The sequence below is a fragment of the Medicago sativa genome, chromosome 4 (genome assembly GCF_051527215.1).
Source record: "Medicago sativa cultivar Bolivia chromosome 4, Bolivia_mono, whole genome shotgun sequence".
In the NCBI taxonomy this organism is placed as follows: Eukaryota; Viridiplantae; Streptophyta; class Magnoliopsida; order Fabales; family Fabaceae; genus Medicago; species Medicago sativa.
Genome location: NC_140752.1, coordinates 54487086 through 54559174, shown reverse-complemented (window position 1 = coordinate 54559174; position 72089 = coordinate 54487086). Strand labels below are relative to the sequence as shown.

Below are 72089 nucleotides of genomic sequence, written 5' to 3'. Positions count from 1 at the left end.
CAAGAAATATATCAAGAGTATGTCACTTATTATAGATACAATGCCCTTTCATGTTGTGTTAAGGCTTAACTCATTGTTTAATTATGAACAAACTAATTCTGTTATGCACCCTTTGAAATGCACAATGGGACTATACTGACTAATTAAAATGTTTAATTTGTTTGGTCATTTTCTTTGTCACCTATCTTAAAGCAAGAAAAGGATGGCACATCACAGGCTTTTTCTCCCTTATTTCAGGCAAAGCTAAATTTAAGGAACAGCATTTTCTGTCCCCCGTCCCCCCTCTTTTTTTTTTATTGCACAAGAGCTAATAATTTATAAAAGGAATCAAATTCGTCAAATAAGTGATGTTTATATCATTAAAAAAAAAAAAGAAGAGATGTTTAGGTTTTGTTAAAAGTCTATTTTTTATTTTTTTAGAGGAAGTGTCAAAATAAGAAATATCATTTTTATCAGGATAGTTAAAGACCGATTTGATGTTTTAGTGACCCCGACTCTATTGAGGTGACATTTAGGGCGAGAAAGAATAAAAATTTCTTACCATAGGTCCAGTGGCGGTTCCACCGCCCGGCGACCCCGGGCACTCGCCCGGGCTCAATCGATAATTTCTTCACTTTAGGTCCAACCCAAAAGCCGATTAACACATTTAAAAAAAATATATTGGGCAAATTCACAATCATAGTCAAGAGACGAGAGATAATGAAAAAACAGGGGAGGCAAATTGGGTTGTATAATAGATTTGTATTTCAATTTGAGAGAGGTTCCGAAGAGGCAAATTCAGGTTGTATTATAGATTCGGCTTCCATTATGTGATCAATTGGAAGTTGGAAGAAAGGAGAGATGATGAAAAAACAAGGGAGAAGAGAGGAGTGTGTTGAGGAAGATGAAGATGAACAATTAAGAGAGAGACTCGTCTAGTTGGTAAAGTGACTTTAATTTTTTTGTTTTCTGGAGAATTGGTGTTAACCACTATTTTTTTTGTTGACTAAATATTAATTACTCTTCTAGACTTCATCCTTTAAAAACGATATCAACTACCCTTTGATTATACTCCCTCCGTTTCAAAATGAGTGTCGTTTTAACCAATTGCACACAGATTAAGGAATGGAATGAAATAATCATTAGACATAACACTTTTACTAAACTACCCTTACTTTATAAGAAAAAAGACAAACTTAAAGTTGCATTGAAAATTGTGTGAGAGGAAAGTTGGAGAGGGTAAAGTTGGAAGAAAAAAAATTAAAGTTGTATTGGAAATGTAAAACGACATTCATTTTGAAACAAATTATTTTGGCTAAAGCGACACTCATTTTAAAACGGAAGGAGTCCTTTGTTACGATCACTTAAGATATCAACTATTTTGTTTGCACAGCGATAAATAATGTAATTATACTTTGTTATGAAAAACACTATCAGTATGTATCTTACTTCTAGACCACTAATACATTTGCAAAGAAAAACGATCTAAGGTATTATTTTTCTTGAAAGGAATTATTTACTTTAATGTTACCTCATTCGGTCTTATTTAAAAGAAATAATTGACTTTTTAGATACATTGGATAATTTATGAATTTGGTTTAGAATATAGACCATATACATTAGTTATTCAATTAATCTAAAAAGTCAATTGTTTTTTATAAATAAGACCGCAGGGAGTAATATTTTTACTCGTGTACTTTAATGTTTGTAAGTAAATAATTATTTTCCTAAATAATTGTTTTCATTAATAATGTATCGATTAGTATATTTGAACGTACCGCGAACCCAAATAACCTACTGGGTATGTATACCCCTAACAAACCTAATTTTTCAAAAGTTGCGTACCGCGTACCAAAACTTGCACCGTGTACCGAAACGAATTACGAACCTGGTGACTATGCGCACAATTACACACGCACGTGTACGGAGCAAAAGGAAACAACACAAGTTCTTCAAATTGAGAAACATTTGGTATTTTCATTGGTCTCCAAACTCATTGAGTTGGCTTTGATATCGTCGGTGTTGACAACATCCGTTGAAAGATTATATTTCATCTCTCTTATTTCAAATTGTACTTTTGTAGAAAAAATAACAAACTTATATATATATATATATATATATATATATATATATATATATATATATATATATATATATATATAGGTCATGATCAAATGACACCATGGTGTCAAAATTAGTTTGACACCATATCTCATCCATTCATTTTATATAATCCAAAGGCTTAAAACTATCACCAAATTAATTAATATACATCAAATACTCTCTATCACTTAATTAAGAAACATATCTATCATCATTAATTTATAATCAAACATTCCATTTTTATTTCCCCAAATTTTTTTGTTCCTCTTTTTTCCTTCCCCAAATTTATAAATTTTCTCTGATTTCTATAATCATACTCAAACTTCTTTTCTAAACTTTTTTTTATAAAATGAATGGTAGAACTCATATACCTATGGTTGTTTGAGTCATCATCCCCATCAATGATATTTCTTTGTCTTTATCTCATATACTCATATTTTTTTAATAATTAATTAAATTGTATTAAAAAAAACCAACAAGCTCGACTAATGATTCTTGAATTGTTCATGTTAATTAGATTATTTTGTCACGCATAGGTCTAATTTTTTTTAGAGGACTCATCGTGTCTCATGTTTAAGTGAATTAAGATTTATCATGATTTTATAAAAATTATAAAGTTTGAGTTTGTGCTTATGGCCAAAAGAAAAAAATTAGGGGAAAATAAAAAGGGTTTGAATCTACCAAAAACAAGGAGGGATTGTTTGATTATGAATTAATGATGTTAGATATGTTTCTTAATTAGGTGATAGAGAGTATTTGGTGTATGTTAATTAATTTGATGATAGTTTTAAGCCTTTGCATTAAATGAAATGAATGGATAAGATTTGGTGTCAAACTAATTTTGACACCATGGTGTCATTTGATCCTGTCCCTATATGTATGTATGTATGTATGTGTGTGTGTGTGTGTGTGTGTGTGTGTGTGTGTATATATATATATATATATATATATATATAGGGTTTTGTTACAAGCCACCCTTTGGTGGTGTCTTTTATCAAGTCACACCTTAATGTGTGATTTTCACTTTTTAGTTATAACTTTGCTAAAAGACACCTTCATAAAAGTAAGTTGGTGTCTTTTCGCAAATGCTCATAGAGTAACTTGATAAAAGACACCTTCACAAAAAGTGTCTTCTATCATAACCCATATATATATATATATATATATATATATATATATATATATATATATATTATGTCACATGTGAATTTGCGATAATTTTTTTTTGCCCAGACTCTATAAAAATCTTGGCTCCGCCACTGCATAGGTCGGTTAATTTATGCCGTTAGATTAAAGAGGAGCATAGATTTTATGATAGCATGGTGACACTATATTTTTCCTCAACATTATCTTCAACCACATGAGACAAGTAAATATGCAAATTACATACCACCGCCTATTACTTTAACCTTTTGTTGTCACCAATCTCCATGAAACTACATGACATTTCCATCTTCATCATGTTGTTCTTAAAAAATCTAAAAAAAAAAACAGAAAATTAAAATTAAAGAACAATTTAAAAACAATCTACATGTGTTGCAATTAAAAACCATGTTGTTTATGGAACCCACAATTAAAAACAATATTCATGGCTTGAAAATGAAGACCAAGATGGAAAGATGAACGGATATAGTATGGTCATGGTGGTGAGTGTAGAAGAGAGAATGGTGGTGGATGATATAACGTGGGCATACCGTCATAAAATATGTGCGCCTCTTTAATCCAATACAAAAAATGAACTGATCCATGGTGGAATTTTTTTCTCCCTTTCCCACCCTAAATGCCACCCTCTATTGATGCTAGATGGAAATGGTGCTGCAAGATGGAAATGATGTTCTAGTGACCATACTCTATTAAGAATCATGTCCTGGACTATTTTCACAATATTTTTGAAGGTTAGAATGCTTGCACTCCAAACTCAATGATAACGATGGTAATTCCTAATGTTGTAACTGAGGTTGATGATAATTTTGACTACCATTCTGTTGGCAGAGGAAGTAAAAAACATTGTTTTTGACTTGAATGCAGATGGAGCTCCCAGTCCACATGGGTTTGGGGGTCATTTCTATCAATTTTTCTAGAACATTGTCGCCACTGATGTGATTCTCCCAGTTCAAGAGTTTTTCTGCATTGGTCTTATTCTTCCCAATCTCAACTCAAATATAATTGTGCTCATTCCAAAGGTGAAAAGCGCGTCCTCCATGGGTGATTTTCAGCCTATTGCTTTGGCTAACTGCCAGTTTAAAATTATTACTACTATTTTGGCTAACATATTAGCTTCAATAGCTTCTCAAATAATTTCTGAAAACCAGCGTGGGTTTATCTAACACATGCCTATTTTTGACTGTGTTATCATTGCTTATCTTCTAGATAAGCAGGAGTTTGGTAATAATTTGGCCCTTAAAATTGACATTCGGAAAGCTTTCAATACGTTGGATTGGAATTTCCTCTTACTTGTGCTTAATCAATTCAGTTTCTCTCCTTTATGGTGCAAATGAATTTCAACCATTCTTTATTCAGCTCGTCTATCGATTTTGGTTAATGGTAAGACGGTGGGTTTCTTCCCTTGCTCGAGGGGTGTTTGTCAGGGTGACCCTTTATCTCTATTACTTTTTCGTGTTGGTGAGGAGGTAATGAGTCGTGCAATCTCTTTGGCGGCTTTGGCCGACAAATTAAAACTGATGGCTTAGTGTAAAGGGGTGTCTCTTCCAACTCATATTCTTCATGCAGATGGCAACCATGATTTTTGTGTTGCTTCCAAGAGAAATATTCACAATCTACTTCAAAATATCCAATTTTATTATGAAGTTTCAGGTCAGATCATTAGCATTCCTAAGAGTAAATTTTACACGGGTTCTATGACAGTTGCTCGTAGGAATATGATAGCCAACTTATTAGGCTTTGCTTTGGGTGCTATTCCTTTTCAATATTTGGGATGTCCAATTTTTCGGGGTAAACTGAAATGTATTCACTTTCAAGCTATTGTTGATAAAATTAATGTGAAGTTGACAATTTGGAAGGGTGCGCTTTTGTTTGTTATGGGCAAGGTTTAACTTGTTAAATCTATTATTCACGGCATTCTTGTTTATTCTTTTCATATTTATTGTTGGCTTATCAAACTTCTTTTGTTGTTAGATAGATGGATCACAAATTTTATTTGGAGCCAAGACATTCATTCTGAAAAGATTTATACTATTTCTTGGTCTCATCTTTTCCGTCATTCAGAGTCTGGGGGATTAGATCTTAAATCCACTAGAGATATTAATGTTGGTCTTTTTTGCGGTTGAGCTGGAATTGTTCTATGCATGATTCACAATGGTCTTATCTCTTTCAGCGCCGTTTTTCAGGCACGGGTGTCCTATTCAACATCATTTTCAGCCATCAGTTTGGCAGGGTATTAGTCTGCACATCGACAAAATTATTGAGAATTCTATTTGGATTATTGTTACCAGTAATAAAATAATATTTGGACAGACAACTAGCTTGGAGCACGTTTATTTGGTTTATTAGATAGCCCGATCTCTTTACATGCAACCCTTTCTGGTACGATCTCTTTCATTGATAATGGGCAGTGGGACATCCCGCATGCACTCCACACGTTTCCTTCGGTGGAAGCTCAAATTTTTCAAGTGGCTCAATTTTTACTTCCTACTTCTTTTTCGCTCCCCTGGGCAAAATTGATTTGGCATCACTGTATTCCACCTTCACAATCTTTCACTTCTGGCGTCTTATGCACAACAAACGTTGATAATTTGAGAAGACGTGGGTGCACGATGGTTTCTATTTGTGTTCTTTGTATGCATAATTTTGAATCATCATATCATCTTTTCCTCACGTGTCCCTTTGCTTCCAATCTTTGGACATGGCTAAGGGATAGGTTGCATTGTATTTTTCTGTCACCACAATTATTTAAACCGTTTCTTCCATTCCTCAAATATGAAATTGATCACAAGTAAAGGATATTTTTAGTGCCAACATTATTCACATGTTTCATACTATTTGGTCAGTGAGGAATTATGTGTGATACAATGATGCCAAGATCTCTCTTCACGCAACTAAGGCAAAGGTTACAACGGCGATTGCCATGTCGGGTAACACTTCTAATGGTCATTGTTTTCCAATTGATCTTGATATTAGATTATTGGACAGTTTTCTTGTCTCCTTTTTATAGACAGTTTCAAAAATATTGAAACAGTTGTTTGGAAGTCCCCAACCGCTCCTTATATTAAGGTAAAACATTGATGGCTCTCTACTGAATTCCCATGCGGCTTGTGGTGGTACATTTTGGGATCATAGTGGTGCTTAAAAGAAGATGATTCTAAATTTCAATTTAGAACGTTAGCTGTCTCTTCAAACCACCTTTGATTAATATTTATCCCAACCAATATAATTTTATGAAAGTTGACTACTCCCTCCGGTCTAAAATGTAAGAAACTTTTCACTTTTTAGATTCATTCAATAAATGATGTATACATCATTTATTGAATGAATCTAAAAAGTGAAAAATTTCTTACATTTGAGACCGGAGGGAGTATATATTAAGCCTAACATCATTTTAAATAGCAACAAATTTGTCTTTTGATTCAAATATTTGACCACCTCTTCTTACCAATGATCAAAGTATCATCAACGTAATTTTAACAAGAAATTTATGAAGCAATAATATGGTGCTTTTGGTCGCTGTGCTATTTGATCGATAATTTTTTTTCCTTAACTCCATACTCTCTTTGATAGTTGAGCTGCCCAAAGAAAATAATCATGAATATGAGGTAAGTGTCCAAAACCAAAGTAAATGGGACATTTTCCTACGTGGACAAGTTAAGCTGAAATCAAATGTTACTTTTTTTATATAAAAAAGCTCTTGCACTTTATTTTGAAGGCCAAATACTATTTTTTGTCCTTTTAGTTTGACAGAATTCTCAAGTTAGTCTTTAAGTTTCAAAAGTTTTAATTAGGTCTTTTTAGTTTGACAGAATTATCAAGTCAGTCCTTTAAGTTTCAAAAGTTTCAAATAGGTCCTTTTAGTTGATAAACTATTTCACCTTTACCCATGCTGTCAGTCTTCGTTTAACTGATGTTGATGTAGCCGTTAAGTTGTTGACTTGGATCAAAATACTGCCTTTTAAAAGTTCGAGGGTGTCAAAACGCTACGTTTAATGGTCACAGATGATCATTTATAGTGCTAGAAAGACAACTATTTACAACATCAAATGCCTTTCTAACACTATTAAACGACATTTATAGTGCTAGAATGATCATTTGTGACGATTAAACGTAGCGTTTTGAACAAAGTCAACAACTTAACGGCTACATCAGCATCAGTTAATTATTAACTGACAGCAGAGGTAACAGTGAAATAGTTTATCAACAAAAAAAAACCTATTTGAAACTTTTGAAACTTAAAGGACTAACTTGGGAATTTTGTCAAACTAAAAGGACCTAATTGAAACTTTCAAAACTTAAAGGACTAACTTGGAAATTCTGTCAAACTAAGAGGACCAAACGTGGTATTTGGCCCTATTTTGAATACACAACACCCTATAAATAACGAACACAAACATCAGATATGACATAAACAGGGACACGTCGACATCAATAATAATTAAAAAAAATTACATAATTCAATGTAATTATATGTGACATAGACAACACCCATTCTTCATCCCAAATTCATATTTCTTCCTTCTTAAGTCACTTGCACATAAACACTTCCTTCAAGCTCAATTAGGTTCAAAATAAACAAGCTTTTCAGTCACAAGTCCAACTCCAGTTTGTCCGAGAATACAAACCCCTAATTCCCAACTAGGTATTGTCCGAGAAAGCAATATCGAAGATCCATAAAGCTTTTTAGGAAGAAAAAACTTATAAAGTTGTTGAAATATCACACACCACAAGCTCCCATAGCTCATGAACAGAACTTGGATACATTAACATATTGGAGCAACCCTAATCCTCAATCCGCAAGCTCCTATACGAACTTGGATACACTAAAGTCTTAAAAATTAAAATAGCATTGATTGATGTTATTGTGCCCTTAAAATTGATTAATATTAATCTGTCCTTAAAAAATTATACAATCCAATAATTGAAATGGGAACCTACCTAAATATTACAAAGATGCATACATACATAAACTCTAAAGGAAGGGATGTCATTATTATATTGTTTTATTCTATCCTTTCGGCTTCATATACCAACTTAATATTAGATGATTCATAGTCCAAAAACCCTTTAAATCTTACTTTAAAACACAATCTACTTTTCTGTTTGAGAATCAACTATACCTCATCTAGCATCGTTGACAATTTAAAGACTACTTGTGAACAGGGAAAAAAGAGGTACACTTGAGTTGATATATATGCATCACTAACAACAAGGTAAAATATGTATGATTATATTTAGATCAGGGAAAGCAATAGTATCATTTTACTCTAAAATTGAACAGAAGCATAATGATCCATCATTGTGTTTGCAAAAAGAATTGATCTGCTTAAAAAGATAGAATTGCACAAACTGTTCCTTTTAACTTTTAATTACCTTTTGATGTTATTTCTTGTTTGACTTTTAACTTGACAAGTTATATATAGGCAGTTTGTTCCTTTTTTTTTTATAAAGAGAAATTAATTTGTCTCAGAACAGAAGTAAGGATTAACGAACACAAAACTTAAAAGATAAACAGACAAGTTGCAAGTGACAAACCTGTCAAAAAGGGCTTCTGGAATCCACCAGAATTGAGAAAAGTTCTCGATAATTTTATTGAATGGAAAACTGTCTCTTAGACTACGAATGTTTAATTTAAATACTAAGGAAATAACAAACCCTAATGAGCCAAAAATAACAAACTGAAACAAAAACAAAATAAATAATAAAGTTGTGCTGAAATAATAAAAATCCGGTTTTGGGCCTTCAGATGCACGTGGGCAAATTCCCTTTCCGAAAAAGGTATAATTTGAGTCAATCAGACACCGGATGTCAAATCTGTACTATTTCCATTGAACATTTCTTGCGCGACACTTAATCTTCGGTACGTGCAGCCAGCTTGCCTACATCAACTTTGAATTATAATTTATTTCATACTTTAATAAAAAAATTAGAAGAAAATATGCTTAATATAAAATGTTTTTTTTGAGTAATTTCTATTACAAATAATTTTTTTAAGATGCTTCTAAAAAAACTATTTTTTTATAATTTCGAAAACAAACAAGAAATAATATGTCTTGTTTAAAAATATAACTCAAAATTATCGAAGATAGGGTTCTTTTTTTTGTTTTTTTTTTTTGAAAGGGATATAGGATTCTATTTAAAACACTCTCACATACTAAATATGAACATCACTTTATCCAAAGTTCGAATCATTATACTATGTTGTATGAGTTTGGCCCTTAAACCTTAGCCTAAAATCACCTTTTCTATTCAATAACAAATGGGATGCTCACATACACTTCTAAAATAAAATAAAAAAACGGGCCCACTTACCCTTGTAGAAAATCATTTGTAACATCCCCACAAGACAAAGTCAAGGAAACACCATTAATTAGTTCCTATAGAAGGAACACTATACAGAAATGGCGATGAGTAAACTCATAATATCCATTCATATATGGCCATGTACGTTGCACTTGCACAAAACTATATTGTTAAATTCCTTGTTTGAAACTTTTGATTGGTTGTGGAACTGCTTGTTCCAAGACGTGTTAGAGTAGGATACGTCTTCATTCCAACATATATTAAAACGTTTTGTCTGCAAAAAACATATATTCAAACATTATCTGAAAAATAAATTAGTTGTGTTCACACAGATTGTCATGTTTTTGAATTATTTTTTGTGTTAACTCTTCGATTTCATGGAAGAGTTGTCAAAATTCTTCAAAGCTCGACCGTAAGATAAATATAATTTATTAAAAAATTGTTCTATCTACGAATCAAACTCAATTTCTTTTAAACGATTCATTATTTGGTGGAGTTTATTATCCATTTGAGTTTAATTAGTTGATTTAATTTCTTGGAATCTAGTTTTCGGACTAAACTCACGTTTTCAAACTGCTGATATGATTTTTAAAAAAAGTAACTTACAATCAATCTTACTCCAGTAAAAAACAATTTTATAATATTGCTTTTAAACGACATTTGATCGAAAGTGAAAGTAATTAAGTAGGTTTAGCATATTAGTTTTACAACATTTTATTTTGGTACAAGTTTTACAACTATTTTATTTTTTCGAAAAAGCTTTCCAACTGAATAACCATAAAAACAAACAAAATTAAGTCCAGTGCGTAATTCGTTGAAAAATAAAATGAAGATTGTAGTTGTGGATTTTTATCTCATGCAAGCACACCCATTGATCCGTTGATGGTTCATTTGACTCAATTACTACCAAATAGAAAATTGAGTCTTGCTAACTTTATTCAAAAATAAATATTTTGTATTATAAGATATCATTTAAAACTTTTGAGAAATTGAATGCACATATTTTAAACCAATATTGTTATATTGACTTTTTTAACATATGTCTTAAGGACACAAGTTAACATTTATTTCGATTTTTTTTTTGTTGCAAAATTTGCCTAGAAAATTTGCATAATTCGATATGATTAAAAGACTTAAAGACGTCACCCTCGAATAGTTAAGTACACCTTCTGGTCACTATTATAAGCAAAAATTGACATTTTAGATTCAATCATTAAATGATGTACGTGGTCTTTAATATAAATAACATACATCATTTATTGAATGAACCAAATATTAAATTTTGTTTTTTTGTTTGTAATGGTAAGAATTACGCGTATTAAATGTGGAGAAATAAGGAATAGCTAATTTCAATTTGTGCCTTAACGCATAAATGTCAATGCAACTATCAACAAAATTGTACTTGCAAGAAAATTAGCTAAGCATTTTTAATCTTTTCAATAAAAATAGTTAAGCATTTTTAGTGTAAGACTCCCAACATTTTTGACAATAGTGTGTATCATTTTCATTCATGATATATGTGATTTCTTTGAATTCAGTTCAAATAAGTAACTAGTCTTAAAATGTTTGAATGACCATAAAAACACGAGAATTTTTTATCCCATCCTATTGAATTCTCGTGAAACCCACTAAATTTTGGATTATATATTTCGAAAGTGTCACTAGTGCAAAATTGACATAAGAATTATTTGTATTAAACCTATTTTATTAAAAAAAGGTGTAAAATATAAATAAGGTGGCAGTTTTGTAAATATATTACAAAATTTGTTTAAGTGAGTAAGTTTCAAAACCTAATTTTAAGAATAAATGGGGTCAAATATAAAATGAAAACAAGGTGCCAAACTTGTAAATATCATTTTATATCTGATTTTAAGAAAAAAGGTTTGAAATATTAGTATATCAATTGTTATGTTAATGTTTTTATTTCTTTGCCAGGATTCGAACCCTTGACCTCCAACTTTTCAATCTTTATATTAAACTAACTTAGCTATTTATACTCCTAAATATCATTGCAAACCTGATTTTAAGAAGAAAAAAAGGTATAATATATTTTCTCCATGTGTTTTTTTTTAAGAACAAACAAAATAATATTTTCCTTAAAAAAAAAAAAAATATTTCTTCATGATCTGGACCCACCAAAAATTTTCCTATCTCACACCCACAATAACTAAAAAACAAAAAAAGAAACAAAAAAAAAATCTCTTTTCCATGTATATACGATTAAGTTTCTTCGATATCTATCACTCTCACTGGATCGAAAATCAAAACACAGCCGTATCATGATCGCTCAATCCCCTCAATTCAGTTTCTGATAACACCATCGACTCAAATTGTACCTGAAACACTGGATTCGATTCAGTCACGATATGCACTGCGGCAGCGAAAACGACCACGGCGCAATAACACCCATACATCGATGGCCCCTTCAACCTAGATTTCCACGCTTCTTTGACAACACCTTGAGGTATATCATCATAGCAATTTCAGTTCACATAAATTTTCTCCCTTGTTTGATTTTACATGGGTCTTATTTGGTTTGTGTTTGAATCCATTGATTCTCAAGACAGTTGTTGTTCACTTGTTGTTTTTGCTGCAAAATTTGTAATTTTAATCAGTATGAATGTCAGTTGGATTTTGAACTGCTTTCTTGTGTTTAATGGTGCCTTATATGGGTTTATGGGTCTTGCTTTAATTTGAATTGAAAAAGTTTTGGAGTCAATTCCTGGTTTTTTATCAACTTGTGGTCAAACTGATACATCAATTTCAGTTTACATCATAAATAACTAAATGTTCCATACAGACGGAGTTGAGAACTAATCTTTGAACATATAATGCTCTAGTTGTTTTTTAGTTTGATTTTGAGCTAACAACATCCTAAGAATTCTAATAATCAAAGGTCTCTATTTATACTTTTCCATTAAACCATGAGATATGACTACGTTTTTCATAACTTAGTTTAATTCAAAGAACTCAATCAGCTCATACAAACTTGTGGAACCCCAATGGGTTTATATAGCCAAAGTTATACCAAATAGTGGTGTGGAATGCGGATCCTCTTAAAACTTGTAGAATATGTAATAAGAATGTCTATCAACTTTATCATATGTTCTTCCAATGTGTTAAATGATATGACCTGATGAAATTTGTTACCTTGATGTAGAAAATAATGCTTGTAAATGTGAAGATAATGCATTTTCAATGAACACAGAGTGGTTGTGTTTGACATGATTGGCTGCAAATGGTCAATTTGAATGAGAATATGAAGGTCAGACGACAGACTTATACTTTGGTGTTTTAGCTTTCGTTTAAGTTGATATAAAATTTACACTAATAGATCTTTTCTTGGTTAGTTGAATTTAGAGGAATAAAGTTTGTGTTAAGAATCATCAGTAGAACTTGAAAAAAAATGGAAAGAAACGAAGAGAAGATATAATTGTATTAAAGAAATTTGAAAACCATGATAATAGTAGAGAAATTTGTTTGGCCATAATTTTATGTTTCCTTGAGAAGTTTGTCTAAATTATATTGTGTAGTTGAGAGTACATAGTTATGAAACTATATAGATTGTTAGCAATGTTTGAAAGGTGTCACTAAAAATTGAGCCGGTGTGAGTTGTTTTATAGTGTGAAAACTTTAAAGCTATATGAGACTATTCAAATTAGAGTACATTCTAACTTTAATTATCAATTAGGAAAATATTCTTTCCTTGATTTTGTCATTTAGTTTCTCTTAGTTAATATTCTTTCCTTGATTAAAGTATGAGAAAAATAATTAAGAAATGTAGGAATAAAATTCGGGGACTGAATTTTTTTAGGGGGGGGGGAAGAAATGTAATATCCTCAAAATTTAGTGTATACGAAGACTCAAGCAAATGTTATATCCTCATATATGAAGACTAAAGCAAATGTTATATCGTCGTATGTTTCTATTTTGTAACTAAAAATACAATAAAATTAGTTTCTTCAAATTAATCCACTATTTGTTTTTTAACTAGGTTGTAGATTGATTAAGGCTTGCCAAACTACACTAAAAGTTTGGCGCCGGTCATGATCTTTAAAATTGGGTCCTGACACTTGTAATTTGTCCATTGAATAGTCTCAACAACTTTGAAGATTTTGATGTAAAGAAGGTGGAGTAACAAGAAGCAAAGTTGGAGAATGATTTGATTGTCAATGAATTTGAAACAATTGGCGTGCTCCAAGAACTATGTGCAGCCAAAAGGATTGTGAAGATTTTGATATAAAGAAAGTGGAGGAACAAGCAGTAGAGTTTTTTCTTTCTAATTAGGAAGGTGACTTTGTGAGCTGAGATTGACAGATCGCTTCCGTTTGAATCAATTAAGGAGGTTGTGACTCGTTTTGGTGGAAGCATGCCTTGGATACCTCTTTAACGGTTTGGCTAAGTTTTGGTATGTTTTATTGCTCTTTATCTTTCTATTTTAGTGTTTTGAAGCTATGAATTATGGATTCCTAATTATTGTGTGAATAAGGATTCCCTTTTTCTTCTCTCATTACTCCAAATATTGATATCATGCATATAGTCTTATTTATCTTCAATTATTGTGAGATTTATCCCTCTTTCGATTTTCCTTTTTCTTTAAGAGCTCATCAAATTTTTGATTGTGAGATTATTGTGAGTTTCTTATTTCAATTGTGAAATCAAGTTTCGTGATTTTAATTGATTCATTTGTTAGATCTAGATTTGTGATGATGTGTTTTATTTTTTCGATTACTTATTTCTTTGTTACATATACAAAGCAGTCGAAGAAAGCTTCTAAACAAGACAAAGAGGTCCCAAGCAATTTCTTTGTTTTAATGTTAGTTTTGCTGATAAAAATTGTTCGAATCGGTGCTCAGTGTTATTGTTTCTCGTTTTAGTGTATTGGGTTGTTGTGCTTAAATTGAATTTGATTCTGATTGTAGCTACATTATTTCTTTGTTGAATTTTAGGTCTAATTTTAGATAACGGTTCAAGAAGGAAAATCCTAGCAACAAATATGTTGATGCGGTGACTTTTCTGATCCAATGTCAGTGTTCATAATTATTTTTGTTAAATTTGAATGTTGTTTTGAGTTTTCTAATGCGATTTTCTGCGAATTTCAATTAGGTTGGCAAAGATTATGGAAAAGAATGGAAAGTGACGTCTGATATTGTGAGTATTTTGTGTTTGTTTTAATATAGTTTTATGATTATATTGCTAAGGCAGAAAAGTTGAAAGAGGAGTATGACAAGAAGAGCTCTTGAAAATTCTCGTCTTTAGTATATGAACGTTGTTGTTGGACTTTAGAGTTTTATTGCTGCAATCCCTAACCCAGGTGGTACTTTCAACCCTAGCTATGTAATTTAGGCTTTATTGTGTTTCAGTTCAACTATTGTTCTATTTGTTAATGTTTTTTTATTGGATGTTGGATTATATGAACCGTTGAACTTTATGTAGAGACAAATCAATAATAGGACGGATGGAATTAATGTCTAAATTTTATCAAGTAAAACGTGTGTGACATAGTTGACTCTAAATCAAGTGTTGGTAATTAAATGAGAAATAACACTGTCTTTATTTTGCGTGACTTTCATAATATTTCAATGGTGTGCAGTTCAATGATATAATGATTGTAATCTATGTCGCACACGATGGTGGTTGCCTTTGTTGCTTTCTTTTTGGATCTCACACTAACTCGAGAAGACGATGCAACTCGTGATGACAGCAGCTTGAAATGGTGGGAGAAGTTAAGTTTCTATGGATCTGATGTTAGGATCAATGAATTCTATAGTTTACAATGCAGACTCAATGAGATTTTTCCAGCCCTTTAAGTGATATCTTTGGCTATGGATGTTTATTTTTCACAATTTATGGCAATTTAACAATTATGAGTTTGTTCATGAGGAGGGTGTTATCGAATCAATTTTGATTTGTGTTTTGATTGGTTGTATTTTATTGTAATATTGTATTGAGTGGTTGTATTTGATTGTAAAAGTGTGTTGAATTGTTAGTACCATTAATTTGATATTTGATAGTATTTTCTTTGGACCATTAAGATGTTAATTATCTATTTAATCATATCATCATTTCAACTTTTTTTTTTTTTGCATAAAATGGCAATTATGGCAGATGAAACTGCCGTAATATTTTTTTTTAAAATAAAAAGTCATATTTAACACCTGATTTTGTCTAAAATCAGGTGTGATAAATACTTATATCACACCTGTTTTTATCACAAAACAGGTATAGTAAGTGGTTTTTACACCTGTTAAAAAACAGGTATCATATGTCAAACATATAACACCTGCTGATATAACCCCGGTTAAAAAACAGGTCTTAAATCTCTAAAAAACAGGTCTTGTATCCCTGTTTTGCGCTAGTGTGTGTGCCACTAAATTTTGGATCATATATTCCAAAAACATAAATTACGTTAAAAACCACATCAATTTTTCAAATTTTAGAATCAAGTAGGGTGCAAGTGAATGTTGGAGAGTGGAAAAAGAAATTCTCCAAAAATAGAAGGTTAGACTAAAGCCCAATTATGACCATAATTGGCCTTTTTTGAAAAGGACTATTACTTTTTCCACCCTACTCATTTCTCGCACGCTCTATTTTTTTACAAAAATGCCCATGTGATTTTCGGATTTTAGAACCCGAACTGAGTTTTTTTCTTTGTTATAGGGTTAAAAAAAATTAGTTTTTCACCAATTCGGATTTTATAATCCGAAAACCTCAAAAAATAGGGCACGTTACTTGCTTTTTTTAGATTATAGAACCGAACACCCACTAAATACTCTATTTTAGGGAAAAACAATTCGGATTATATAATCCGAATTGTACTATCACAAAATTTGAGTTTGTTTGTAACATGGATAACTAGTTTAAAGACCATATTTATCTTCATAATTCTCATTCTTCTGTTTTAGGTCATTGTTAATTGTTCTTAGTAAAAAATCCTATTTTCGGGCTACTTGATCATATTGCTCTGAAACTTCCCTAGAAAATCAGAAGAAAAAAAAAGGATCAAGACTCCCGTAGAAGGGACTTCATAGGGGACTCCGCCCCTCAAAATTCAAAATTCCATTGTTTAGACCAATTTTTCATTTTTTAATTTTTTTTCTTCATATTCTCAAAAAAATCCGAAAAAAATTTGCATTAGTTTTATTTGATTTTTTAGAATTTTTTTGGTGATATTTTATATTTTTATGATTTTATTTGACATGTTTTTATCATTTTTTACTTTGTTTTTTGGTTGTTTTTAAAAACAAAATTCAAAACTATTGAAATTGGAGAGATTCTAATTGCTGATTATACATAAGCATATTTTGGATTATAAAATCCGAACTCAGTTTGGCTGTTTTTAGATTTTATAATCTGAAAACCCAGGGATTTTTTTGAAAATTTTACAGGGTGCGCGAGAATAACAAAAGGTATAAAAAGTAATAGTATTTAAAAAGGGAAGAAGACATTCCATGAACACTAGCAGAGATCCACATTGAAATTTGCTTTGTCATGAAATTTTGCTAATATAAAGTATTTTTTTTAGGGTGCTAATATAAAGTATTATATTCCATTGAATTGACATACAATAAAAATATATTGATTGTAAACTTTTTTTTAAGTATTTTTTCAAAATAAATTAATTTTTATTTTCTTCTTTCAATGAAAAATAAATATTATTTTTTGAACGATTAATGTTAATATATAATTTTTAGAAATATTAATTGAGGAATTCAATTTCAACTAAGTGGTTATATTCAATTGATTATTGAATTTCAATTAAAGATGAATCATTCAAAACAACCTGAGTTCATATTATGACTGAAACGGATATCATTGGTTGAAGAAAAAATATATTCTGATTGTAAAATAAATTAAGTATTTTGTCAAAAAAAATTAAGTATTCTTCTCTTCTTCAAGTGAAAAATAAATATTTTTTTTGAACGATTAATGTTAATAATTAGAAATATTAATTGAGGAATTCAATTTCAAGTAAGTGGTTAAATTCATGATTATTGAATTTCAATTAAAGATAAATATTTTTTTTCCTTCATTTTTTTTAGGTAAGCCAGGAGAAAGGACATACATCAAGAGGAAACAACGACATCCCAACTAGGTTGGCACCTTGTGAAACATGCATCCTATGCCGCCAAACTCAGAAAAGATATTATTAAAAAAGAGGGAAAAACATATACAAGAGGGTGGACTAGACTAAAACCCTCAAAAGTTGAAAATCAAAGAAAAAGAAAAGAAGAAGAAGAAAAGGGCAGTAGACTATGGAAATATGTAGTTAAACAACAATAGGTTGGTCTTTTAGGTTTGTAAACAAGTACTGAAATGATTCCATTGAAATTCCTCTCCATATATTCTTAAACTTCTTTGCATACAAAACATAAAAACCTACCAATATCATAGGTATCCATAGTGAAATCGAAGTTGTAACTGGTCCACCTATGAAATTCAAACCTGTTCATTGAACAAATCCATATGCAATAATTCCAACATGAATCAATGTTGGGATAGCTGAAAGGATAACCTACAGATTTTCTTTGTAGAAATCTCAACATGTTTTGCAAGATGCTATATGAGAAACTTCATATAGAGTGCTGTTGTTCTAGCAATGTCTTGAGATTGAGGATGTAACACTAGAAACTTCATATAAAACCATATAATTGATATAATCAATGAAAAAATTAAAGATAAAATGCACGAGCCTTGTAAGTAAATTCCCAACATGTGATATTCCTTGGCACCAAATCATGTCCACATAGTGTTTCTAGTGCACCACTTAAACCAACCTCGAGTATTCCAATAGAGGACTTGGGTTGCTGTGATGAACTAAAATTTCACTTTGCGTGAGCATGCTATTGCCTTCGAACATGACAGAACCTGTGTTACCATTGTGAACTACCGCATCTGCCAAAAAATTAAACTGAACCGCAAGCATGTTACTGCCTTCAGACATGACAGAACTTGCGTTACCATTAACCTGCTGAACTAACAGATCTTCCAGAATAGCAGACTAAACCGCGAGCTGCTCAGAAGTACCAATGGCCGTAACAACAGAAATTTTGGCTTGTGAGTGCAGGTGGGGTGAACATGTATGCACCTCAGATTGTGATTCATTGAGATGGGCTAGCGAGGAGCTCATCTCCCTCTAGCGTTCCAATAAAGAACATTCATTGGTCAGTTAGAGATGGATCACCCCATGAGGGGGTTCTATACGGCGGATTCCCAAGAATTTGTGCCTTCAACTGTTTTTTCTTTTTTGGATATAACCGGAGTGAAAATTTCCTCTGCTGTGCGTTGGTCATATTCCTGAATTTTGTTCCATAAATTTAAGTCACGTTGAATGACAAGATTGGGGTGCTGTTCTGCCAAGATTTCCACAGGGATGTCCGCTTGAATGCGAGAAAATGCTTGCTGGAAAGGTGCGGAGCTGTGATGCTCCCCCATGTTTGTGTCAGGTTCATGGGAGCTGCTGGTGTATACCTGCTGAACCGCCATATCACCTTGCTGTGCACCTGATGCCTTGCGGTACTGTCATCCATTCCACACAAATCCTCGGGCGACTCAAAGTGGAAATCATAATAACCTTTTCCAAGCGGCACCATTTTCCACTTGTGAGCAAGCTTCCAAAGCGATGTTGGTCTATATCGCTAAGCTAGAGCGCGGGGGGGGGGGGGGGGGGGGGGGCTTTTTGAAAAAGTTTTTCCGGAGTTTGATAAAACGCAATTTTAACGAAATCGACCATTGGAGTCGTGCTCGAACAATCACAACAATAAGCAAAAAGATAAACTTATGTGCAAATATTTTTTTTTTTTAACTAGTGATGCAAAGCATCACAAAATATCATATATAAAAAGAGAGAGAAATACAAAACGGATAGGTTGGAGGACTATACCAAAGCCAACCTTCAAAAATTTACAAATCTGTAGTTAGGAAGTCCTAACTTGTTCCTAATCATTTCCTGTCTAATCTCATTTGGAGCTTCATCCCACCATATTGTATCATTGATAGATAAGCCCATATTAGCCAAAAGATCAGCACAAGTGTTTCCCTCTCTAAAGATGTGACTAATTATGAAATTCATTTGTCTGGCCTTGATCAAACAGTTAGACCATCTATTTCTTATGTGCCAAGGAACAATGAAAGATGATGAAAATGCAAGCATAACAATTTTTGAATCTGTTTCTAACCAAAAATTCCTCCAACCTTTTTCATGAGCAACCTCTATGGCAATCATTGCTGCACTGAATTCTGCCATGATGGCTGAACCAGGCCCTAGGTTACTTGCAAAACAACCCATACAGTCAGCATCAGAGTTTCTAAAAATTCCACCACAAGAAGATTGCATTTGATTGGAAATTGAAGCGCCATCTGTGTTACATTTAGTCCAATTTTGATAAGGTGGAGACCAAATGACTTCTTTAATCAAGGGAGCATTAGGAGGATGCACTTTAATGCTAAAATGCTTCAAAATTATAAAATCTTGCATAAGATTCAATGTAGAATTGAGTGATTCACAATACAAATCTTATTTACAATCAAACTTTAATGTGCTTTGAACAATTTACAAAACTTTAGACAATTTTAATACCAAACCTATATGAAAAATAATACCAAGCTATCAATTGAAAACGCAATGCATATGAAATTGAAGAATTGGATAGAACTTGCACTCAATTGATCTAAGAAAAATGACTAAAACCTAATTCAACGAATTAGATTAACTTTTGATGAAAAACAACTTAGATCAACACTAGCAATTATTCTAACAAATATTACATTTTGTCCAACCAATCTCCTTGAAAGAACCAACTTAGAGTCCCTACTAGCACTCTAGCAAATAAACGTGACTCAATGTACAAAGTGATTCTAAGAAAAAGTGTTTAATTTTGAAGAATTTTTGTGCAATGAGTTTTTGAGACCTAGAGAGAATATTTGCAAATAATTCAATACTTTTGGGGTTATGAGGAAGTGAGTATATATAGAAAGTGAGGGCAAGTGCAAATTTTTGCACACAAACAACTGTGTGAATCCATTCACTAAATGAGTGAATCGATTCAGACCATAAAAGGCAAAAACTAAAAAAGGAAAAAATGTTATGAAAAATGATGCGTATCAATCAAGTTTTGAAACGATTCAAAATGACCCGGATGAAGATTGATACAATTCAAATTATTCTAAATCGATTCATGCTAAGTCAGAAAGTTTGATGATACGATTTAGACATTTTAGATACGATTCAGAGTAAATATGAGTAAGAGACCAAATGTGAATCAATTCAATTTAAAGTGAATCGATTCAGATAGAGAACAACACAATTTTTGATAAAAGGTGCAATATTCTTGAGACACAAGCAAGAAAACCCAAGAATACCTATGTGCAAGGCCAGTTGAAATACTTGGGTGCTTTAACAAGATTCTAAGACATGACTATCAAATAATAAACATGCTAGACTAAAAACATAAACAGGGTAAGTACACAAGCCAACATCATCAAAATAACTAGCTACAGGCTTTAACAGAGACTATCTTCGCAGCCAAATCCCACACCGTATAAGGTTTATCACCTTTAACCAAAGTCAGACGTCCCGTAGAGCGTTTCGACAATCTTCAACGTCTTTTGTGTATTCTTCCTGCCCTATTCTAATGCAAAGTGCGTCCCATTTGATGCTGGGTATTGGAAGGGGAGTGTCATCAAAGGTCCTGTTAGGGACAATGACAATGAGCAGAATCCAAAACATTCTAGGAGGGAATTCGTGTTTGAGCTGGTGTTGAAATAGAAACCGGCACCACAAGTTCAACCTTCCAATCAAACATGGCAAGGCAGCCTGAAGTGTGGCTAGACTTATGTAGAGAGTAGTTGAAACCGCGAACCAAAGAGAGCAATAAAAATAGGAATTGCAGTAGTGCAGGGAATCATAGATCGCAAAACCCTAGTAGAGGCATCGCCACCAAAGTTGGAGAATTGATTTTTTTCAAGATAAATAATTCAAAACAACCCGAGTTCATATTTTTTTTATTTTTATATATAAGTAAATAGGTAGGTAAGGTATCAAGATGAGACCACAATATCCTAACTAGGTTGACACGCTGCAGAACCATCCATCGTCTACCACCTACTCCATATATATTATTTAAAATGGGGGGAAGAATATATTGAAGAGGGGGGACCAAACCAAAACCCTCAAAATATCATCAAAAAGAACAAACGCAACCTAAGGGAACCTATAATTAGGCAGACCAATGTCGTCCCTGAAAAATTCCTGCGCCAAATCTCTAGGTAAAGAGTCCAACCAAACCGTGTCTCCAACAGAATGACCATAATTTGCAAGTTTGTCCGCACAACAAATTCCCTCATGAAAAATATGGGAACAAATCGAAGTTATTCCCAAAAAGGAACAAGTATGCCACCGATTGCCTAACCGCAACTAAATAATAGAAGATTTGTGAAATGCATGAACACCTGCTGTTGAATCGCATTCTAGCCAAATGTGCACCTGATGGTCGGATTAGGCAAGTGTACCAAATCGTTTACCAAGTAATAAAGTGATAAGTGAGTATCGTATCCACATGGATTGTCGTTTCGTCCAAACAACCCGCGTTACTTATTTTAAGTTGACAATAAAGAGATACGAGTTAAGAGATTTCCAATTTTTATCTGTTTGCAATAGAGCAAGTTACCTATTTTTGTTAAAGAAAAGTAACAATGATTAGAGGATTCTTCGAACCCCCCTTATTTATTTGTTGGATATTTAATTAGCATACATGTCTCATCTAGTTATTCTAAGTGAATTATCTAAGTGATGAGGCCGTGTGACGTTTATTACCTAGTCGGTCGTCAAGTTGCACCTGTTGATCGCACGGTGATCCTTACGTGTGGGGCTTTACTCTCACAGTTGATAATAGGTCTATCCCATTGATGGTTAACTAGACCTGTGTTTACTAGTGTTTTTTGGTAAACAACAAAGGGATGGTTTTGGTTATTACAAGCAGGATCAAACCAGAAATCCTAGGACATGTTCTGCATTTTTTGGTTTAGAAAACGTTCATCAAGTTCATAGGCTGCTTTACAAACAGGACGAGAGCGTGTGCCATCTTTCGACAGAAAAATATTTTTAAAAGCAAGGTAAAGGCATTAGTTAAAGATTGCAGAAAGTTAAAGAAAATAAAAATAAAAAAAATACAATGCATTAAAGATAAAGGTGGTTCTACAAATTCTTTACATACATTCTTTATGACTTTTTTCTCTCGCGCCGATACTTCAAATCGTTTAGAATTCTGTATAGGTGATTTGCGACCCGTTTTCCCTATGGAAAACTCTTATTTTTACATAGAAAATAACTGGAAAGAAACTAATCCCACGATCAACACTCCTTCCATGTAGACAACTGCTTGTCTCCCACGTTCTCAATCGAGGAAACCGCTTCTCTTTTGAAATTCGAATCTTCCCGCTTCAAAGGCAGTTGCTTGACTTCGACGGTTTCGTCTCCGACTCGTATCTTGTCGAACCTTAAGACTTTGAGACTTTGTCACGCTAAGTCCAACATCTCATCGAAACTCCTTAAATTGAAGAAAAGCTTCGATTCCTGAAAGAGTAAAAGTCAACTAATGTTGACTGCATTAAATAAGGTTGGTGAAATTACCAGCTAACAAATTTCCCCCCCAAAAATGCCATTTTCGATTGACTATATATTAAACGGAGAGAATTGGCATTTTTTTAAGCAACTCTAAGCATTTCGAGGCATGATGTCATGGTAATCATTACTTTTGAGAGTAGTCTTTTCAAATCTCTTTTACCACACTTTATTAGGATTTCGTGGGTCACTACTTCTAAACTTGAAAAGTTAAAGGAACGTTTCCATTTACCCTTAAAACCCCACGCGTTCTTTTCCCTCTTTTCACCTTTAAACTTTTGCACATTTTTCCCATACATCATCATTACAACGCCTCTCCTTTGTAGGTTGGTTCCCCATGGGACCTTAAATATTCCACTATCTAGAAGAATCACACCCTCTTGGGAGACACGTAACAGTCGCTGAACCAATGAGAAAGACTTGTCATTTCCGTTTCTTTGACCATATTTTTCGTTTATAAATCCCAATTTTCTTTCCTCCTTTTTACCATCCTCCATCTTCAAGAAATATGCACTTTCTGCAAAGAAAATGGAGGATTTTCCAGATGACGTTCTTCTCCCTATCGTCAAAAGATCGCAATTTTTGGTACTAGAAACCTCTTCCGATTCAGAGCAACCTCCATCCGACACCAAAAAATTGCTAGGAACCACGAGGTGCTTCGATCTTTACCTAGGAGTTGTATGTTTTATCTTTCTGACCCTCAGCCTTTAGCGGAGAAACGCGCCTTCATGCAACAACTTTCTGACAGTGGGAATTCAACGTTCTATATAGCATTGGCTTCTCAACTTTTCGAACAAAGGGATCCTGATGTGGAGGCAATCAAGGAGATTCTGCGCGCAACAGCTGATCACGGCTCAGATGGGGCCAATTATTTCTTGATGATGTTTAATGTGATGGCTAGAGGCGAGCTTCCGATGGATGTGGTGTTTCCCGTTTTTCACGTCCTTTTCGAGCGTCGGCAATTGGCTCACAGTAGGAGGGCTATCATGAACCTATGACAACGGCAGGACCTGTAAGGGCAACGGGAGGATATCTAGGCTTGTTCGGCCACTTCCAGGGGCAGATGAGGAATATTCAATGATGTATCTCTGTCTTTTATGTTGTCTCGACGTTGAGTTCACTTGGTTTCTCGTTCACTTTAGTTTCATGGAAACAGTGGGATATTAGGTTTCTCCTTTTCAGGGGCCAACAATAGCTTCTGTAGCTAGAGTGTCGAGTCGTTTTGAACTAGTTGCACCCACATGATTGTACTTTGGACCGTTAGTTGGCTTTTGATTTAATAAAAATGCCATTTTTGATTCCCAATACTTGTAATTTTCGACAATTTCTAATAGTTTTTTTTTAGCAAAAAAAGTGAACAAAAAGATCTGCTGCCACCCAATATATTAAACAAGCCAAAAGGAAACAAAGGGGGGGGGGGGGACTAGGCCAAAAACCCCTCAAAAAGGAACAAATTTGAAGTTAGGCTAACCTAACTTATCTCTAACAAAGACAGCTTGCAAAGAAGCAGGAATTGTTTGAAATATTGTAAAATGGTTAACACACAGACCTATGTTAGCTAAACCATCAGCACATTGGTTTCCTTCTCTAAACACATGAGAAACATAGTAATTCATAGATTGAAGCAATGTATTGCAGTTCATCCATCTGTTTCTTAACCTGAAAGGCACTTGCATTTTTGAAGTCAAAGCCTGCACCACCATGGCCGAATCCAGTTCTAACCAAAGATTGCGCCAACCATTATAATGAGCAATCTCAATCGCTCTCATTGCGCCAGTAAGCTCAACTTGGAATGCGTTGTCCACCACACGCTTCTCAACAAAACACATGATCAAGTCAGAATTATGATTTCTGAAGATACCTCCACAAGAGGAGGAGGTGGAATTGAAGCTACCATCAGTGTTGCATTTAATCCAAGGAATGGTAGGTGGTTGCCAAATAACTTCAATAATTTTGGGGGCCCTAGGGGGTTGCAGGTTGATATTGAACTTTTTGAGAAGGGCAAAGTCTGACATAGAAAGAGAGGTGGTCCTTGAATTGTTCCCTGCTAGAGAGACCAGTGCCAAGACCGAAGAAATAGAACTCTTCCAGTGTATTTTCTTGTTACTAAATCTCAATTGGTTTCTAGCAAACCAGATGGAATTTATGATATTTATAATTGCAGAATTCACAACCAGCTTGCTTTGATGATTAGAGTACCTGTTACATGTCGACCAGATGTCTTTAATTGAGTTAAAGTGGAGCGGGATCTGCAGCATTCTAGACAGCCAACACCAAAGATTGCAAGAGTATACACATTTAAAGAAAAGGTGAAAAGAGGTTTCTTCATTTCTATAACACAAGGAACACATTGAAGGCATGTTGAAGCCTCTATGAGACATCTTATCATCAGTTGGAATTTTGTCCATCATCAATCTCCACACCATAAGGGGCTTGGCTGGAGGGACATCTCTGCTCCATACTTGACTCCCTCTGCTCCATACTTGACAATTTCTAATAGTTTAGAAAACTGCCCCTTAGCATTAATCTTTAAGTTCAAATTCAATGCCAAGTTTTCTTATCCTTCGTCGAAATTACCCTTGCATTATTCCTGATTTAGACAATTTATTTCTTAGCATTAACTTGGTCTTAACAATGCCAAGTTTCATTTCATAACAAGCTTATAGTCTTTCAATAAATTTTCCATTCTGTTAAAATATTTTATTGTCAACAAGTGATTCCCTTGACGAATTGTTAATGGCAAAAACTTGAAAAATTTCCGAGATATGAAATTTTAAAAGATACATAATTATGGTGCAAACAATTTAAGATATAAAATGGCTCCCTCGAACTTGAAGACACTTGAATTGGAAAACTTGGAATAACCTCTTGTCTTCTGCCCCCACATGATTTGGCATTAACCATTCTGTCAAATGGTGTTCTCTAAGAACCAATTTATCTTTTATCTTCATCCACTCTTGTAATCTCTGTTTATAAATCATAAACCGTGAAGCAACTTGTGTTGAAATTTGTAAAAAATAGTCAAGTTTTTGGTTGTTTAACCGTTGTTTATCTTGGTTTTCACCAATTGTCTTGACAATATCTTTTTTCAATGGTTCCCATAACCAGTTTTGAAGTGACTTAGCCTCTAAGGCTTTCTTTTGGACTTATTTTCGGCCAAATAAGCCGTACGTTCCAAGTATTTTACTCAAACATGATCATCATTTGAACCAATCCTCCCAGATGGGGGAATTATATCTTTTTCCATAATTTCTGCATTAAGTACTCCCTCTTGTCATATGAAACCATGGGTTGGGTCTAGTCTCACATAACTCGCATCTATTTGGTCATTACAACCATTTTTAGAGAAAGAACATGGTGCTATTTTTGCCAAGCTTTTCTCAATGGTTTTTCTTGTGACATTGTTGACTTCAGCAATAAAGTAACTTTGGTCAGCTTCATCATTTTGAACCGAACCATCCTCTTCCCAAATTACTACTTTCTGATGCATAGAGGAAGGAACAACACCAATCCCATTGTGAGATTCACTTGAAGAGCACCAAGCGAAAATCCAGCTTTTCCTTCATAGTTTGACATGACTATGTTATAAGGTTTTAGATATGTACCACATTTTCCAATCTTATTAAGTAGGATTGATGCATTAAAATCACAGCAGCACCACCATCTACCAATACTTTGTTGACTCCAATCTCCTCAACTTTGGCTTGAATGAATAATGGTTTGAGATGACCTTTCATGGAACCATTTGACTGCTACAACTGTGTCTACACTGGTTAATTCTCCAAACAAGGAATGGATTTCAAATTATTCCCTCATAGGACATTGACCAAATCAAACAACAGATCATTGGTGATTTGATCAAGCTTCAGTAACGACTCTTTGATGTCCTGGCAACTCTCAGCGTCTCTTTCACACCTCTTTATAAAAGAGTAAAGACTTGAGGATTTAGAGAGACTCTACAATAGTGCTAAAATTCTGCTGAAATTGTTACGCATCATACACTTAAAATTTCTTATAAACTTTCATATCTTAGAAATTCTATAGTCTTAAGAGTCTGATTTTGATTTGTAGTGTGAACATCACTGATTGTATATCAAATGTTCAAACCAAACATCTTTTTGTGTAATTTTGTTTGTTTAGAAGTCTCTTGCTTTTGTGCTTGAGCATAGGAATTCTCTTGCTTTTGTGCTTGAGTATTTGAAGTCTCTCGCTTGTGTGCTGGAATATTTGTAATCAGATATTGATTTTAGTGAACTCTCCTTGGAAGTGCAAAGGGAACAAGACTACTTCCAAATTGTGGAAGGAAGTTGTTTAATTGCTTGTGTATTTCTCTTCTCTCTATCTTTACTTTATCCGCTGCATTAGACTCTGAACAGTGTCTTATGATCTGAACTCTATCAGACTCTGAACTCTGAACTTAGTTTAAAAAGAAGAAAAAGCTAACACAATTCAACCCCCCTTCTTGTGTTTTTCTCACCTTCAAGGCCTACATTGCTTGGGAAGAAGAAGAATTTACCTTCGATACTACTGACACCGAAAATAAAGAAGAAGATGATCTATGCTTCATAGGTCACATGAAGAAAGCTAAAAATGAGGTAATCTTCTCGGACTCGGACTCTGATTCCTACTCCGAATTTAAACCCACTTATAAGGATTTACACGATTCCATTGAGGAGATGCACGCGGAATCCTTATATGATTTTGAGAAATTGATTTCTCAAAAGAAAACTATTTTTGAAATTGGAATTCGAAATTGCAAAACTTAAAGAAGCCATTGAAATTTTAAGAGATGAGCATGCTTTACTTGTGAGAAAATTGTAAATACCACAATTGAGTCACCTAGGAAAAATTCACCCAAGTACGATAGTGGTTGGATGGATTTTGCTAGATTGCGAGACTTTCCCTAGCTTGCATGAAGAGATTAAATATCTAAATAAGAAACTAGAGCAAGCATCTAAAGGCTCCATGACCTTTGCTATGAATCCAAAAGATAAAAGAACTCCTTTTAAGCTTCTTCAAAAAAAAAAAAAAGAACTCCTTTTAAGAGGCCTTACACTAAGTACTCTTATGTGACTAGAAACAAGAATCATAGCAAAACTCATGAACCTAACATTAGGCATTACTATTGTGGAAAAAGTGGTCACACCACACCTCATTGCCACATTAGGAGATTTGAGGTTCCTAAAGAGGTAATGATCTGGTTACTTGTCATGAAATTCATCCCAATGCTCCAACTTTTGTTGGAAGCGAAAGGAATTCTTTTTGGTTGTCCAAGACACTAAACTAAGATGTGTCCCCTCTTCTCACTTTCAAACTATCTTGGCACATCTTAAAAATTCACAAGTCAACTATGGTATTCCTTGTTTTCTCTTACTCCCAAAATATTTGGAAAGATTTGTTTGTATTAGTGTGTGTAAGAGTGATGATGAATGAAGCAAGTCACAGATGATTGATGACAGTCCGTCATATCACATTTTTAGAGTCTTTTTAAATAAGTTTTAATTGTATTTTTATTAGTTCAGTAGTTAATTTAAAGTCCTTTTAAATAAAATGTCATGTTCTTGTTTATTGAGTCAAGTAGTGTATTGTTACTATTATTGTCAATTAGTATGACATATTCTTAAGTTTAAAGAGAATGAGAAACAACTAATAGTGTATTGTTACTATTATTGTCAATTAGTATGACATATTCTTAAGTTTAAAGAGAATGAGAAACAACTAATATTTTGCCACTATTGTGCCACTGGTTTATCCTAAGAAGAAAGAGAGGTATGAATATAAATATAATTATGCATAATTAAATAAAAATGGGCTTTGACCAAGTGAGAGGGTTGACCCGAATTGGAAGAAAGTAAGGCTGCCGCACAACAAAAAGGAAGGAGCCACACGTTTTGAAATGGTAGTTCTTTTTGTACAGGATACATTTTTTTTTGGAGGATTTCACGTTTTGGAGAGAAGCAACATCACATTTTTGGAGAGATGACATTTCTAGAGAGAAACACAAGGCAAGGTAGTTAAGAGTAGATTCAACCCAAGATTTGTTGAGACATCATGAATCTAGGCATGGAATCTTCATCTTTCCTTCATCCTTTGCCAAGCTTGCATAAACATATGTAGCTACATCTACCCTTGTGGGTTTTGAGGTATTCAAATAAGCCATTATGTAAACTTTTGATCTTTTAATATATGGTTATAACTTATTTATTCAATATTGTTGTTATTCTTGTATTTAAAGCTTTATTGAGATTTGAAATGATATTGACAAATACTTTTGAATCTAGGAATAGAATAACAATATATCTAAGTTTTCATTCTAGACATAGATGTTAATCTTTGATAATCACTTGAAATCAAGATCTTAATGCTTTTGGGTTGTTTAATAGATTGGGAAATTGTCGATTAAACGATCCGATAGACTTTGTGATTGTTTAATAGTTTGGGAAATCGACTTTTGAATAGTCCATTAGAAATCACGACATCATTTGGACACGGATGATGTTGTTGAATGATTGTGATAATATTGTTTAAAAAGCTAGAATCCGTTATTTGATCGTGAGATTGCAGTTGTTACGCTTGGTTGAGTGTCTCTGACCCCAAGCGAAATGGTCCTATCTCTTCTCTATTTATTTTATGTCAAATAGTTTATATAGTTTACACAAACACACATTTTAAATCCATACACTTAGAACAATATTGATTGTTGAATGGCTTGAATATCGCGCTAGTCCCTGTGGAGACGATATACACAAAAATACTTACTTTTGATTGATAGAAAAATATTACATCAATGATGCTCCACTATAAGCTCCTTATCTCTCAAGGACATCATGAATAAAAGTGTGATGAAGACGTATTCAAGGACTTTAAACTTTTAACCTATCCATTGTCTTATCATGTTGGTTGATCACAATAGGCTTCTCAATTATCACTCCATCTTGATGCACTCTAGCAAGGGAACAAGTATTTTTGTTTATAGGTCAAGTTTTTCTTGGAGAATCAAATGTGTTTTGATCTCTTCTTGAAAATATCCTCTTACCCTTTTCTATTTGTTTTATTTTTCTTCTCATATATTAATTGCGATTATTTCATGAGTTGTTGTTCCTTGATCTTCTTTCACCCTTTTGCATGCTATCTTTTATCTTGTCCCTTATTTTGCATGCTTGCTTGTATTTCAATTGTGATTGTTTACTTTCTTGTTCTTGGATGCCTTAGTTGATCTTTGTTTAGTAAATTAGAAAGCATTTCTAAAATTGCATGACCATTTGAATCCTATTCACAATAAAACATTACTTAAAAAATTAACTTTTTCAATAATTAGCCTTTTGAATCGATTCAAAATGATTCTGTGTAACAAATGAATCAATTCAATAAATTGTGAATCAAATCAAATGCGTGAAAATCTGGATTTACCTTTGCATCTGGGCCCCTCATTCAAAACTACCCACTTTCTCTCTCCTTCCAAACCAAAACCCTTTATCCTTCTCTTAAACCTCTCCAAAACCCTATACTCTTTTTTCTTCTACAAATCCAACCACATCTTGCCTATTCAACAACACTTGTACTTCTCCTATCATTTCATCCATGGGTCCAAAAAGGGGGAGTGCTAGCAAAAGAGGAAAAGGTCGTGGTCCACCTCCTCCTTCTCAAAAGGAAGCTGGAATTTTGGTTCAAGATTTGTTAAGTGATGAAGACTATGATAGGTATATCGAAAAATTTCAATCACAAAAGGGTGTTTCTCCTCAATTTTATTGCTCTTTATGGGATATTGAATCTATGGGTCTTGGGTTTCATGAGTTGCATGGTTTAAAAAATTTGGGTACATTTGTTGAGTTAAAAGATGATTATGATGAATCACAAATCAAGGCTTTTTATTACAATGCATAAAGACTAGATGGTGTGATTTTTTAATGTGCTTTCAAAAATGTAAGGGCATCACTTAATCTACAAAATTGGGATGCTCTAGTTGGACTAGATTATGGGGGAGTAGACCTTGAGGCCAAAGAAACTTTTGCCAACTACAACAAGATTGATTTTGTGAAAAGTGTCTAAAACTGGCTTAGGTGAGTTGAGATTTTCAAATTTTAGTCATCTTCAATTGAAATGCGCTGATAGGTTGTTACATTGGGTCGTTGTCAAGATTATAATGTGCAGGAAACATAACTATGGCAGAATTGATGACTACGATCTAAGTGTCAAGTGGTTGCTGAAAAACAAAATCAAGGTTAAATGACCTCTTTTCCTCTCTATCCGCATGATATCATACAAGAATGATCGTAGGAAAAAGCTCCCTTATCCTTCTGATAGGGCCAAACCGCAAGTGCACGGCCTATCGAAGTAATAGTAGTAAGTAAGAGTATCGTTCCGCTAGGGAGTTGTTCAACTTAATTAACTTTTTAAAGAATGATTAGAGGAGAGAAAGTTTAGTAAAGAGGAGTTTGATTTCTGAAGGTAAATAACAATATTAATAAAGAGCCTTAGGATTATTGGTTTGTCATAATAACAAACCCTTCACTAGACAAGACTTAAACATCTAATTTCATGGTTTACACACTAATTTCTAAAGACCGGTTTCCCTTAGCCCCTTCACCTTTCCGATGAAAGTCTGGTGAGAGTTTACTTCTAGTAACCAAGCCTATTTCGCTGACTTAATTACTAGAAGATGCATATAGGATTGAAACTACTCTTTGTCTCAATAATTGCAAATACTATTTCACAGTTTTGCAATTATTGTCTAGATTCACTTGTTCCAACATCAAAACTCCGCTCTCGCTTTATGAATTGATGTCTGGGATGATGGATTAACGATTATCAAACCCTCCGCTTTCGCTTCCACAGTTTGATAATTGTTAATCCACGTTAAAACGGTGAATCTAGATTAGAAATTAGGGTTACATAGAAATTAGGGTTTAAGCTTGGTTTGTTTAGGATTATGTCATTTAGACTCCCCAACAATCCTAAGACGAAGAAGTCTACTCACTCATGTTCATCGTAGACATGGGGTAAGAAGAGAGAAAATAACAGTAAAGTAAAATTGCGAGAAAGAAAGTAAAGAAATAAAGACTTTTATTGAAAATAGAAATATTCTAAGCAAAGTAAAAGGTGAATGTTTATGGTGGAGAGCTACTCTATTTATAGCTTTACAATCGACTTAGAAACTAAGCAACTAAAAGGATAAAACGGTAAAGCTGCAACATGGTAACTTGGGCTTGAAGAAAAGCAGCAAAAGTGGACTCTGGGGACGGGCACGGCCGTGCCACATGTTGGCACGGGCCGTGCCAAGCTTCTGACTATGTGGGAACATATTTTTGTCCTGTATCTTCGTATTCTTGCACTGTATTTGCTCCAGTCCTCTTTCTTTTGCTCCAAGACACCTTCCATCATATATTCGTTCCTAAAATATAATAAAAAGCAATTTAAATTAGACTAATCTATGACTCATCAAACTCCCCCACACTTGAATCTTTGCTTGTCCTCAAGCAAAAGGCAATAGACATAGCAGCACAAAAGATTTATTCATGGCAATATTAAGAACACATGTCTCAAAAGAAAGGCTTTGCTTCAAGTACACTAATTACAATTTCAAATACTTCTCATGAACCCATTCTACCCAACATCAAGTCTCAAGTGAGTGTGTGTGTGCAGTCCAACCCTTTTCTTGCTCCTGTATAAGACAGATATTATGAGGAATAGGTTCTATCCTTAGTGCTAAAGTAACCGAGAAAAGTCCTTTCTTCATTTCATATAAGAGTGATGGGAATTTAAGTTAAAATTAGATTAGATTAACAATTAAGCACAAGGGGCTGCAGATGCTTAGGGGCTATCTATCCTCGTAGGAAGTCTTCTCGGATGTAATTGTCCTTTCCCCCTAGATTCAAAATCACCCTAAGCAGTGCTGCAAAATTATTATTTGTTTCATGTCCGCGTAGGAAGTCTTTTTGGATGTAATTGTCCTTTTCCCCTAGCATTGATGAATTTGTTTCACTTTAAGTTCAAATTAGGGAGTCACCACCATAATTAGGAAGTTAGGGATTGTCCTTTCCCCCACATGTTGGTGCCATTCTCCCGCCCCATTTTAACTTTAACAATTTAAGAATATAACAATTAAGAACATTTGATTAATTTCCCACGCAAACTTATACTACTTTTACTCTGAAGACTTTAAAGGGTCTAAGTTAACACTAAAGATAGAACGTGTTCCTTAAAATACCTATTCATACATTTGCTCAAGGATTGCAACCGGGTGCTTTTCTCATTGGAGAATTTCACAATAAAACAAGACATGGGTATAGCAAGAACATAAGAAACACAAGAAACTACTTTCATGTACAAGAAGCGACCTTTAAAGAAGAGACAAAACAAAAATTTTCATGCCATTTTTTGCATTAAAAACAAGCTACTAGTCATGCCTTTCACTATAAAAACAAAACAAAAGAATAAAGTTCAAGGGAGTTTGGGAACACTATGACTCTAGACACTTTATTAGTCCCCTCCCCCCCCCCCCCCCCCCCCCCACACACACACACACACACTTAGGGGAAGCATTGTCCTCAATGATTCAAAAAGAAAAGAAATTAAAAAGAAGAAGAAGAAGAATAAGAAGAAAGAAGGAGTAGAAGAAGAGTAGTAGAGAGAGAGAAGAGAGAAGGGAAGAGAGGGAGAGGAAAGCTCACAATGTTCATTGAGGTCCATAGGGAGGACCTTGGAGTTGTAGATGTTGCATCATCCAGCGGAGCATCTCATTATTTTCTTGAGTTAAGCGGTTGCTCTTTTGAACATCGTTCCTTAGCCCGATGATTTCAATACCTTGCCTTTGCTGCTCGGTGCTCATCCTTTCAACTTCATTGTGAATCCATGCCCATCTTTGATCTTCATTATGTTCATCGGCTTCATGGTCATGGTGCTCTTCCTCATGGTGCAATGGAGCACTTCCTCCCACATGTTGGTGCATGTTAGCACCTTCTCCCTCATTATCATGTTGCTCACCAAGAACCTGCACATCATCAACATACAACCAATTTTCTTCCACCTCGGTGGTAGTCCGAGATGGGTTAGGAAGTAAAAACAAGATAGGCACATTTAGCTTGAGTTGGTAATGGAGGGGTGGACGTTGTTTAATGAAGTTCATAGCAATGAGTGTATCTATGTTGAGTCTATTGTTTCCCTCAATTGGTTTGATCCCCTCATCTTCACCTACTCCAAAACACCTAGCTATGTATGTAATGATGCCACCCACCACTATGTCTCCCCTACCGAGTGGTTTATTACCTAAGAAGTCTAGGTAGTCAATCAAATAGAAACAAGTGTTGACGGGGTGGTTGTGGAGCATTGCCCATAACATGAACAACTCATCGGTTCTAGTATTTCCTAGCTCGGTTCTACCCCAAATAGTGCAAGCCATTACCCGTTGGAGGTACCTAAGTACGGGGTTGTGGATGTTGCTAGCTTTGTTGGCTCTAGGAACATAGTTGGAAACGCCCGTGATACGTGTCCAAAAGGCAGCTGGGTCATAGTTATCCGGTTTTAGGCTAGGATCCCAATGATCATGAATATATCCTTCATTTGCAAAACCTAAGGCCTTACAAAAGTGCTGAAGTGACATGTCATAATCAATATTCATCAACCGGAAAACAACTCTATGGTTAGGGTTATCAAAATCCAACTTATCTTTGGTGAAAACTATTGAGCTCAAAAATTCATAAGTGAAATTTTCATAACCCCGCATAGGTTTCAGCAAATCAGTCCAACCTAACTTTCCTATCAACCTAGAAACATCATCAAAAAGCTCTAGCACATCCAAAGTATTGGGATCAGGATAACGAGAAGGATGCAAGTGTTTAGAGATTAGAATTTTATACCTGTCCCTTTGCTTGTTGTCTTTGAACTGGATTCCATGATTCTTGACTTGTGCTTGCTTCTTTGGGGGAGGTCCTCCTTGAGATCTTGCTGGTTCCTTACCACTTCTTCTTGAAACCATTTGACTCTTGTTGGAATTGGTTTGAAGGTTTAGGGTTTGGTGTTTAAGGAAGGTTTGTGGGTTTAGATGTGGAGATTGGTTAAGGTTTTGTGGTGTTTGGGTTAGGTTTTGAAAGATTAGGGTTTTGGTGAATTATAGGTTTGGATGGGTGAAAGTTGTTTTTGATTGGTGGTTTTTGTTTTGGATGAAGTTTGTGGTTGATTGGTGAAAGAATTAAGTGATTTGGTTATGATTTGAGGGAGATATGAGGGTTTGAAGGTTTGGAGGTTATGGAGGTTTAGAGAGAAGTTTGAAGGTAGAGAGAGGTTTGTGGTTTGAGAATGAGGAAGAAGAAAGAAAAAAATTTGGAGGTTATAAGGTGTAGAAATCGGGCACGGCCGTGCCACCTATTGGCACGGGCCGTGCCATCTTCCTGACTTTATGCCCATTTTTTTCTTTAAAAACTTGGCACGGCCGTGCCATACCTAGCACGGGCCGTGCCACCTTTCTGGTCCTGAGGGCTTCAGAATTTTTCAATTTCTTGATTTTTTCGAATCACACTTGGACAATTACCTACAAAACAACTTAAAACAAAGAAAAACAAAACAAAAGCGATTAAATGCATGGGTTGCCCCCACGAAGCGCTCTTTTAATGTCATTAGCTTGACGGTTAGAAAGAGTCCTTAGAATGGATCAAATATATCATATTGTGTAGATGACGCTATAAAACGTTCTTTCACAACATGATCATTAAGCATGCAACAAGAGTAGAGAGCGGGACCCTTCATAACATTTTCCAACTCAAATCCTACCATCTTATCACTCACTTGAAAGACTATCCTACCGTTTTTGACATCTATGAGAGCTCCCGCAGTGGCTAGGAAAGGTCTACCTAGGATTATGGGGACGTCTTCGTCCTCCGCAATGTCAACGACTACAAAATCAGTTGGGATATATAACCCTTCTATCTTAACCGGTATGTCCTCAACAAATCCTACAAGTTTCATGGTAGAACGATCAGCTAGCTTTAATTCCATTTCGGTAGGTTTCAACTCTCCTATCCCTATCCTTTTAAAAAGAGACAAAGGCAGCAAACTAACACTAGCTCCTAAGTCACATAAGGCTTTGTTTATGGTTTCATTCCCAATTTCACATGGTATGGCAAAGCTACCTGGATCTCTAAGCTTAGGGGGTGCTTCTTGAATGATTGCACTAGTTTCCTTGGCTAAGGCTATTGTCTCACTATGCTCTATAGGCCTTTTCTTTGAAAAAATTTCCTTTAAAAACTTGGCATATAGAGGCATCCTAGACAAAGCTTCAGCAAAGGGGAGTTTAATGCAAATCTTCCTAAGTATGTTGACAATTTTTTCAAACTTACCCTCTAGTTTAAGCTTATCAAGATTTAAGGGGGTGGAGTTTTGTTTTCTTCAAGCGGTTTTGCTTCTTCTATCACAATTTTATCACCTAAAGGCTTGACATTTTCTTTCCCAATGTTTTTAACCTTAGCAAAAGTTTCGTCTAACTTACTACCCCCAAAAGATATGACATTAACTTGGGCTTTGGGATTGGCTTCGGTTTGACCAGGAAAGACTCCCGGTGTTTGGGAAGAGGTAGGCACTTGTTGGGCTATTTGAGCGATTTGAGTTTCAAGCATTTTAGAGTGAGTAGCAATAGAATCAACCTTGGTATTGAGCTTGGAAAGAGAATCATTCAGAAATCCGGTTTGGTTTTTAAGTTCTTGAAGTTGTTTGGTTTGGTTGGCAATAGAATTTTCCAACAAAATTTCCAAATTGGATTTCTGAGTGAATCTTTGGTTGTTTGCATAACCGGGTGGTGCTACTTGTCCATAGGGATTTTGGTTTTTATAAAAATTTTGATTTTGTCTCATCCCTTGGTTGTATTGAGCATAATTCATTTGCTCAACACCGTTAATAGCACTACCTAGTTGGCAATCAACACCAGCATGACCAGTTATACCACAAATTTCACAGGAAGGAGTAGAAGCAGAATTGATAGCACTAACATTGAGTTTTTCAAGTTTTTCAGTTAGTGTATCAATTTTAGAAGCAAGGTGGTCATAGTTAGAGACTTCGTACATACCTGCCTCCTTTTTGGAGGATGAAGAACTAGTGATGGCTCTCTCGTCGGTCCATTTGTAATGATTTTGAGCCATGTCTTCAATCAGGGCATACGCCTCCGTGTAGTTCTTGTTCATAAGTGCTCCACCTGCAGCTGCATCAACAGACATCTTAGTGGTATAAGACAAGCCATTATAAAAAGTGTGGACTATAAGCCACTTCTCTAGGCCATGGTGGGGACAAAGTCTTAGCATTTCTTTGAAACGCTCCCACGCATCGTAGAGAGATTCCCTATCTTTTTGGTCGAACCGCGTGATTTGGTCTCTAAGTTTAGCGGTTTTAGATGGTGGAAAGAATCGGGCAAGGAATGCTTGCCTCATCTGATCCCATGAAGTAATGGAACCGACTTCGAGGGAATGGAACCAAGCGCTAGCTCTATCCCTTAAGGAAAAGGGAAAGAGATGAAGTCTTACGGCCTCTTGGTTCTCCTTCATGGTTCCACTAATTCGTAGGAAAACAGAGATGTGGAGATTGGGATCCTCAGTGGGGGATCCCGAGAATTGGTTTTGCTGCACCAAGTTAAGTAGGGCAGGCTTAATTTCGAAGTTGTCATCCTCAACCGTTGGGTACACAATAACAACTTATGGCTCAGCCGTAGACGGCATTTCATACTCTTTGAGAGTGCGATTGGCCATGGCGGTGTTATTTAGTACGCCTCTCTTTCGTTTATGCAAATACCTTTCGATCTCGTTGATTATTACAACTCAATTTCTGGTTTTTCGCATAAAAAAATTGAGAACCCAAGAAGTTAACAATAACAGAAAAATAAAAAGTTAAAAATAAAAACGAAAAAGAAAAGAGAAAGAAGAGAGAATTCTAATCAAAAAGAAAAAGTTAATCAAATTAGTTAACTCCCCGGCAACGGCGCCAAAAACTTGATAGGGCTAAACCGCAAGTGCACGGCCTATCGAAGTAATAATAGTAAGTAAGAGTATCGTTCCGCTAGGGAGTTGTTCAACTTAATTAACTTTTTAAAGAATGATTAGTGGAGAGAAAGTTTAGTAAAGAGGAGTTTGATTTCTGAAGGTAAATAACAATATTAATAAAGAGCCTTAGGATTATTGGTTTGTCATAATAACAAACCCTTCACTAGACAAGACTTAAACATCTAATTTCATGGTTTACACACTAATTTCTAAAGACCGGTTTCCCTTAGCCCCTTCACCTTTCCGTTGAAAATCCGGTGAGAGTTTACTTCTAGTAACCAAGCCTATTTCGCTGACTTGATTACTAGAAGATGCATAGAGGATTGAAACTACTCTTTGTCTCAATAATTGCAAAGACTATTTCACTGTTTTGCAATTATTGTCTAGATTCACTTGTTCCAACATCAAAACTACTCTCTCGCTTTATGAATTGATGTTTGGGATGATGGATTAAGGATTATCAAACCCTCCGCTTTCGCTTCCACAGTTTGATAATTGTTAATCCACGTTAAAATGGTGAATCTAGATTAGAAATTAGGGTTACATAGAAATTAGGGTTTAAGCTTGGTTTGTTTAGGATTATGTCATTTAGACTCCCCAACAATCCTAAGACGAAGAAGTCTACTCACTCATGTTCATCGTAGACATGGGGGAAGAAGAGAGAAAATAACAGTAAAGTAAAATTGCGAGAAAGAAAGTAAAGAAATAAAGACTTTTATTGAAAATAGAAATATTCTAAGCAAAGTAAAAGGTGAATGTTTATGGTGGAGAGCTACTCTATTTATAGCTTTACAATCGACTTAGAAACTAAGCAACTAAAAGGATAAAACGGTAAAGCTGCAACAGGGTAACTTGGGCTTGAAGAAAAGCAGCAAAAGTGGACTCTGGGGACGGGCACGGCCGTGCCACATGTTGGCACAGGCCGTGCCAAGATTCTGACTATGTGGGAACATATTTTTGTCCCGTATATTCGTATTCTTGCACTGTATTTGCTCCAGTCCTTTTTCTTTTGCTCCAAGACACCTTCCACCATATATTCGTTCCTAAAATATAATAAAAAGCAATTTAAAGTAAAATATTCTAAAAGGAAATAAAATGCAATAAAATAAAAATAAATCTTTAATAAAACTAAATTAAATAAAGCATTAAATTAGACTAATCTATGACTCATCACCTTCCTTCATTAGCTATCTTCTTAGAGCTGATCGGGTCCTTAACGTTGATACTCAACTTACTACACCTAGTGAATCTAGTGGACTTGATGAAAAGGCTGTACAAAAGATGCACTTTGTTAAGGACTCTAATGGACATTGGTTCTATGATGATAAACTCTCTCTTGGGACGTGGTACCATGACTTTTTCACTGTGCCTGAAGGGATGCATCCGACATTGGTTAAGCAAATGAAAAAAAACATGGAGAAGGAATATCAAGATCTTGAGAATGATGCTGAGATGGAGGATGTTGAAGAAGAAACAAGTGATGTTGAGGATTTTGACTGTGATCCTGATAATGACGAGGATGTTCAAGATTCTAACCAAAATCACCCAATGGTGGATCTTAGTGAAGTTTTGAACGGGATGAAGGACTTAAAAAGGTTTATGACTCAAAATTTTGATGCTCAGGACTTGCAATTCCAAGAGGTTAATAGAAGGTTTGACACTCAGGAAGCTTAAATTCAAGAGATAGGGAGTCAGTTTAGAAATGGGAAGACCTTGGATGTTCAACTGGTACCTTTTTTCCTCTCCTTGCCCAAACCAAGATAATGATGTTGGAGCCTCAAACCAAAATGAACTAGATGCTTAGTGACGTCTTGTTTTCTTATCATGCACTTTTATGGTTGCTTTCATGTCTTTGTTTGTAATAATGGCTTCACTTTTAGACCTATTCTCTCATGCATTTTCATGTTGTTTGTTTGTTTCATATGTTGAACTCTTTATGCGTTTCGTGCTTATTTTGTTATGACATGTTTTTCTTGTTCATCAACGTATTTGTTTGTGTATGTGCCTGGCCATGAACATAGAAACAATATGTATGTCTTGTATGCCAAGTTACAGGGGGATCAAATAATCATCAACATGGTATTTTGACATCATCAAAAAAGGGAAGATTGTAGCTAGTTTTGATAACCGTCATTTTGATGATGTTTTTATTGCATGTTTATTTTCCTAGCATATTGTCTCTCTCTCTCTCTCTTTTTAGATTAGAATTTGAACTTGTTAAAGCATCTTAGTGATATGTGGCATAACGTTCATTTTTCCCACGTGTCAAAATTTGTCAAAATCTTGTTTCTGCACAGATGAATCAATTCACAGTAATCTGAATCGTATCACACAAACTCTCTGACTTTGTGTGGATAGACTCAAAATATCTTGAATCGATTCACTCATGAACCGTGTCATTTGAATTTGAATCGTATCATGAAACTCTTTGACTTGCATTGAATCGACTAATCCTAGTTTGAATCGTATCAACCTTCATCCTAGGGATTTTGAATCAATTCATTATTTGCTTGAAACACATAATCTTCATTGTTGTTTGGCTTTTATATCTGCTGTCTGAATCGATTCATAATTTTAGTAAATCGATTCAAATGGTTATTTTTGCACGAAAATTAGCACATAAACTCATTTAATATATATACCCACTTTCTCATAACTCCCATCTTATTGAATCATTTGCATTTATTCTCTATAGGTCTCAAAAACTCATTGTTCATAAATTCTTCAAGATTAAACACTTTTTCTTAGAATCACTTTGTACATTGAGTCACATTGATTTTCTAGGGTGCTTATAGGGATTGTAAGTTGATTATCTCAAGGAAATTGGATGGGCTTAATCAAAGTTCCAAAGTGAAGAGAATAATCTCATTCCACCTCCTAAGGGCTGGGGGGTTCTTTCTAATTGTTCCTGCAATCGAAGGGGATTCGTTTACCGGACGTAGCATCGAAGACTTGAGTGAAGAGTTCGAAGGGGTGCACGGGTAATCAAGGATTCAAAGATTAAAGGAGCACCAAATTCAAAGGTTATTTGAAGTTTGGGAGAGTTTTTACATAGAGGTTGAATAATTAGTTTAATTTCAAGGTACTCTTGTAAACTCATTTGTATTCAACATTATTATTATTAGTGGATGACATTGTTGGAACAAAATGTGTTTAACAATAAACCTTTGAGAGTTTTGATGATAACAAGGTATTAAAAATTGTCAATTGGATTGATAGAGCCAAACCGCAAGTGCACGGCCTATCGAAGTAATAGTAGTAAGAAGAGTATCGTTCCGCTAGGGAGTTGTGAATTCAATTAACTTTTAGATACTGATTAGAAGAGAGAAAAGTTTATAAGAAGGGGGGTTTAATTGCTGAAAGTAAATAACAATAATGATAAAGGGCCTCGAGATCATTGGTTCATCATAATGACAAATCCTTCACTAGACAAGACCTAAACATCTAATTTCATGGTTTACACACTAATTTCTAAAGACCGGTTTCCCTTAGCCCCTCACCTTTCCGATGAAAGTCCGGTGAGAGTTTACTTCTAGCAACCAAGCCTATTTCGCTGACATGATTACTAGAAGATGCATAGAGGATTGAAACTACTCTTTGTCTCAATAATTGCAAAGACTATTTCATTGTTTTGCAATTATTGTCTAGATTCACTTGTTCCAACATCAAGACTCCACTCTCGCTTTATGAATTGATGTTTGGGATGATGGATTAACGATTATCAAACCCTCCGCTTTCGCTTCCACAGTTTGATAATTGTTAATCCACGTTAAGACGGTGAATCTAGATTAGAAATTAGGGTTACATAGAAATTAGGGTTTAGGCTCGTTTTGTTTAGGATTGAGTCATTAGACTCCCCAACAATCCCAAGACGAAGAAGTCTACTCACTCATGTTCATCGTAGACATGGGGGAAGAAGAGAGATAAACAGTAAAATAAATTGCAAAGAAAGTAAAAAGGAAATAAATACTTTTTATTGAAATAATACTTGAAATAAACAAAGTAAAAGGTGAATGTTTATGGTGGAGAGCTACTCTATTTATAGCTTTACAATCGACTTAGAAACTAAGCAACTAAAAGGGTAAAACAGTAAAGCTGCAACAGGGTAACTTGGGCCCGAAGAAAAAGCAGCAAAAGAGACTTCTGGAGGTGGCACGGCCGTGCCACATGTTGGCACTGGCCGTGCCAAGCTTCTGACATGGTGGGAACATATTTTTGTTCCATATCTTCGTATTTTCGTACTGTATTTGCTCCAGTCCTCTTTCTTTTGCTCCAAGACACCTTCCACCATATATTCGTTCCTAAAATAAAATAAAAAGCAATTTAAAGTAAAATATTTTAAAAGAAAATAAAATGCAATAAAATCAAATCAAATCTTATTTAAAACTAAACTAAATAAAGCATTAAAATATACTAATCTATGACTCATCAAACTCCCCCACACTTGAATCTTTGCTTGTCCTCAAGCAAAAGGCAATAGACATAGCAGGCAACAAAAGATTTATTCATGGCAATATTAAGAACACATGTCTCAAAAGAAAGGCTTTGCTTCAAGTACACTAATTATAATTTGAAATACTTCTCATGAACCTATTCTACCCAACATCAAGTCTCAAGTGAGTGTGTGTGTGCAGTCCAACCCTTTTCTTGCTCCTGTATAAGACAGATATTATGAGGAATAGGTTCTATCATTAGTGCTAAAGTAACCGAGAAAAGTCCTTTCTTCATTTCATATAAGAGTGATGGGAATTTAAGTTAAAATTAGATTAGATTATCAATTAAGCACAAGGGGCTGCAGATGCTTAGGGGCTATCTATCCTCGTAGGAAGTCTTCTCGGATGTAATTGTCCTTTCCCCCTAGATTCAAAATCACCCTAAGCAGTGCTGCAAAATTATTATTTGTTTCATCTCCGCGTAGGAAGTCTTTTTGGATGTAATTGTCCTTTCCCCCTAGCATTGATGAATTTGTTTCACTTTAAGTTCAAATTAGGGAGTCACCACCACAATTAGGAAGTTAGGGATTGTCCTTTCCCCCACATGTTGGTGCCATTCTCCCGCCCCTTTTAACTTTAACAATTTAAGAATATAACAATTAAGAACATTGGTTAATTTCCCACACAAACTTATACTACTTTTACTCTTAAGACTTTAAAGGGTCTAAGTTAACACTAAAGATAGAACGTGTTCCTTAAAATACCTATTCATACATTTGCTCAAGGATTGCAACCGGGTGCTTTTCTCATTGGAGATTTTCACAATAAAACAAGACATGGGTATAGCAAGAACATAAGAAACACAAGAAACTACTTTCATGTACAAGAAGCAACCTAAAGAAGAGAGAAAACAAAAATTTTCATGCCATTTTTAACATTAAACACAAGCTACTAGTCATGCCTTTCACTATAAAAACAAAACAAAAGAATAAAGTTCAAGGGAGTTTGGACACTACGACTCTAGACACTTTATTAGGCCCCCCCCCACACTTAGGGGAAGCATTGTCCTCAATGATTCAAAAGAAAAAGAAGTTAAAAGAAAGGAAGAAGAAGTAGAAGAAGAAGAAGGAGTGAAGAAGAAGAATTAGGGAGAGAAGAAGAAGAAGAAGAAGGGAAGAGAGGAAGAGAAAAGCTCACATGTTCTCATTGAGGTCCATAAGGAGGACCTTGGAGATTGAATTGGTGCATCATCCTTCGGAGCATTGCATTGTTTTCTTCCGACAAGCGGTTGCCCCTTTGGACATCATTTCTCAGCCCCAAAAGTTCGACACCTTGCCTTTGTTGCTCGGTGCTTATCCTTTCGACCTCGGTTCGCACCCATGCCCATCTTTCATCATTATTGAGTTCTCCAGCATTATGGTCATGGTGCTCCTCCTCATGGTGCAAGTTAGCACCTTCTCCTTCATCATGTTGCTCATGTACCTGTTCATTATCAACATACAACCAATTTTCCTCCACCTCGGTGTTAGTCCGAGATGGGTTAGGAAGCAAAAACAGAATAGGCACATTGAGTTTAAGGGCATATTGCATGGGTGGATGATGTGTAATGAATTTCATAGAGATTAGAGTCTCTATGTTAAGCCTATTGTTGCCCTGAATTTCATGTATCCCTTCCTCCTCGCTCACTCCAAACTTACTAGCAATGAATGTGATAACACCCCCCACTACTATGTCGGCTACAAGATTAGGCTTAGTTCCTATTGAGGAAAGGTAGTCAAGCATGTAAAAACAAGTATTCACGGGGTAATTATGAAGCATAGCCCAAAGCATAAAGATTTCATCCGTCCTACATGTTCCTACTTCCTTCCTACCCCAAATGGTACAAGCCATTACCCTTTGAAGGTACCTAAGAACTGGGTTGTGGATGTTACTAGCCTTGTTTGAACGTGAAACATATTGATCTAGACCAGTTATGCATGTCCAAAAGCTAGCAGGGTTATAGTCTTCCGGCTTTAAAGCTTGATTCCAAGAGTCATGGATGAACCCCGCATTTGCGAAGCCCATTTTAGTGCAAAAGTTTTCAAGGGACATCTCGTAATCAATATTCAAAAGCCGGAAGGAGACTCTATGATCGGGGTCATCTAAATTCAACTTATCTTTCTTGAATTGGATAGAACATAAAAATTCATAAGTAAAATTTTCATACCCCCTCATAGGACTAAGCATCTCACCCCATCCTAATCTATTCAGCAATTCAAAAGCATTGTCCCTAATCCCTAAGGTATTCATAGTATGAAAATGAGGGTACCTACAAGGATGCAAAGGTTTAGTGATAAGGACTTTATACCTTTCTTTTTGGTTGTTATCCTTGAAGGTGATGCCATGATTCTTTGCCGGTGCCCTTTTCTTTGATGGAGGTCCTCCGGAAGATGTTGTCGGTTCCTTGCCACTTCTTCTTGAAGCCATTAGACCTTTGACCTTGGGTTGATTATGGAATTTTGGTGAAGGTTAGGGTTTGTGAAGAATTTTGTAGAAAAGGGTGGTTGAGGGTTGGGGTTGATGTTCTAGTGAGGTTTATGGGTTTAGATGTGGAGATTGGTTAAGATTTTGTGGTTTTTGGGTTAGGGTTTATGGTGATAAGGGTTTGGTGAATTATGGGTTTGAGTGGATGAAAGATGTTTTTGATGGGTGGTTTGTGTTTGGAATGAAGTTTGTGATTGATTGGTGAAAGAAATGAGTGAATTGGTGAAGATTTGAGGGAGATATGAAGGTTTGAAGGTTATGGTGGTTTAGAGAGAAGTTTGAAAGATGAAAGAGGGTTGTGGTTTGTGAATGAGGAAGAAGGAAGAAAAATTTATGTTATATGGTGTGTAGAGGTCGGGCACGGCCGTGCCACCCTTGGCACGGGCCGTGCCAACCTATTGACTTCATGCTCCAAATTTGCCTTAAAAACCTGGCACGGCCGTGCCAGCCTTAGCACGGGCCGTGCCAACCTTCTGGTCCTGGGGGCTTCAAAATTTTTCACTTTTCTTGAATCATACTTGGACAATTACCTACAAAACACTTAAAACAACCAAAAACAAACAAAACAAAAGCAATTCAATGCGTGGGTTGCCTCCCACGAAGCGCTTGTTTAGAGTCACTAGCTTGACGGTTAGAAAGTAGTTTTAACTATCCTATACCCAATCTCTCACTAAGGGATAATGGCAACAAACTAACATTCTCTCCCAAATCACACATGGCTTTCTCAAATGTTTTATATCCTATGACACAAGGTATGGAAAATCTCTCTGGATCCTTAAGTTTAGGTGGCAATTTGTTTGGAAGTATTTCAATAAAATTTCTAAACTGCTCATCTAACTTGGATTTAGCAAACTCTTGTGTTAAAGGAATTTTAGGCTCATGAGATGGTGAAACAAATGGCTTGTCATTCTCTCTTATAGCTTTCTCACTTTGAGGCTTATCACTTCCTATGTCTCCTTCATTGTTCTGAATTTTCACAACGGGGTCCTCTAATTGGTTACCATCCCTAAAAATAATAGCACTTATATGGTCTTTGGGGTTGGTTTTGGTTTGGCCTAGAAGGACTTCAGAGGTTTGAGAGGGAGTAGCCACCTGTTGGGGTACTTGAGAAGTCAGAGTCTCTATCACCTTACTGTGAGTAACTATGGAGTCTACGTTCGATGTATGTTTGGCAAGAGAGTCCTTCAAAAATTCAGTTTGATTTTTAAGCTCTTGGAGCTGCTTGGATTGATCAATAACACATTTTTCTAGTAAAATTTCCAAGCTGGATTTTTGAGGAACTCCTTGGTTGTTTGCATAACCGGGTGGTGTTGTTTGTTGTCCAAAAAGATTTTGAGGGGTTTGAAAAAAAATTTGATTGTTTTTAAACCCTTGATTATATTGAGCATAGTTTACTTGCTCAGGACTTCTAACAACACTACCTAGTTGGCAATCAATGCCAATATGGCCAAATACACCACAAACTTCACAAAGAGGTGATACAGGGGCAGGTGTGACAGCACTAGTATTTATTTTATCAAATTTTTGTGTGAGTGTGTCAACCTTAGCAGCTAGATGATCAAGGGAAGAATTTTCATACATACCTACCTCTCTCTGAGAGGGTGAAGGAGCAACATTAGTGGTGTCCCTTCCGTAGGTCCACTGAAAGTGGTTTTGTGCCATGTCCTCGATCAAAGCATATGCTTCTGTGTATGTTTTGTTCATCAGAGCTCCACCTGCAGCTGCATCAACATGAATTTTTGTGGGATACAAAAGACCATTATAAAAAGTGTGAATAATAAGCCAGTTCTTTAAACCATGATGGGGACAAAGTCTAAGCATTTCTTTGAAACGCTCCCACACATCGTAAAGAGATTCTCCATCTTTTTGAGTGAATTGTGTGATTTGATTCCTTAATTGAATTGTTTTAGAATAGGGGAAGAAACGAGCGAGAAAAGTTTGCTTCATTTGATGCCATGAAGTGATAGAACCATTTTCCAATGAATTAAACCAAGTACTAGCTCTACCCCCCAGGGAAAAAGGAAAGTAGTGCAGCCTTACGACCTCTTGGTTTGCATTCACGGTTCCACTGAGTCTTAAAAAAGTTGAAATATGAAAATTCGGATCCTCAGTGGGTGATCCAAAAAATTGATTTTGCTGCACTAACTCGATAAGTGCAGGTTCTATTTTAAAATTGTCGTCAACCGTTGGGCACACAATAGCATCGTATGACTCATTTGAAGATGGGATTGCATACTCTATGAGAGTGCATTCCTTAGTCATATCGTTATTATCTTCTCAAGAAGTTAAAGGCAAAAGAAGAAATAGAAAAAGAAAGAAATAAAACAAGATAAAATAGAGGAAAAGATTTTTTTTTTGAAAGAAATATAAATATAAAATAAAATATAATAAAACAAAAGATTTTTTTTTTTAAGAAATATAAAAAGAAATAAAATAAGGAAAAATATTTTTTTCTCTAATCACTATTAAAAAGTTAATCAAATTACAACAACTCCCCGGCAACGGCGCCAAAAACTTGATAGAGCCAAACCGCAAGTGCACGGCCTATCGAAGTAATAGTAGTAAGAAGAGTATCGTTCCGCTTGGGAGTTGTGAATTCAATTAACTTTTAGAGAATGATTAGAAGAGAGAAAAGTTTATAAGAAGGGGGTTTAATTGCTGAAAGTAAATAACAATAATGATAAAGGGCCTCGGGATCATTTGTTCATCATAATGACAAATCCTTCACTAGACAAGACCTAAACATCTAATTTCATGGTTTACACACTAATTTCTAAAGATCGGTTTCCCTTAGCCCCTCACCTTTCCGATGAAAGTCCGGTGAGAGTTTACTTTTAGCAACCAAGTCTATTTCGCTGACATGATTACTAGAAGATGCATAGAGGATTGAAACTACTCTTTGTCTCAATAATTGCAAAGACTATTTCACTGTTTTGCAATTATTGTCTAGATTCACTTGTTCCAACATCAAGACTCCGCTCTCGCTTTATGAATTGATGTTTGGGATGATGGATTAACGATTATCAAACCCTCCGCTTTCGCTTCCACAGTTTGATAATTGTTAATCCACGTTAAGACGGTGAATCTAGATTAGAAATTAGGGTTACATAGAAATTAGGGTTTAGGCTTGTTTTGTTTAGGATTGAGTCATTAGACTCCCCAACAATCCCAAGACGAAGAAGTCTACTCACTCATGTTCATCGTAGACATGGGGGAAGAAGAGAGATAAACAGTAAAATAAATTGCAAAGAAAGTAAAAAGGAAATAAATACTTTTTATTGAAATAATACTTGAAATAAGCAAAGTAAAAGGTGAATGTTTATGGTGGAGAGCTACTCTATTTATAGCTTTACAATCGACTTAGAAACTAAGCAACTAAAAGGGTAAAACAGTAAAGCTGCAACAGGGTAACTTGGGCCCGAAGAAAAAGCAGCAAAAGAGACTTCTGGAGGTGGCACGGCCGTGCCACATGTTGGCACTGGCCGTGCCAAGCTTCTGACTTGGTGGGAACATATTTTTGTTCCATATCTTCGTATTTTCGCACTGTATTTGCTCCAGTCCTCTTTCTTTTGCTCCAAGACACCTTCCACCATATATTCGTTCCTAAAATAAAATAAAAAGCAATTTAAAGTAAAATATTCTAAAAGAAAATAAAATGCAATAAAATCAAATCAAATCTTATTTAAAACTAAACTAAATAAAGCATTAAAATATACTAATCTATGACTCATCATGGATAAGCTAATATTTGTTCAAGTGTACAGGACCAAAGACAAAATTTGACATCTTAAATAAGTTTTGGATGAACAAAAGAGAGCTAAGGAATCAACAAAAAGGAAGCTTAAAGCGTCTGAAGAGAAGTGCTCCTGAAGTCAAAGTGCTCCTGAAGCCAAAGTGCTCCTGAAGTGATGACGTCATCAGAAGCAAGTTCATCACCAGAAGCTGAAGTTCATCAAGAGATGCAAGACTGAAAGCTTCAAGGGCTGTTCATTGGATTTAAATTCGTCTTAGCATTGCAGAAGACTAGAAGTGTGAAGCAACAGTCTTTTTGAATGAATTTGAAGGCATTGGATGCTTTATCTTCAAAAAGCGTTGACATAGTACAATTGTACGAAGTGTACAACCACTACCTCCACTACTCTGTTTTTGTCTCTGTTACAAGACAAGAAAAATAGCTCTGCCTGCAATGATGTTCCTTCACAATGGGAATGGATTTGAAATTGATCCTTTATAGGACAACAACTATATCAGGTAAAAGATCATTGGTGATTGATCAAAGCTTCAAACGACTCTTTTTGATGTGCTGGCAATTCACAATGTCTCTTTCACACCTCTATATAAAGGAGTGAAGACTTAGAGATTGGGAAGGACTCAACAACAATTTACTAGTGCCAAAACTCTGCTGAAATTGTTCTGCATTCAAAAGTTCATTTAGAATTTCTGTTTCAAATTTCATATCTTAGAAATTCTAGAGTCTTAAGAGTCTGTATCTGATTTCTATTATGAACACCACTGATTGTATATCAAGTGTTCAAACTCAAACATTTTTCTTTGTAATTCTATTTGATTAGAAGTCTCTTGCAGTTGTGCTTGAGCAATAGAAGTCTCTTGATTGTGTTCAGGAGCGTATGAAGTCTCTTGCTATTATGGTTGACCAGTTTGAACTCTCTTGCTAGTTTTAGCAGTGAGCAGTTGTAATCAGATATTTACATTATAGTGAACTCTCCTTGGAAGTGCAAGGGGGACAAGACTACTTCCGGTTTGTGGAAGGAGCCCGTATAATTGCTTTGTGTCTTTCTTCTTTCTCTCTCTCTCTCTCTCTCTCTCTCTCTCTCTGTTTTTATCCGTTGCAATTTAGTCCTGAACATCACTTCAGAAGCAGAACTCTATTTGCTTCCGGTCAGTGTTTTTAGCTTAGGAGAAAACGAGGAAAAAACTAACACAATTCAACCCCCCCTTCTTGTGTTTTTCTCACCTTCAGACATTGGTGAAGGTGTACTTCATCAAGAGTAGACGTAGCTCTAAAGAGGACAAAAAGAGCGAACTACTATAAAGATATCGGTGTTATCTCTCTTCCTTATCCTCTTTATTTTTGATTGTTGCATATGTTAATTGATTAATTGTTAGGATAGAAACTTGTATTGATCAAAGTGTTTTTGATAAAAATCAATCTAATTCTTTGAATTAGGTTTTAGAACTTAGCTTGGATCAATTGGTTTCAATTCTATTCTATTCAAATCTTCAATTTTCATATGCATTGTGTTCTTTAAATGATAGCTTGTTATATTTTCATATAGGTTTGGTTTTGAAATTGTCTAGTTTTTCAAATTGTTCAAGAAGCTTTAACTTTGGATTGTAATAAGATTTGTATTGTGAATCTCTCAATTCTATATTGAATCTTATTAGCACAGAGCTTTAATCATTTTGTCAATTATTGTGATTGTTCAAGCTTATTTCCAATAGTCAAATCAATTCAAATATCTTTTTGTGAAAACTTCGAAAAACATTTCAAAACTCGATTCACCCTCCCTCTAGCGCACAACCTTATTGGCCATATCGACCAATAAAGGAGTTCAATTCTAGCCCTCAGACAGGGAATTTAGCTGGTTATCAGAGCGAATGTATTTAAAGTTACTCCACTCGGATCCATTCCATAAATTGAACTCATATATTAATTGCTTGTTCAATGCTAACATTCTAACTTAAATATGAATATGTTTATGACATAAATTGTGTTAGTATACAGTTAGTGATCCTCATTTTCCCACGATCGTTATGTTTTCGTTAAGTTATGGAAAACAGAACAATATATCCTAAAATTAGGTACATGTACAAACATATGACGATCATATGTTCCCGGAGATTACTCCACAATTAAGCGTGCTTGACTTGGAGCAATTTTGGGATGAGTGACCTTCTGGGAAGTTTCCTAGAAAGTGTGTGAGTGAGGACAAAACACCCTGAAAGGACTCGTGTTGGTTTGAATGGTCAGTCGGAAATCCTAAAAGCAGTATGGGATGTTAGATGTTTCAAGTTATCAATCTCATTGAAGACTACGATAGATACACTATATTTTTTAGTTGATTCAAACTTTTGTGAATCATGTCAAGTTCAATCCTACCACCATCGACACTGCTGCTGAATTTCGATGATTTTGAACCAATTTTTGCGGTGTAATCCGCCTTTCGATTCATCAATTTGATGCACGTCTCCTGCAATGAGATTTGGCTCCTTTTGTATGATGCATCATTGGAAATTAGTGTGTTGGTTTGGTTATAGAAGTTTGAGTTTTGCTAATGATGTCACTGACAGATTCAGTTTATTGCAAGGAAGGGAGATGAGAAGTTTTGTGTTTGAGATGGTTGTTGTTTGAGGGACTTATTACATCTCATAGATGTCCTCGTGAGCTTAACTTAGTTGGTATGGACAATGCATAATATATGTAAGATCCGCGGTTCGAACCCAGGCCACCACAAAAAAAAAAAAGATCTCATAAGGTGTGAGAGAGGTTTTCTTGTCATTGCCGCTGTCATTTTCGCCAAAGTTGGAGGTGGAGAAGAGGTGGTGGAGAGGAAGACACTACGTTCTTGTTAATGGAAGAAGATAAGTAATTTTGTCTTTTTTTTTTCCTAGAACAAATAATGACATTTTCATCCATTTAGTTTAGTTTTTAATGCGTCATCATCATTCAATTCTTGTTTCCATGGACAAGTCAACAAATACATATCACTCCAATTAGAAAATGACCTTATTGATGAAGTTATAAATGATTAGTAATAACAAGGTTTGTTTGGTTTGTTTGAGAGGATTAGTAATTACATGAACAAAAACTCAAGTGACACATATTTTCAGATTCGATTTGCATAATTAAGCCTATAGAATATTTCAAAATAGCATCAATCAATATACAAGTCTGCGATTCAAAATTGAAAAAAATTACATGATCCTAAAAACAACAATGATCAACAACTTCATTTGTTTCATTGCCATAGCATTAAAATAATACCTAATTATATTTATTAAACAAGAACAATCATTAATATTAAATCTTTAGAAAAAATAAGAATAATTATTTAGGAAGTTATTAATAATAAAGTTTGAACTTAGGTGTTTACAGATATTCTATATCCCATCTCTTAAATAAAAATAATTATTTAGAATGTTATTAATAACAAAGTTTTAAATTACCTTATAAAAATATTTATTTATTAATAAACAATTTCATATATTAAATAAATTAAATTTATGTTTTCTTAATTATTGAAAATATTCATGATTTATGATTTAATAATTTTTGAAGTGTAACTGACATTAAATGTGGATATCTCTTCAAATGAGATTTGAACTTAGATTTGTTGTCTCACATGAGTCTAACTCATTCTCTTAGTGTTAACAATAGTTGGTTGTTGTTGTTGTTATTATTACATTGTAAGTTGGTCATATTTTTATAATGACTAACAAAATTTATATTAAAAAATACAACGTTATTCAAAACAAATAGAATCATTATCAAAAGTCTAAAAAATACATCATAATCATAATAGACTACAATTCAAACACAATACAAGAACACTAAAAATGGACCATAAAATAATAATAAAGAAAAACAAATAACATAATTGAGACACAATACAGATAAATATAAACCAGGAACCATCCAAATGATAAAATAGTTGAAGCCATAGTTGAGACCAATGCATGTTTATCTGATCATACACACGGAAGGTTCTTCTACCATGTCATATATCTGGAGAAGCATGATCAACACCATTTTCATATCCTATTCCGCTTACACCAATATGGTTGACTCCTTGTGTTTTTTTTGTAGCTATATCTTGAGAGGCTTTAGCAACCATACCTTTACCTTTTGGATAAAAAAAATTGAATCAATGAAAGGAAAGACAATACATAATATATATGTTAGGTTTGTCGCATGAAATATTAAAAGTAAATGTTTGCATGCCTAGTAATGGAAATTAAGAAGAAAAAGAATTGAGATTTTTCCCATAAGTGCAACTTAAATGGTAAAAGTTTTATCTAGAGATATTTGATGTGTTGGGACATGATTATCCAACAACATCTGATCTTGTCTAAAAGTTTAATGTGTGAGTGTTGCCGCTAGGATATTTCATGAAAAAAAATAAAAAAATTAAAAACATGAATGAAAATTCTTACTTGCACCAACTTCATGATCTTTGGTGTTGTCCTCAAAGACAAAAGAAGGATTTGTTTTGACTCCATTCAGTTCCTCAATGGTAGAAATTGCTACGAAAAATTATAACCAGATTCACTTAAAATAATTAGGTAAAAAGGATGCCATGAAATCATTTGACGTCATTAATAGATCAAATATAACACATAGATAGTTACAAGATGTACACATACCATGAGGGTCAATCTCTCCTCCAGTTTTCAAGACATTGGTTATCAATTTATTTACGACAGCAACTAAGGATTTGTCAATTTCTTTCACTTGATCATATTGGTCCTCTTTTATCGACCAATATCCAGAACTTTCCAACTTCTTCAAATTTTTACGTTGTGCTTCCGCAACATGCTTTTTATCCAAAAGATCATCATTTTTTTCATTTTGCTCTATAATCTCCGGTTTCATCATTTCCTCTTCCATTGAAGGATTTTCATCCTTCAAACTAGTTTTTGTTATAGATTCAGAAGATGGGTTTCCATAACAAAATGGTTTTCCCGTTGGAGAAAGCATGAGAATATCAACTGAGGCCCCTGAAAGTGTTGTTAACTCGGAGGCCTTGTTGTAAATTCCAGCCTTTCTCGTTGTAAATGCAACAAAGAGATCATCCTTTTTCTCAATTTTTTTCAACTCAATTTTTTGTTTTCCTTTTGATGACCTCTTCGGCGCCATTCTTACTCAAGATAACAGTAAGAAAATAAAGAGAATAAAATTTTATGAGATGTTTTTTAGATGAAGTTATGAGATGTTTAAGTCTTGGTTTATGTGCTATATATACAAATAAATTACGGGGTTGTTGATTTTGATAATTGTGGACAGCTCATACCCTATTGTTTTATTGAATGTAGTACCTAATACATTTATTATTTTTGTTTGTCACTATATCGTATTAAATCCACTTAAATATATTCCATATTTGATTATAGGGACAAAAAAGTGTTTCCTTTTTTTATTTCGACAAAATATAAAAGTTTGTAATTTAGTCACTTATTATCTATGAAGCTCCGATACTTCAAAATGGATGACATATCGTATCCCATGCGTATCCTGTACCGATACCTGCCTGATACTTCTCGATATGTATCAGGAGAGTATCCGAAGATTAAATTTTATTTCTTAAAAAAATAATTATCTGATACTTCCCGATACGTATCAGGAGAGTATCCGATAATTATCACCGATACCTGCCCCGATAATTTCTCAATTAATGTTAACTAAAATAACTTAACTCTCGAGTACTGATATGTTCTTTTTTGGATATAGTGCTTCTTTTTTGGATCGATATAGTATAACATTAACAATGTTCCTTTTGGATATAGTATAGCACTGATGGTGCTCTTTTTGGGATATATTGTGTATGTAATTGACTAATCATCACTCTCTTAATCGTCAATATTATTTATATTTATGTTGATGTGCTACGAGTCTATGAGTGATTTCTTTTGTTTGTTAATATATTTGCATATTAAAAAAATAAGTTATTATGCACCAACCTGACTTGAGAGAATAGCATCTTCAGTTGGTAATTTTATAGGGACGAAAAATATATTTAATCTTTGATTATTTTTATGTGAATTTAAATGGACTAAATTTGTCAAACCGATATATATATATATATATATATATATATATATATATATATATATATATATATATATATATATATGTATGTATGTATGTATGTATGTGTATTTAAATCTATAGGTTTAAATGTGTGTTTAGTCCCTGCACTTTCATCCAATTTTGGCTTTGGTCACTGCACTTTTTTTTGTTTGGCATTGGTCCCTACACTTTATAAAACTTTTGGCATTTGTCCTTCTGTTAAGTATCTGTTAAAAAAAAAACCAAAACTAACGATGTGCCACGACCAATCATAGCACACCCGTGGCACACTAAACGACAAAAAAAAACTAACTTTTTAACTTAAAAATATCATTAGTTGCTGCACTTTCAGCATTTTTTGATATTAGTCACTGCACTTTTGTATTGGTCCCTGATTTTTTATTTTAAAAAAACATTCAGTGAAATTATTATGTTTTATTATTGTTTTGTTCATTATTTTTATTGGAATAATCATAAAAAAAATAAAATCAAAAAATCTTTTTAAAATATTGATTAGAGCCTAATAAAAATCAATTATTTTTTTATTTTATTTTTAAAAAGTTTTAAAAAAAATCTTTTTAAAGAGCAAAATATCTTACTTATACCTTTTATTTGAAAATAAATATCTTAGCTTTTTTTTTTAAAAAGGGGAATAACTATCTTACTAATCTCTACTACTTTTTATATAATAAAGTTTTTTTTTTAGAGTAAAATGTGTTGTAATTCGAATGTGGATCATTCTAATGATTTTTTTTATATACCAAAAATGATCATGTTTTATTGCTGGCTAACTAAATCAAATTATATTATAATCTTCTATCAGAAATTATACGATGGTTGTCAATGTCTTACGCACCTATCTCATTTGTTTATGTTGGTTCATGTCATAGAAATTCTATCTTTTTTAAGTAAAATATATTATTGGGGTACAACCTATGTTAACAACATTTATGTTTATTAAACTTACTTATTACAAGTAAAATCGTGACTGGTAAGCAAAATATAATGTTATACAATTGTTATTTTTCAAGTTAAGTTTGATTAAACTTTCTTATTTTTTTTAAAAAAAAATATTTTTGATTTTATTTTTTTATAATTATTCTCAATATAAATAATGAACAAAACAATAATAAAACATAATAATTTCATTGAACGTTTTTTTAAAACAAAAATAAAAAATCAGGGACAATACCAACGTGCAGGGACTAATATAAAAAAATGTTGAAAGTGCAGGGACTAATGATATTTTTAAGTTAAAAAGTTGGATTTTCTTTTGTCTTTTAGTGTGCCACGTGGCGTGCCATGATTGCTCCACATGGCACACCATTAGTTTTATTTTTATTTTTAACAGATACTTAAAAGAAGGACTAATGCAAAAAGTTTTATAAAGTTCAGGGACCAATGTCAAACAAAAAAAAGTGCAGGGACCGAAGCCAAAATTGAGTAAAAGTGCAGGGACTAAACACACATTTAAACCTATAATATATTAAAGGGTATTTCGAATATATCAGCCCAGTTGCTAGATCTTGATTTTGTAACATCAAAGGATAGAGCTTCAATCCCACCTAAGACAGTTGTAATACGGTCACTAAATTTTCCATTCCCTACTTTTTTTAATAAAAATAAATTAAAAAAAATGCTCTTATGTCATTTGTTAAATAATTTTTTTTATTGAAATTTTGTGTTGAAAAGAACAAATTTTCAACTCTTATATAAGAAATTGAATTAATACACAAATACAAATAAAATATATTTTATTTGTTTTTTTTAACAAATACCTTATTATCATCTTCCTTATAGTAAATAAAAATGATTTTCTCTACATTTATTTCTTTATCAATTAAATGTTATTAAATTAAATTGGATTGGATACTTTACATAAATGCTAAATTAAGTATCTTAATTTCACACCACACGCTATTTTATTTTATTTTCTGAAAAAACCACACATTATTTTATTAAAATTTATAAAAATATAAAATTTGGATTTGATCATATTTTTTTTAAGAAGCTAAATTAGCTCACCCAAATTGATACCAGAAAGAATCGAATATGAGACCTTGAGGAGGAGCACACTACCAAGTTTCAAGTTAATAACACCAGACCAACGCAAGTGGGTTTTGGATTTCATCACATAATAATTGTCACATTTGTAAAAATAATTATGTCCACAAGACTGTCACTATCAATTTGGAATGTAGTTTTAATTGATGTTTCCAGACGTATAGGTGCTAGTTTAGTGGTATGATTTTTGCCTTATAATGACAGATTATCTTACGTTATTTTCAACATGTTTTTTAGTCAGTTTAGTAGTTAATTGAGTTAACAAATTTTTTTTTTAGAGAAGTTGCTCAAGGTTTAAAGGATATTTTGTAATGTTTTCAAATCGAGTCACGTAATTTTGTTTCTTCCCTAAATGAGACAATTTCCTGGGTGTTTTGAGTCTTGTAGTGAAAAATCATGTAATTTAGCAAGGCAAGACACCTCATGGAAGTCTTGGAAGACATGTAATGAAGTTTAAGATGCCTATGAAGACATTACAAGTTGATATAATTTTGTCGTCAAGACTAAAGCGAAGAAGGAAAACACTTGAAAATACGAAGAAAAATGTGAAATTAACACTGAAGTTTGAGGCCGTAAGCCTCACACATGCCTCACAAGCTCAGACATGTGGGATAGAGAGCAATCTTCTTTCTCTGTGCTTGTAAGTGCCTCATGCATCTCTCCACGCGTAGCACATGCTGTTACGGGAAAATGCTGATTTTTGTTGTATTTTCTCTGTAAGTTTGAGGAAAAAGTCCATTTCTCAACTCAACCCCAAGCTAGAAATATTAAAATAAATACAAGAGCTTTCATTCAAAAAAATTCATTCAGAACTTGGCGGTTCAAGAAGAAGGAAAGCGCTGAGGGAATCAAAAAGAGTCTATCTCGTCAACCTTTGTTCTAAAAGTATGTTTTATTTCTTTTGTATTATATCTTTTATTATCATGGGTAACTAAACACCTGTTTACTAGGGATATAAGATTAACCTCTATTTGTTTTTTCATTTTTTTGATACAAGTCTTTCATTTAGTTATGATTTGAGATCTATTCAATTTTTGTAGGCATATCCTATTAATGCTTTCGTTACCCTGGGAGTGTAACACACCTAATTAGTGTGAATTATCTTAGAATAGGTGCCGATTGGTATTAACTGGCTTACATCAGAATCGATGCATATGAACTTTATCCTTTTTCCTCCAGTAATATAGAGTTTGGCCTATCCATTTAATCGATTATGGTCGATCAATGTTATGTTGTGAAATTCTAAGATTAATAGGTAAAATTGGTTCCTCGGATGTCAATTTAGAAATATCTACTATACTTAAGTTTCAATTACTTGTGGGAGTGTAAGTCTTTGCCTTAATAACTATTCAACAATGTACGATACCATAGAGGAGTGACGACCCTTTACCTCGTATTGCACATGTTCTGGACCATTCACACGACTACACATGTACAATAATACACCGCATTAAGATTATACACTCAAAGGATCATGCGAACATGCCTGCGCCGTCCCACACTGGAGCACGCCTCATTGACGGGATCACGCTACACACGTCCTTTCCTGCTCCTAATCATACGCTGCATAACCCGGAGACAATTATGCCACGAGCGCACCTATATAAGGGTGAACTTGTTTCACCCTCAAGATACACAACACATTTCACAAAACTTCTTACACTTTCTCTCTCAATTCCCATACTGACTTGAGCGTTGGAGTACTAACGTGCCTTCAGGAACCCTTCGTTCCACCGCAGAAGACGCATCGCCGCCGCACCGGAAGCACTTACCGATCATCAGAGCATGCTATACAACCGTTGCGACTCAATCGTTCCTACCAGACATATCATTTGGCGCTAGAAAGAGGGGATCGTTTCCTAAACCACCATGGTCCAACGATCCTCCACCGTATCCATTTTCAGTTATGCATATCTCCGTTGTAATCGTTTGGCTTAATTGCATGTTTGATCCCTTATGGTTATTTTAATTTTCAAGTTGTTCCCTTGTATTTGAAAAGTTTCAAGTTGGTCCCTTACGTTTTAAAAGTTTCAAATTGGTCCAAAACGTTACTCACATTGGAATAAGTTAATCCCTTCCGCGACATGATATTGAGTTTAAAAAAACAAAAAAATTAAAAAAATGTTTTAAAACTGGTTTTCTAAATAACTTAAGTTTCATCACCCATATTTTCAACCCGAATCTTTATACGTTAAGTGACTGAAGGGACTAACTTATTTCAACGTGAGTAACGTTTTGGACCAACTTGAAACTTTTAAAACGTAAGGGACCAACTTGAAACTTTTAAAACATAAGGGACCAACTTGAAAACTAAAATAAACATAAGGGATCAAACATGCAATTAAGCCTAATTGTTTTCGGTTACACATTCTTCCACCACAATGGTTAACAGTCATAACTCATACCTTCAAAGTAATGGTTGGAACTCGCAGAAGAACCACCTCGTGTCGTTCCACGACCTCTCAAGCACCGCATTCGACAATCCAAATTCTCCAAAGTTGAACGGCTCCAATTCTTGACCAATGAACCTTGAAGAAAACGATGCTGTCCTCGACACTACAACTTGTGTTCGTGCCACAACCACCGTTAATGCAACGGAGCTGCCTCCACCTCCCCCGCAGTCGAAGAATGTTCCTCTTCCTCTTCATCCGTCTCCTCAAGCTCCACTGCCTCCAAAAAAACGAAGTCCTCACCGACCTGGTAAATCTACTCTGCCAGCAGAACGATAGACAGGAACACATGGAGAAGAATCAGGAAAAAATTCTGACGGTGATTGCTATGCATATCGAAGAATCTCAACGGAATAAACACCAAACCACACCTTTGGCAGCCGATTGCGCTACCAATGGTAGCCTACCTCCACGACACTGGACCGCCAGAGAAAAGGCAAGAAGCCTATCGAGGATTCGGACGAAGGGAGTAGCGGAACACATCCACGTCGCTCGGAGCGATACAAATATTCGAAACTCCATGGAGAAAGAGACTCTCCCCCACACCACTGCCGTCGTCGTAGCGACCTCCTCAAAGGACCTTTCACCAGAAGAATATCGAATGTTTACTGGTGTTTTTAGTAAACAAATATCGACTAGTTTTGATTATAACAAGAAGGACCAAACCAGAGATCCTAGGAAATGTTGTGCATACTTTTGGTGTGCGTTCATCGAGTTCGTAGGTTGCTTAACAAATGGGACGAGACCGTGCGACGTCTTTTGACAGGTTTTAAAACATTCAATTTAAATTGTGGAAACTTAAAAAATAAAATAAAAAATTCAAATGCAAGTGCATTAAAGATAAAAATGGTTCGACAAATCCTTTACATATATTCTTTATGACTCTTTTCTCTTGCGCAGATACTTTCTTTATGACTCTTTTCTCTCGCGCAGGTACTTCGAGTGTTTTAGAATTCTGTATAGGCGATTTGCGACCTATTTTCCCTATGGTAAACTATTATTGAAACATAGGAAATTAGTGGAAAGAAACTAATCCCACGATCAACACTCCTTTCATGTAGACAACCGCTTACCGGACCTCTGAAATTGAATCTTGCAGCCACTTTGATTCCACCATTTTCTTGAACTTTACAAATACTCCAGCCACTTCATGCTTGAATTTCAAGAAAAAAATCCAGGACATTCTTGTAAAATCATCTATGAAAAAAATAAAGTAGAGATTGCCTTGTAATAATGGTGTTCTGAGGTCCTGCCACAACAGTGTGAATGAGTTGCAACTTTTGAGAGGTTCTCGAAGTTGTTATGGGAAATGGCAATATGTTTTGTTTACGAAATTGTCAAGCATTGCAATTTAGCAAATGATTGGATAGTACTGGTAGACCTCTCGTCATGTCTTTCTTTTCCATGTTCAACATTCTCTGAATATGACAATGACTAAGTCGATTGTGCCAAAGTTCTGTCGAACTAACATGGGTGAAATATGTTGTTTTCTCCTCCTCGGTTGTATCAAATGAGAAGCTTTTAAGCCTCATTTTAGCCTTTAAAATCTCTTGACCAGTTGTGTCAAAAATAGCACAATGTTGATCTTCAAAAGATACTTTAAATCCTTTTTCTATTAATCGACTCACACTAAGCAAGTTTTGGTCAATATTAGGTACATAAAGAACATCTGAGATTGTTTTTATACCTGAAGTTGTTGAAATTAGGATGGCTCATTTTCCTTTTGTAGCAATATAACTACCATTCCCAATTCTGACCTCTGAAACTTTAGTAGGCTTTAAATTCTTGAAAAGAGTTTTATCATGTGTCATATGGTTTGTTACAACCACTATCAATCAACCAACATTCTGAGCCGCTCCACGTTGAATAAAAAAATGTTGTAAACATCTGATCTTTTTCATCTTGCTCAACAACTTGGGCATTGACTTCATTTTGTTGAGACTTGCCTTTGCATATCACCGCTCTATGTCCAAGCTGATTGCACTTGTTGCATTTTGCATCTGGTCTTTTCCAACATCTGAATGGCGGATGACCCAATCTTGCACAATGCTCATAAGTAGGAAATTTTTTCCTTTTTTCCTTATCTTTGCTTTGGTTGCTTGCAGTACTTCCAACTACATGATGCTTGAATAGTAAAGCACCTTCAACCACATTATCTTGCCTCATGAGCCTTCATTACTCTTGAGCCTGCAAGGCATGTAACACTGTTGTTAAGGTGATCTTTGACAAATCTTTTGTGTTCTCCAAGGTGGTTGTTGATGCTTTATATCTCTCAGGCACTGTAACCAGAATTTTTTCAACAATTCTGGAATCAGCAAATTAAGTGCCGAGTAACCTAACCTTGTTTGCAATGGAAAGCAATCTGTCAGAGTAATCTTTGATTGTCTCAGACTCTTTCATTTTCCCCATATTTCTTTTGCTGTTTTGAGAGTCATAATTACGGTGAAAAAGTTTGTGAAACACAAGAAAAAAGAATTGATTTTGCCTTTGCCTTCTGAGTTTATCTCTCCTTGTGATATTTTAACTGAGCCATGGTAGGATTATTCAACAGCGGTGAAACATCATAATCCTTTTCAATGGCCTCCCAAACATCCAAAGCCTCTAGGTAATACTCCATTCTTACTGCCCAAAGGTCATAGTTCTCCCCATCAAAGATTGGAGGAGCAACATGTGAGAAATTTGTTTTGGTTTCCATTTTCACAAGTCCCATAGCAAAGGAATACGTTTCAGGTTGAGAAGGAATATGGAAATCAGTTTTTCATTCAAAAAAAGCAAATACACTTAAGTAATCTTACAAATATACTTGCTCGTAAAATTTAGGAACCACTAATTGACTAAAGACACTGAACTAAAACAAAATAAAGTAAGGATAAATAAAAGCCACGTAATGCAGTCCAAAAAGAAAATAATTAACAGTTAGGTACAACAGAAGATAGCACCATAGGCTCTGCAAAAAAAAGAAAAAAAGTTTGTGTGCACATTAATTTTATCCCCATTTCCTACATCTTTTTCCCTAGTGACATGTCTTACCATTCACTCTCAGTTTTATGATATTTGTCACTTCATTCGTATTCCTCATATTGTCTTCCCCCTATTCTTTTAGGATTATTAAGTTTAGGATCTTATCTTCATATAGAGTTTCATCGTTACTATCTTCTATTGTCGTAAGCCACTATCACCGGTTCATCTTTTAGACTCGTTATTACCTTGAGGTAATCACTTATATTTATGCCTAAACACACTTCCTCATTTAGATATATAGTTTAAGGACTCTTAATTTTACACTACACGCTAATGGCTTATTTAAACACACTAATGCTTTCATAGATGTTTTCGAGTCCAAAATAAGGGTTATGCTAAAATTTCATGGAAAACGCAGCATGACCCACATGTGGTTTTTAATCATAACTCAAATTCTAAAATCTAAATGGATTCCAACCAAAATAAAATGAAATCTAACCTCCATATCTACAACTTTAATGAAGATGCAAAGACCTAATTCGAATCAAAAAGTGGTAGAAAAGTTTATTTTCCTAAACTTGGAGAAAGAACACAACCTTGCTGACCCCTGTGTAGTATTTTGATCATATCTTGAGTTCAAGGTTCTGAAATCGAGTCCCTCTAAAGGGTAGTCAAAGCTAACATCAATATCTGCAATTTTATCAAGACGCATAAACCCAAATCAGAACTTCAACTTGCGAAACTGAGAGAAAGAAACAAACGGTGACAGCAAAATCGCAGTTCTGCTGTGATTTCGCTTTATGGAACCCTTTTCGACTCCGTTTTCGATCCTATACTCTCCAAACTCGACCCTAATCTTCAGCCCATGATTACCCTATCATTCAAACACTAATTTTTTGTTAAACTACCAGATTATCCACTCTTTTTATGGCAAAAAAACTCAATTCAAAAACCTAAGCTAGTTTTCTTCAATTCTTATCTTTCAACTTCATCTTTTAATTCATTCATCATAAATCTGTCATCACAATCTCATGTCATAACATCAACATCATATTAATAATTAAACACCCCCGTCATATATTTAGATACCCTAAGTGCAAAGATTCTCCCTTTTACCTTGAATTCTCCGGAAACGCTACATTTGGCTCTCTTCTCCTTAGCTAGGATTTCCTCCTCTCCTCTGTTCTCCTCTTTTCTTTTCTCCGATTTATCAAGAGTGTTTATTCTGATTTTCTATCTCTATTTATATTGGCCTATTCAACAATTTTTAATTTTCCTCTCCTCAGCTTACCATATTTTACAAAATGTTCAAGGACACTTCCAAGAGACTTCCATATGCTCAACAACAACTGCAAGAGACTTCTGTTTGCTAAAGCACAAATGCAAGAGACATTTATTTGCTCAAGAACAACTTCAAGAGACTTCTATGCTCTAAGACTCTCTACCTAAAGACTTCTGCTATAGGACTCTACCTAAAGACTTCACTTCTTTAAGCACACTACTTAAGATTTCCCTTTGCTCGATCCTTACTGATTGAGACTCCTAAGTGTTCAAGGTTTCACCAAGAAACTTATATGCTCAAGCACGCAGGCTATATACTTTCTAAAGTGTTGCCCCAACTGAAAACACATTAATTTGTTCTTACTTTTTTTCTAACTAGTAAGCGTAAACTGAACAAATGAACAGACAACCTAGGATTTCTAAGATTGACTTGAAATAAATCCTAAGTGTTTTGCGCTATTAAAGTTGACAGAGTAATGGCACAGTTGAATAGAAAAGTATTTTTGCTTCTTCTTTAGGTCTTCATCTTCTTTCATAGGTTGTGATTTGAGAGACGTTGGAGAAGAGTGCCAGCATAAATAGAGTCGTTGTGAAGCTTCAATCACGAACATTGGCCATTTTTCTGATATGGATAATCCCGTTGGGAAGTACATTGAATCTCCATTGCTGAAAGGTGAATTATTTGTTGCTTTCCTCGTTCCTCTTGTTCTTTACACGTAGATGAAAGAAGACAAAATAGCTGTTATGCAGTGATAGAGACAACTCACAGAATAAGACAAAAGCATACGTGGATTATGGGTCCCTCATAATGACGTAGCCTAGCCAGCTTATGTGTTTTGATGTCCTTCACAAAATTTGTGGATGTCACTCCCCAACTTCTGTGAGACTCTCATCTACTAGGATGTTGACTTTTTGTTGACCTTCTAGTAGATCTTCATCCATAGTCTTTTAAGCTTCCCAATCCATTTTTATGCTCTTTATATGTTCCATCCTCATGATAAGAGTTCCTGCACACTTGAACATATGTTAGTAATCCAATTTGTTAGGTTTGTAGACTGTAATTGGCCGCGTTTTGTTAAAAAAGTGTTCTAGCAAGATGTTGGACAAGATGTCTTACACATTTAAACGTGATATCACTGAAGATTTTATTGAATATATGATTCATGTTGATTGTTTTCCAAGAAGCGTGTGATTCTAGAAGATGTAGAGGTTGATTTATGCTTTACCGTGTTTCCTAAAATGGATGTCAAGACATTTAAGGAAATAATATATTTGCTTCTAGAAACTTGTGAAGACCATCTATACGTTTTGGTCTGCTGATTGTTTAGCCGTGAAGAAAAAGCCCATGCTACTGAATGGCTATATAAGGAATACTCAAACCCTTGTGAAAGCATCAAAGTCATCATATCAAAGAATAGTCTTTTTGGGTTTCTTGTCTTTGTTAAGCCTTGTGCTTTATCAAAGCATAAAGTTGGTTTATGTTTTGTTGAGTTGTATTAGATCAAAACCATCTTTTGAGAAAGAATCTTATTAGGGTTTTGAGTCCTTGATTGTGAGCCTCTCTTTGTATCACCTTGATGCATTGAGCTGGACTGGTAGTTGAGTTGTATTTGTGAATCACTTTGAAGTTAGAGTGAATTCTGTTTCTCAGAGTGTGTCTCCATTTTCATAGTACTTATCCTTATCACGAGTAAAGTGATTGAGAGGAAGTGAGAGGGAGGTATCTTATCTAGGAGTGTCTTAGATAGAAATTGCACGATAGTGATTAGCTACGGAGCTAGTAGACTGGAGAAGGTTTATGTAGGCTTCAAACTAATACTATTATAGTGGATTTCCTTCCTAGCTTGGAGCCCCCAGATGTAGGTGATGTTGCACTGAACTTGGTTAACAAATACCTTGTGTTATTTCCTTCCTGCTCTTTACTGTAAGTTATTTATTGTGTTAAAGTATTTGTTGTTACGTTGTCCTTATATTGCATTCGACATTCTTGATGTTCTGACATCGTATACGACATATGTCCACTACGTGCCAGAATTTCACAATTGTTCTTCAATACTTTGTTATCATCAAAACCCAAGAGAACTTGTATGAGCCATTCTTGTTCTAACAGGTTTAAGAGATGAAAATTGGTATTTTTCCACCTATTTTGCTAATAAAACAAGCTACAGGCAATATTTGCTTGCAGCAGTGTGCATGATGCACATACAGGGACGTAGGAGGCTTATAAGGTACCCCCTGCTGTGCGAAATCTTAAGTTTTCATCCCGTTTTCAAGTGTTCTTCCGTCTGGAAACTCCTAGGAACTTGAAATGATTTTTCTTCTCTTTGTATTGTCTTCAAGAATCTTCTAAGAACTGTTGACTTCAATCTTCATATCCCTGATCCTTTACGTGATATTTTGGTTAATCAATTTACATGATTTCTCACTACAAAACACATATGGAGTTGCATGATTTAGGATAAAAGTGAATTACAATTACTCGAGTGAAAACAATACAATATGTTACTTAAACCATTGACAACTCCTCTAATTATCATCTTTGAAATTCTAGCGCACTTTTTTTAATATGTTATGTCAGATGTTTTAACATTTGCAGTGTTCCGTTTAATATTCCAACAACACGTGATAAACAGAAATAAAAACAAGAAAATAAATGACAAGAAGGTAAAGAACATAGTGAGTTTGTTCACCCAGTTTGGCACAACACGCCTACGTCTGGGCGCTACCAAGCCAGGAAGGAAATCCACTAGTGTAGTCCTTATTCAATAGCTCTCAGAAACTCCTCGTTTACACTATATGACCTAGGACCTACCCGTGTAGACTTCAACCTAGGAACTCCTAGATCTGAGATCCCATCTCACTATCCTAATGGTCAGTCACTGCCCCAGTGACCTATCAGACCTCAACCAAAACAAAAGTAGAAGTTATCTTCCAACACAAACAACTAGTACATTGTTTCACAACTTCGGTCTAGTGCACAAGAGTATCAAACTCACACACACAGTCCTAAACAAGTATCACAGGCGACACAAGAAAGGCACACAGTAAGAGATTTTAAACTTGCATCACGAACGATACAAGAGCAGAATACATGAAGGCTAAAACCCTAAAAATCTAAATTTTAGAATGTCGGCTTAAATGAGCAATTAGGTCTTGAAGTTTTCCTTTTATACTGAAGCAACTTGGGCTAAATAAATCATTGGGTTTCAGCATGCTGCAGATCTGTTCAGCTAATCTGCAAAACAAGAATCAGAAACAATTCTGGAAAGTCCTAAATTGTCGGAACATTTATAGGAGTGTTTCAAATCAATAACAAATATTTCCTAAAATATTATATCTACTTTAGAAATATTCCACAGCTGATTCTTAGATGTTATTCGCATTGCTTGATCAATAAGTTAAGGAAATATTGTTTCCTTAAACAATAACGGGCGCGCATACATGTAGGCATGAACCCAGGCACACTGAACCGTGCCAGGATGTTGGAACATTGAATCCAACATCTTACAGAGTTACCTAACCACATGTTGGAACATTGGTTCCAACTTACAGAACAAGGATATTTGTTTTAGCAATAATGCAGCCAACGCAAATACCCAACAATCTCCCCCTTTGGCAAATTTTTTGCTAAAACAAATTAAGGCCAATACTTATGAAACAGAGAGATACATTAGACCATTTCTCCAAGAGCATGAGCACACACCAATGAAGAAACAACTAGCACACAGGATCCAAAGAGATACCATAGATACACTTCCTCAAGTCATCACGAACACATATTCAAGAAGAAGGAGTAGCATGCAATATCACTCTAGAGAAAGCAAGAGTGTGCATACATAGGATACCTCATGAGTCTTCAATCTCAGCTTTAGCTGGCAGAGGTATTACACTAGATCAGAGACATGCAGCAGCGGATCAGATCAGTAGCATAGTCTCAAGAGCAGAGGAAAAATAAATTCCTAAGCTACAACTAGGGAACATAAGTTCCTGTATAGAGGATGTTCCAACATCCTTCACCACTAGAGAAGAGGAAAAATAAATTCCTATGCTACATTCAGCGAAAAACAAATTCTCACACAGAAGTAGAGAGATGCAAGTTCTCTCAAGAGCAGAGGAAAACTAAGTTCCAATGCTACAGACATAGGTTGTTCCAACATCCTTCAGAACGTCAGACAGGAGTACCTGCCACACATAGAGGCAAGGGAAAAAAATAAATTTCCCATACCTACAGAGTACTGTCACCAACCAACCATAGAAGCACAGGAAAATAAATTCTTATACTTACACATGACAAACTTGGATGCCTTCAGATTACTATCACCAACAGCATATAGAAGCAAGGGAAAAACTAAATTCCCATACTTACAAGTGTTTTATCTTGGTTTTCGGGTGTCAAACATTGATTACGTTTGAACCTTTTAAACCGGTGATATCTTACTTTTCTTGGGAAGGGAAAAAGTAAGCAAAACCCTTGAGAATCGAGGTCCGGGAGTTGTTTTCGCTACGGGAAGGTGTTAGGCACCCATAACGACTATAGTATCCTATAGGAACCGTCTTTAATTTCTACGCGCGCGCTTTATTTTTAAATGCTATTTTGAAAGTGTTTATTAAACCTAAGAATGTTCTAAGTGAAGAATTGGAGGGAGAAGAATGTTTTTGGATTTTTATTTTAGTTGAATTGAAGGAATTTTGTTCCCTGCCTACGTACCTGATTAAGGGATCAAATCCACCGTAGTTCTCTTCCAAAAATGTTTTTGTTTTTGTTGGTTGATTTTAAGTTTGAAAATTGGAATTTGAAGAATGGAAAGAGGCCTCAAGGGCATGAGATTATGAAATTGTGAGGTTGAATTAGTAATTTGCAAAATATGTCAAATATGATTATTTTCATTGAATTTTTGATTAAGAAAATGAAAAAGGAAAATACAATGGGATTTTGATCCCAAAGTTTATTTTGAAAATGGTTTGAATGAAGTTTGTTCAAGTTTTTGGAAAATGAGTTTTCTAAGTATAGAGCCTAAACATTCATCTGAACATACAATCCTAAACATACATCTAAACATGCATATTCTAGCTATATACCTAAAGTGGTGTGTGTGCATGTGTCGGTGCTTGTGTCGGTGTACATTATTAGAGTCCATTGTCCTTATTACATCATACCCTAGATACATTCTATGGCCTCTTTGCCAAGAAATTAAAAGTGCATAAAGGAAAATATTACAAAACTCCTAAGTGTTTACATTCTAACTTTGGTACAAATTAAATTGCAAGAAAAGAAAAAAAGAGATGAATATGGGATGAAATGGAGATGCTTATGAAATGATGAAACAAAATGGTTAGAAGCATAGTATGTAATATGGCAAGAAGATGTAAGAGAGAAAAAAAAGTGGCAAGAAAATAAAGCACATCACCATGGTAAAAAACAACAAAAAAGTGGCAAAAATGCACTTAATAAAACACCGAAATTCCTAAGCAAGCGAGAGATCCATAACACTCACACTTTGGTATTTTCAAAGACTTTTAGATTCAGCCCCAATGTGAGTGTTACAAGATAATTAGGTGTCAAGGAATCATAGTGTGCTACTAAGCCAATTTTGCACTAAGTCACATATTAACATAACAAGTAACTTGCTAGCTAAGCAACCCATTATCACATATCCAAAACAGCACCACATGCTTCAGTTTATACACTACACAAGGCCTCCAAGATACTCAACAACTAAGTATTATCATATGTGAAAGAAACGGCCACAAACCATGCACCAAACATTCTTTAAAATTGTACCAAACAACACAAATCACAAGCCATTATTTATGCATTTCTCTATCCATTTTCTAGCATACAACACTCATATAAAGCACACTAAATCATCAATACAATCATAATGAGGACCTATTAAAATTTCCACAAGTTTTTAATAAAATTTTATCAAGAATTGGAAAGAAATGGATTAACAACAAACGAGTATTTTTCCATGTTCTCTAGGGTCCAAATTAATCATGCACTAATGAAAAGAACAATTAGGATTAACAAGGAAAGTATTGCAAATTTTTAGAGCATTCTTTGTATGAAAATTGACCAAGCGGGGGGTGTAGGAATCAATTCGCCGTGTATGAACTGTAAGAAAATTCACACAAAATGAAATCAACACAAAATAGGGGCCCAAGCCCAATTCTAGATTGAAAACGGGTCGGATCCATGGTTTGTGGGTGGAAATTGAATTTCATTTGGATCCTTTCTTCTTCTTTTTATAAAAAACGTGTTCTACTTCTATCTCACCAAAATTGCTTTGCTGAAACCATGAAGCAGGCACTCGTTTTGTTATGGTTCTCTTCCCTTTTTCGAATTTTTTTTGAAGCAAAGCACACAAATTCTTCCCCTATACTCATTTCTTTAAATCGATTTTCATAGAAAAGGAACCACACAACTTAAATCCAGCTTTGAAGATTCAAAAAGATTTAGAACACAAATGAACCAAGATCAAAGTAGAAAGCTGTTACCACTATTGAATCGGAGGAAAACGAAAGCGTCGACGGAAAACTTTGAAAGAATTGCACGTTGCTACAATCTGCTCCAATTTCAGATCCGCTTCGGTAACGAATCTTGAGCGTGGCTTCGTTCAGCTCCTCCTTGCTTCGGCGTTCTGTTCTGGTTCCTTTTCCCTTCGTTCCTTTTGTTCTTCCTCTGCCTTCTCTCTCGTTCTTCTCAGCTCAAGAATCCGCTTCCTCTCGGCGTTATTGTGTTGTTGTGATGCGCAAGTGATTAACGAAATGGAAGGAAAAAAATGGCTAATGGATGAATCAGTGATGAATTGATGGGAGATTGGTGATGATGATTGAGGTAAGATGAATGTGATGATGAAGATGGCAGTTGAATGATGATGATAATGGTGGTTGTTGTGGTGGTTATGTGGTGATTGAAGGTGGTTAGGGTGGAGGAGGGAGTTTGTTAGGGTGGTGGAAGTGGTGGTTATGGATGATGAGGAAGTTTGTTATGGTGGAGGAAGGTGGTGGAGAGAGTTTGTTATGGAGGAGGAGTGGTGGAGAATTGCCACGTGAGGAGAGAAAGAAGGAGGAAAAGAGAAAAGAGTTTTTTGTGATTTTTTGGAGTTTGTAAAAAAATGATTGGTGAAAAAAATCATTGACCCTTTGACCAATTTATAGGCTAAGTCATTGGCCTTGGACCAATAGGATAGAGACATGTGACACTAGACTTGTAACAAACTCTTAAGGACCAATAACATTTGGACACATGGCACTTGGACTCTAACAAACTTAAAAAGGGATTAAAATGCAAATAACAAAAGTACAAGGACCAAAATGAAAATTAAAACTAAAATTGAATTGAAAAAGTAAATTGAAAATTAACGTAAAGTGAGACGATTAAAAACACCGAAGCAAACAAGAGATTTTATGTGAAATGACCAAAACGCCCCTAGGGGCTTAAAACGACAAAAATGACTCAGATGAAATTTTAAAATGGATTTTTAACAGGGAATCGAAACAAAAGTTTATTTAAACCAACTTGAAGGATTCAGAGACAATTTTTAAGATTTGAACAGAGCTTTGACAATTGAAAAGACTAAAATGCCCCTAGGGGCAAAACTGACTCAAAATGACTTCAAATGCAATTTTTGGAAAGGGTTTTGACATAGAATTGAAATGAAGACTTATTCAAACCATTTGAAAGGACTCAAACAAAATTTTAAAAGACTGGAGGAAATTTTGACATAGGAAATGACTGAAATACCCTTTTTCATGAATTTTGCAAACAATATTGAAATAAAATGCAGAGAAGGATGTAATTACTCAGAGGCATATCAAATGACTTGAAATGCAAGAAAAGAAGAATTGAACTAGTATTTTTAGGTCCAAAATTAGGGTATAACAACAAGTGACAGACACAGATGTTTAAACTTCTAACTCAACATCCTTCACCCAGCTTGGACTTAGCACAAGCACACATAGAAGTATCACTCCCCCTAAATATAAGAACTTATGAATGACTACTTACAGGAATATTCTGAAGGTGAGAAAAACACAAGAAGGGGGGTTGAATTATGTTTACTTTTTCTTCGTTTTCTCCTAAGCTGAAAACACTTGGTCAAAAGCAGATAGAGTACTACTTCTGAAGTGATGTTCAGAACTAACTTGTAGCAGATAAAAATAGAGAGAGAGAGAGAAGAAAGACACAAAGCAATTATACAGGTTCCTTCCATAAATCGGAAGTAGTCCTGTCCCCTTGCACTTCCAAGGAGAGTTAGAGACTTCTAATCAAACAGAATTACAAAGAAAAATGGTGAGGTTGAACACTTGATATACAATCAGTGGTGTTCACAATACAAATCAGATACAGACTCTTAAGACTCTAGAATTTCTAAGATA

The 72089-nt window shown here is 34.7% G+C and overlaps 1 protein-coding gene, 1 long non-coding RNA gene and 2 other non-coding genes across 5 annotated transcripts; 3 read left to right on the top strand and 1 right to left on the bottom strand.

Annotated features, from left to right (window-relative positions):
• Positions 1-11791: 11791 nt before the first annotated feature.
• On the top strand, positions 11792-15579 carry LOC146929898 (uncharacterized). 2 transcript variants are annotated; one of them, XR_015006189.1, is made up of 6 exons: positions 11792-12013; positions 12710-12814; positions 13645-13957; positions 14499-14575; positions 14656-14863; positions 15143-15579. It is a non-coding gene; the product is annotated as an uncharacterized LOC146929898 (long non-coding RNA). The 2 variants fall into 2 exon arrangements; XR_015006190.1 differs by having other exon boundaries at positions 13544-13957.
• Positions 15580-37426: 21847 nt separating this feature from the next.
• Positions 37427-37533, top strand: LOC146929897 (small nucleolar RNA R71). The gene has a single exon (XR_015009114.1). It is a non-coding gene; the product is annotated as a small nucleolar RNA R71 (small nucleolar RNA).
• Positions 37534-46935: 9402 nt separating this feature from the next.
• LOC146929896 (small nucleolar RNA R71) lies at positions 46936-47042 on the top strand. The gene has a single exon (XR_015009147.1). It is a non-coding gene; the product is annotated as a small nucleolar RNA R71 (small nucleolar RNA).
• Positions 47043-52729: 5687 nt separating this feature from the next.
• On the bottom strand, positions 52730-54073 carry LOC146929895 (agamous-like MADS-box protein AGL29). The gene is made up of 3 exons (XM_085708260.1): positions 53529-54073; positions 53319-53408; positions 52730-53007 (listed from the first exon to the last, which is right to left on the bottom strand). Exons 1-3 carry the CDS (start codon positions 54019-54021, stop codon positions 52883-52885), a joined length of 708 nt encoding a protein of 235 aa, XP_085564386.1. The 5' UTR covers positions 54022-54073; the 3' UTR covers positions 52730-52882.
• Between the last annotated feature and the right edge of the window lie 18016 nt (positions 54074-72089).

Bases quoted from the DNA above. Each gene is read 5' to 3' on its own strand.
- LOC146929895 (XM_085708260.1), bottom strand. From the start codon at position 54,021: ATGGCGCCGAAGAGGTCATCAAAAGGAAAACAAAAAATTGAGTTGAAA. The intron at 53,409-53,528 runs GTATGTGTACAT...AATTTTTCGTAG, and splicing joins AGGAGAGATTGACCCTCATG to CAATTTCTACCATTGAGGAA. The intron at 53,008-53,318 runs GTAAGAATTTTC...TTTATCCAAAAG, and splicing joins AGATCATGAAGTTGGTGCAA to GTAAAGGTATGGTTGCTAAA.